This window comes from Lytechinus pictus, chromosome 14 (assembly GCF_037042905.1).
Source record: "Lytechinus pictus isolate F3 Inbred chromosome 14, Lp3.0, whole genome shotgun sequence".
Lineage (NCBI taxonomy): Eukaryota > Metazoa > Echinodermata > Echinoidea > Temnopleuroida > Toxopneustidae > Lytechinus > Lytechinus pictus.
In genome coordinates, this window is record NC_087258.1 from 14655738 (window position 1) to 14719912 (window position 64175).

General features: G+C 36.8%; 4 protein-coding genes across 8 annotated transcripts in view; 2 read left to right on the forward strand and 2 right to left on the reverse strand.

Annotated features, from left to right (window-relative positions):
- Positions 1–7721: 7721 nt before the first annotated feature.
- On the forward strand, positions 7722–30224 carry LOC129276577 (uncharacterized). The gene is made up of 18 exons (XM_054912962.2): positions 7722–8404; positions 9525–9824; positions 10512–10752; positions 12687–12723; positions 13595–14169; positions 15538–15695; positions 16411–16550; positions 17249–17334; positions 18533–18626; positions 20534–20639; positions 21539–21628; positions 22210–22297; positions 23174–23314; positions 23731–23870; positions 24501–24713; positions 25170–25267; positions 26727–26845; positions 27543–30224. The coding sequence occupies exons 2-18, from the start codon at positions 9525–9527 to the stop codon at positions 28118–28120; spliced, it is 3204 nt and encodes a 1067-aa protein (XP_054768937.2). The 5' UTR covers positions 7722–8404; the 3' UTR covers positions 28121–30224.
- A 1918-nt stretch (positions 30225–32142) lies between these two features.
- LOC129276205 (uncharacterized protein DDB_G0271670-like) lies at positions 32143–37589 on the reverse strand. The gene is made up of 2 exons (XM_054912620.2): positions 36296–37589; positions 32143–34522 (listed from the first exon to the last, which is right to left on the reverse strand). The coding sequence occupies exons 1-2, from the start codon at positions 37114–37116 to the stop codon at positions 34027–34029; spliced, it is 1317 nt and encodes a 438-aa protein (XP_054768595.2). The 5' UTR covers positions 37117–37589; the 3' UTR covers positions 32143–34026.
- Positions 37590–44163: 6574 nt separating this feature from the next.
- On the reverse strand, positions 44164–52868 carry LOC129276576 (uncharacterized). 4 transcript variants are annotated; one of them, XR_010295659.1, is made up of 4 exons: positions 52522–52861; positions 48148–49692; positions 44834–47556; positions 44164–44646 (listed from the first exon to the last, which is right to left on the reverse strand). XR_010295659.1 is itself a non-coding variant. In XM_064109275.1 (3 exons), exons 2-3 carry the CDS (start codon positions 49140–49142, stop codon positions 47202–47204), a joined length of 1350 nt encoding a protein of 449 aa, XP_063965345.1. In that variant the 5' UTR covers positions 49143–49692; positions 52522–52868; the 3' UTR covers positions 44164–47201. The 4 variants fall into 4 exon arrangements, 1 of the variants encoding a protein (XP_063965345.1); XR_010295661.1 differs by having other exon boundaries at positions 44164–46236; positions 46328–47556; positions 52522–52854; XR_010295660.1 differs by having other exon boundaries at positions 44164–46236; positions 46317–47556; positions 52522–52854.
- A 5176-nt stretch (positions 52869–58044) lies between these two features.
- Positions 58045–64175, forward strand: part of LOC129276203 (uncharacterized) — a 10679-nt gene continuing 4548 nt past the window's right edge. The window contains exons 1-3 of one of the 2 annotated variants that reach the window (XM_054912619.2): positions 58045–58133; positions 61442–61737; positions 62040–62245. In XM_054912619.2, the coding sequence (XP_054768594.2) occupies positions 61460–61737; positions 62040–62245 (484 nt within the window). In that variant the 5' untranslated portion in view covers positions 58045–58133; positions 61442–61459. Of the gene's footprint in view, positions 58134–61409; positions 61738–62039; positions 62246–64175 lie in introns of both variants that reach the window. The other variant, XM_064109674.1, reaches the window with a different exon arrangement.

Here is a 64175-nt window from a genome sequence, read left to right on the forward strand (position 1 = left end):
ATAAAGTACATTAAAAAAGAAAATAAATTTCTGGATCGATTTTCGACAATTTTTGATGCAAGAAATCTCCCAAACTAATGATATGCAAATTTCATTACGTAATTTTCATATGTAAACAATAATTTTTTATCGTAAAATTTTGCATATCTCTTGTGCACTATTTGAACAATATATTTTGAAAGTTTCATACAAAACAAGCATGATTTGGCTGAGATATTCCCCCTTGACTTCATGCTATGTGTAGAATATCTAAAAAATTGTGAAATAGGGCCATTTTGTAGTGACGTCATATATTACGTCATTTCGGAGGGAAGACCACGGATAGAACCCGGCAGCAATGCATTTTTGTAAACTTCAGGGTCCATGCCATCCAGCTATGGGGTCATTTGCTTGTCCGGCTTTCGGTTGAATAAACCTCCTGGGCTGCCGGACTAGTACAGCAGAGGAAATGCTTGAAACGATGAAGACGGTAATAGAAGATGTGTGTTTGGTAACTAATGATGGAAGTAAAATAAATAATGTAATTAAAAGAATAAAAAATACAATCAGTGATAGGCACATAGTACAAAAGAAATTTAATGAGCTTCTACAAAATTATAGGAGAGAGATATTGCCAACAGTTGTTAGAGAATGGGCACAATTATCAGACTTGGAAAGGGAATCACTTTCAAAAATGAATAATTACTTTTGCGGATTACATTTTGTAGTCGGGTTGGCAGACCAGGCGGGACAAACGTTGAAAGTCTGGGAAGATATGGTGTTCAATGGAGAACAGGTAGGGGCACAGAAGGTTGGAGTGGCGCCAAAAGGTGGAGAAGGTGGGATAGTTCGGTTAGTAAGAACGGTGTGTAAATCGATTCAAGACAGAGGATGTGAGAAATCAGGGAAGCCCGTACATTTCAGAGCATTTCTGAAGGAAAGGGGCAAAACGTTAGTTCCGTTAGCACCCTTTAAAGGTAATAGATTTAATATTTTATTTCATAATGGAGGAGGTGTTTATTATTTAAGACATGATTTGAAGGATTTTTTTGCAGATCATAGGGAAGATAACTTATTAATTAAAGCAGTAGACTCAGATCTAAATGTCCCCCACTTTTTAACTGGGTGTAGGGCATTGGGCCTAGTAAATAAGTTTGTAACAGCCCCATTGTGGCGAGTATTGGAGGGTAAGGAGAGAATAACGACAATGGACGAGAGATACAAGATCATGTTGTCAAAATTTGAAGAATGGGCAGTCGACTCATCGCCATTATTGGACGGCACAGCCGTGTTATTCCACGATATACCAGTTCAAAGGGATGAAGTATATGAATCACTTCTCATAGGAGACAATGCAGTTACAAAACAAGTTCTCGAACTTATATTCAGTAGTTATGTCATGATTACGAGTAGGCTCCTTGGAGAGCACATTTCTTCTCAATATAGTGATGTTAATGAAAACGAAGTTAGTGGGGTACCTAAGACAAATGTATCCGTTGAACGAGATTTCGGAATGATGGATAGAATAATGAGAGAGAAGCCAAGGGCGAGTATTTATGCAGTGGAAAGCATTATAATGTACACTAAGAACAATACAAATCAATGGGTCAGAGAATTGGAAGAAGAGAAAAGGGCGGAGTACATGAGTATAGCTAGAAAGCAGGTTGTCAAGCAAAGGAAGGAATATTGTCAGAGGGCGAAGCAAATTTGGGAAGAAAGGGAGAAAAAAGTAAGAGAAAGGAGAGATAGCAAGGTCCAAAAAGAAGAAAAGGAAACGGTAAGAAAGGAACATATATACAAGGAAGTCAGAAATGTATGTGGTGGTATATGGATGTCAGAAAATGAAATAGATCAAGGACTCGCTAGGAAGAACAATGACATTAAATTGGAAATGCTGAAAGTACAATTGAAAGCTAGACGATATGTGTTCGGAGAGAAAAACACAGAAGGTATCTTCAATTTCACAGAAAGGGGTAGAGTGAAGACGTGGGAAGAGTTAAAGGAACAGCTTATTTCAGTCGTGAGAAGGAGCAGAGAAAGAACCCAAGAAATTGACAAGGATGACAACGAAGTAGAGGAAATCCTGCTCGCACCAGAGGAGAGGGTATACCAGTTCAAAGAAGAAATGAAAAGGAAGAGATCTGAGATAGAAAACAAGTCAAGAAAAAGAGTGAAAAGAGGCCGAAACGTAGATTACAATGATTTAGTTGGTAAAATTGTTCAACATTTTACAGAAGATGATGGAGGAGAAAACTGGTACTCCGCATTCGTCCTCAGTAAAAACAATGAGTCGATGAATTTTGTCTATTTGTCCAATACACAAACTGTATACTCGTATCCCAAAAATGATGTAGTTGAAGACTTGAACAGTGGGGATATGTATGTTAAAGATATATCAGCAAGAGAATTAGTAGGGTATAAGATAAGACACAAATGGGAAGTAGACAACGCAAAGGTATGGTTTACCGGTTATGTAGTTGAGGCAGAAGATGGCTATGGTGTAGATAAATCTTGCAAGGTGGAATACGAGAGTTTAAATGATGAAAGCGATGACGAAGAAAATACATGGGATGGAGCATTGTTGGAAGATTATTGGAAAGGAGATGTGCGAATTTTTGAGAAAGTTTAGTTGGGCCTATAAATCGAATTATATAAGGTATGATTGCCAGAATGAGCTTATTTTAATAGATGCAAGAAAACGGCAACTGATATAAAGAATTAGCTGCATAAATCGAGCTACAATGTATACTCGATTGTAATAGATGGAATTTAAAAAAAGCTTCAGAAATATAAAGTTATTATAACTAGTATTGAATATCGAGTTGCAATGAATGCTCGATTATATTTTTTTTCCGGAAGGAGAAAATAGTGAATGAAGCATTTAGTTCTGCTATGCATTCATGAACATGGTCGTTCACGGGTCTGTGGTCTCTATCGCTTACATGTATACAACATGATATTTTGACCAATAGATGACCTTTGACGTTATGACCATCACGAACACACGTGAACACATTATTTGTACCAATTTAGTGTAAACACAATTCATGCAGAAATAGAGTTAGTTGAACAGACGCTCGAAAATAAAGAGCATGAAGAGTGGACTTACCTTTTGAGTTCAGCAAGTTATCATCTTGTGGTGGAAGATCATCGCGTTATGTATAAATCGAAGACTGTCAACACTGGAGCTCTTTTTATTTATTATACAACACAGCAGTAATCAAGCAAGCTCTTGGCAAACATATTATTCTGAATTGGGAGTATAGGCCCTTACGCAGTAATTACGAAGTAATTAATTGCGTGAATAATATGCACAAATTGAACTGAACTTTTACTCTTATAGAAAGACGAGTTTATTCTATAAATATATTGTCTTTGTAAATGAATCAATACCTGTGTAAATACATATTATGTAATAAGGTAGAGCAGTCGGGTAGGGATTCTGTTGCTCAAATAAAGTATTATCGCCTCGGCTGTATATGGCCATGAAAATACGATGATTATATACTCTGTGATAATAATTTTATAAGAATGTAAAGAGTCGTAACGGTATGTGCAGATTAGAGAAAAAAATGCACTATATATACACTCTGTATGCCCCTTGCGGTGATCGATCTGTGATGCCGCCAATTTCATGGGGAACTCAATGTTTTGAAAATGAATAATTGGGGATACACAAAACGAAAACACAAGAGGCTTGAAAGGCCTATTCATAAAAACCACGTCGTGTCCCAAATTGTGCTTAATATTCAGCTGAACTTCCAAATAATACAGCAATTTTCATGCAAAGAATAATGCGTATGGTAGTTCGTGTGTTCAATGTTTTCCCCAATTGAAAGTTGACAAGATATTGAGGCAGTTACTCTCAGTAGTATTATATACAGGTTCTTCAGAAAAACCTTGTGGACATTTTACAATTGTGAACGGTTTAAAATATTTCACTTGGTATTATTCCGTTATTTTGTGTGAGTTAAGCATCTTGAAATGAAACAGCATATATCATATATGTCAACTCGATTTTAGAATAAAGATGACTTGAATAGTTGACAAGAAAACAGAAATACAAGCTCTATATATGTGTTTTATTTTTTAGTTCTCGGTGATTCTCATTTCTTAGGTCCGACGATCGAAACCCCTCTATCGTTTCCTAATAAATCTGAAATAAAGAAAAGTAGAATAAAGTTATATTTTCATCTTGAAGTTTAATTGCATCTAAAAATGATGGTAAACATAATGCGCCATGATGAAGTGTTTTGATGGTGATGATTTGCCTGCATGAAATGAAGTGTGGATTCTGATGTTTATGGTTTTATGGACATATACAAACAGAGAAAAAGTTTAAACAATCAATGCTATATTTCTTTCCACAATGCATGGTTTTAATGACTATTTCTTTTTTTCCTAAGTGATGAAATGGATTCACGATGATGATTGGCCTTTGTGATAAATGAACTCAGGGTGATGATGTACGAGTGGGTGTGCATGGTTTTGATTGCATGATGGTTTGGATAATGGGCAATTCCGTAAAATGATCAAGCTTTCTGTACATTCGACCCCCATTTTTCTAAAGTCTTACATCACTTAATAAACTGGCCAAGTCATGGTCATTTGACAGCGTTACAGACTGTCAAAAGAACCAAGAATCATAGAGACCGAAAATTTCATGAAGATCCCAAATATAGAGGTTCGAACGTACATATTTTATGGAATTGCCCTAATAAAAATATGACAATAGTGCGTGATCGATGGTGGTTGACAATGATGATAAATAACGCAAGACTTAGGGTATGTATGTGGGGTGAGGGGGGGGGGTATAAATCAAATCAGCAATGATCGTTATGAAATCGGAATGAAACTCTATGTGAAAAATAATACTATTTGAAACAAAAGTCGAAATTATTAAAATTGGACACTTGATATCAAGGTTACAGCATGCTTAAGATTTCAGTGAAACAACTCTTTACTGTCTTCATCAATATTCAATCATGAGCAAAGTGATCGTGTCACGTGAAATATCCCAATTTATTTTTTCGTATATTATAAAATTATGTTCAATTTGTCCTCCAAGAATAAAAACAAAAACTGACAACAGATTTAATACATTTGATACTCTTTGCTGCAAGGCTTGTTAAGGAGACATACCATACTCACATCTTATATGTGATATCTTAAGAAAAAAGAGTAGGGATGTGACATAATCGGCCTAATGAATATTGATGACGACGTGCATATAATTATCTTCACAAAACATCAATAATCTTTAAAATTCAATAACTTAGTTACTTTTTATCAGATTTTCATAAAAATTTCCAGCCTTTGCTTGGTGAATCTTACCCTATTTATTTAGAAATCATTTTCAGCCCTGAGTTCACCTTTCAAACATTTTATTAAGTCAAGTATAGACCTTAAATTGAGATGAGGAAATTGATCTGGCGTGTGGTAAGCATTGGCGGCGAAGTCAAAAAATTTAGGGGGTTCCACCCGAAATTTTGTGATGATAACAGGTTAAACAAAATTGACAAGCAAAAAAAAAAAGGCAATTTAACTAAAATTTTAGGGGGGGGCAGAAACATTTTAGGGGGGTCCACGCTGACTTTAGGGGGGGACGCAGGAAATAAAATTGACAAGCAGAAAAAAATAAAATAAAACAGATTATCAACTAAAATTTAGGGGGACCACCCCCCCCCACCTCAAATTTAGGGGGGAACCTGTCCCGCCGCCGCCTATGGTGGTAAGAACATTATTATGACGTATTGCAATGTCATTCTGGTACGTCATACTAATGACTCATCACTCCATGCTGCACGTGGGTTGCCGTCGCACATCGGGGAATCCCTGGTACTGGTAGTACCAAGAAGCTCCTTGGTAGTACACAAACGCAATGGCAATGCATAATATATCGCGGTACGGCACGGTGCACGTAAATCACATACATCCACACACCATTATTGTGTGCACATACGACATGTACTTGAATGCAAGTCCGATGATTTATGCATTGTGATGCAACCACTGATCTCCACTCTAAATAAGATGCAACCTTGTGCTTGGCGAAGTACTCGTAATCTCTATTGTGACGTATCTGTGACCTTTCAACTAGAGCAGTGACCCAGACGTGTCCGTCTACGAACGCATTATTCATGAGCAGTTGATAAGTTGCGTATTTGAAAGGCAAACTTGACAACGAAAGCGGTAATGAATGTATTGCGCGCCCTTCCAACTCCGCCCCGGCCCCTTCAATGCGATGCGGCGTATAGCAGCTGTGTGTGTGTTTTAGGTCAAGCAAAATGTGCCACTATCGGTGTGATATCGCTTACGTTCTAATCTGAAAATGTGCCAAACTTTAGAAGCAAATATCTCTGGATTTAAATGCTTGTGAGTTATGAAACTTGATTTACATGTTATTTCAGATATTCTCTTCACTTTCTGCTACGTGACAGTGATTTAATTCACAAAATAGGTGATTTCTGAAAAACGTCCAGACACCCTAATAAAGGATGACCTTTTTGCCCCAACACTACGTGTTTAGAGTCCGATTTGCGCGTGGTGTGGAAGGTGGGGCCGTACTAATAAATTTTACTAAACCAAATGGTGTGTAAAGGTAAAACCGACGACCGACGGACCCGCGTGACCGTAATGCTGTACTTGTTTAGGGGTTCATTTCAGGGAATAGGTTGTCCAATACTTGTTAAGGGTAGGGTTTCAGACGCCAATACTTGTTAAGGGGTGCATTTTATTAAGAATATGGAAATTACGTGTTTAGGGTGCTTTTCGAGACCCCATGGTCGCGCATGGTATCCACTCGTCAATGGAAGTGGCCCCCCCGGGGTCAGAAGCCCATTTGTTTTGTGAGTGGATGACAACAAAACTCCTTATCAAAACAAAAGTAGACGGTGAAAAGGGGTAATTTTTCATGAGGAATCTGCTCATCACATTTTTATTCGCCGCCAAGCTATTCCTTTTGCAGCAAATGTAAACAAATGAAATTGGTCTCCAAAACTGGAGACTGTCTCTGAAATTGCATACCCAAATTCTTTACAAAACTTTAAAGTCTCTGCTATTGGAGATAATCTCTCTCATGGGAGACAGTCTCCATTATTGGCTGTGCGCCTCTACTGTTAAACTCCCTCCTAATAGGGAGACTGCATCTCATCAACCACTTCATTAAACTGTCTGATTTTTTCAGATCTTGATGAAAATAGTGCAAAATAGAAATCTACAAAATTTCATAGTAATCCATGAATCAGTTTTTTAGTAATAATCAAATGAATTTCCAATGAAATTCCACCAAATGTTCCCAATAGGCTCTGTAGTATAATTTGTCACAACACACAACTGATACACACGACCACACACAGAGTGCAGATATTTTGCATGCAGTTTTGCATTGGGCTTTCTGGAGTACATGTAGTAGGGGAAGGGTATTTTGAAAGCAATTCTGACACTTGATCCTAAAGGAAAGGTGAAAAATTAGTATTTTCATTGGATTTGCCATTATCAATACTACAAAAACCTGCTAGTTTACAAAAATATGGTACTTTTATTCACAAGATACAAGACTTTGAACTTCCTTTTTTAATTTGGATAACGGGATCATATGTCAGAAATGCGTTGAACTTTGATTTTTCCCTCAAAACCATGACCACTTTTGGCTGTGTGAATGCAGTGAAAAGGGCGAATTTTTTTGCTCTGTGTGCAGTCACCCTACTCCTAGCCAGGAGGCTTCTAGAGAGTAAAAATCATTTACTAACGTATGCTTACTCTCAACGAAGCCAGGGATTCGATTGCATTCATCTACACTCATCGCCAAAAAACTTCAAACTTTCGCCCTTGAGATTTCTACTTTCCTTCTAAAAGATCTAGCCCTAAATCATGTACATGGGATACAACTTCATTTCTGACATTTGTAGTACGATATTGATATCATTTCTAAACAATTCATTCAAAAAATGAGAAAAATGTTATGAAAAGACGGGAAAAACTTGCCACCGTGTTTACGTCGCCATCTTGATTTCATTGTCTTTAGCTTGGCTAAAGAAGGCAAATCGCGCAATTTGCAAGTCACCCTGTGACAAGCCTTGTTGCCATCTCTGTGTGCATTCGTGTGTTAGCGAGGGTGCTGACTTTCTGCAAATGCACCACCCCGTATATTGTCGCCTATGAGGTTAAATACTGGCCGAGTGGTTGCAACTGGCTAAGTTACAAGCAACAATTAGTTGTGACAATTATCATTATTTTGCAATTGCTCCCAAAAGAGGAAGAAATTGAGAAGCAATTACGACTTATTCGGCAAAACAGTACACCAAGAAATGCCAAGGAAGACTCAAAAGGAACCGGGTTGAGAAGGAGAGCTGAGCCCTGGCCAAGAGGGGTCAGTTTCAAACAGAACAGGACATGGCAACAGGAGTACAATCAATATAAACTTGTGAGTGATATTATCTTCCATGTAGGGGGAGGGGCAGGTTTTTCATTCAACTTTTCTTGAAAGTTATGCACAATTAAATTACAGGAGAAAGAAATATGGTGAATCAACCTTTTGACCTTTATGCACGGGGGGGGGGGGGAGCTGTTATTATTAAAGATTATGCACATTAATAGTAGAAGAAAAATAGATGATACATTAATCTTATTCTTGACCTTTTTAAAGGACAAGTCCACCCCAACAAAAAGTTGATTTGAAAAAAAGGAGAAAAATCCAACAAGCAAAACACTGAAAATTTCATCAAAATCGGATGTAAAATAACAAAGTTATGACATTTTAAAGTTTTGCTTAATTTCACAAAATAGTTATTTATGCACATCCTGGTTGGTATGCAAATTGACAGACTGATGACGTCACCCACTCACTATTTCTTTTGTATTTTATTATATGAAATATGAAATATTCTAATTTACTCCTCCTTGTCAAGTGAAACAAAGTTTTATTTCTCCCTGAAAATGTGGAATTACCATTATTTTAACAGTTTATGGTTAAGTTGGTCCTTATTGTCAAATCATTGTCAAATCTGTAAAAATTGAAATATTGTATTATTCAAACAATAAAAAACAAAAGAAATAGTGAGTGATGGACATCATCGACTCTCTCATTTGCATATCGCTGAGTTGTGCGTGTAACTGTTTTGTGAAAAATAAGCGAAACTTGAAAATGTCATAACTTTCTTATTTTACATCCGATTTCGCTGAATTTACAGCGTTATGTTTGTTTGATTTTTCTCAATCGATTCTAATCAACAATTTTCTGGAGTGGACTTGACCTTTAAACTGTATCAGTTGAATTAAAAAGAAGTGTAGGCTAATTACCACATTTTGAATGTAAATCATGTTTTTACCACAGCATGATTAGGATATCTAGCATGTATAATATTCAATTGTAAAATAATTAGCCATGAAAGAGTCATATATCTGAAATACTGTCCTTATCAATAGTTATAGTAATAGTAATAATAATATATGTAATTTGTCATTAATGCATCCTAATGATTTAAATTTCAAGTTGATTCAAGTTAACACCATACTAATGTCTACACTTTTTATTCAATTGGAAGATGGTGTGGATATATAGTGATTCCCAGCTCAGACCGATAGTTCAAGGAAGACCAGTATATTTGGACGGTCATCTTCAGTTCGGCATTAACTGCACGCCCGGTGGAACCTGTTGGCACGTGCAGCAAGAACTCCTGTCCTTTATTCCTGATCACGACCCGGATGTGGTTGTGTTGGCTGTAGGGACAAACAATATTCATAACAAGAAACACAGGGGTCACTTTGAGAGGGCGCTGTCTGGAGATTGCGAGATGTTTAGAAGTCTCCTCCGATCAGCGGTGCAAAGGTACCCAAGTGCGGAGGTGAGTCGTTGAAAGTTTTGTCATCCTAGCTACCGTATAAGAATTGATTTTAAGATCCGCTTGCTGACATTCCAATGTTTGAAGAAATCAGCTCCAGTCTGGAGTTGATATCAGAATATTCACCCTCCTGCAACTTGCGCTCAAGAAACAAATCACTCTTAATAGTTCCTGCCACCAATACCCAGTCTTATGGTTCACAATCTTTTTATCCCGCACTTTAATCTCTGGAACAATCTACCACAAAGTATAAAACAAGCAGATTCAACAGAGAAATTCAAATCCATGTTAAAAAACGACTTTTTTTGTTAAATAGCCTTTCCCTTCGCATGTGAAGCCCCTCAACTGTCTACAGTCTACTGTGAACTGTACACTTACTTCAGTTTTTTGCTGACATCCCTTCTCTCTTTCTATTTTTTTCCTAAGCGCTATAGAGACATGTTTTGTGATAAGCGCTATACAAATAATGTTAATTATTATTATTATTATTAAAAATCAGTAGCTGTGTATAACACACGTCAAGTCTTAGCCTACTCAAATCTGACTAGGTTCCATAACCATAATGCAACATTCTACAACATCTTCCGTATTAATGTTTTCAAGAAGAACTTTACCCTACAAAGTCTTGATATAAATTTCACTTTTGAGTCACAGCTTGCTTCAAATCTCGCCTTGTTTTTTTCAACTCAGATCGTTGCCACAAGCATCCTACCTCGTCTGGACTCATTTGGAGACTACGTTGGTCTCTACAACGGCGGCTTTGCCTTGATATGCGAAGCAGAAGGTGTAACATGGATCGACCTGACGTCCGATTTTCCAGAAGATACGACTTTCCTGTGGGCACAAGACGGTCTGCACCTAAGTGAATGCTCTGGTCTACCTCTCTATATTCAGATACTCAATGATGAGCTACACAGAGTGTTGTTTGAGAGTAAGCTAGAAGTTCAAACCCAGGTTTCGAGGCAATTGCTCCGACGACAATTGCCCAAATGAAAATCTGCATGTTAAGTGTTATAAATCGCACCTAATGTTGAACCTTAACAATAACCTTTATGATTATCCTCCAAGGCATTTACGCAGGTAAACATGCAAACGTTGACCTGTGAGTTGAACATTTGCCCAGGCTGAAGCCATTTTCTTTTTAGACCAGATTATGAGTACAACGTGCGTTATAATGAAATAATTTTTAAGCTTCTACCAACCTTGACAATTTTTTTACAAGCTTTGACAAGCATGAAAGCTTGTCAAATATGTTGTTCAGGTTGGTAGAAGCTTAAACATTTCATTTGATCATCCCCAACCAATGAAAATTTTCTGTAATAAAACAGTCTTCTAAGTTCAAATTTCTCCCAAGTTAGATAGATTTCTGTAGTATCCTAAAATTTGGCTTGGTTAAAGTTACCTGTATGTTTTCAAGGAAATGAAGAAGATCCAACCATACAAATTACAGAACCTCTTATTTGAAGCATGTTTCCCAATCTTTGTATATCCAAAATCAAAACATATCAAATAGAGTTTGAAATACTTCAATTTGAAAGTGTTACATTGCATTCATGTCGCATTTGAAAATAACGTGCAAAATATTTGATGTGCATGTGTTCATAATTAATTTTTCACCAAGGCCTACTTTGTTTTCTCTTTTGTTGCTACCTCCATTTTGATTTGTTTGAATGCCCTTTTGTTAGCTGATCAGTAATAATTTTATTTTATGCATGTACATTTAAATGTTCATCTTGTACTCTCTTCTTTGCCCTTGCTAATGAATTTGATCTACATGTAACATTTGTTTGTACTTTCATTACATTTCAGAATTCTTGCATTTTAGCTTGTGAATCCCATTTAAACACACATTCAATAACATGGGTCACAAACCCGATGTTTCTTGATAATTTGTTTTAAAAACTTGTCTTTGAGTACTTTCCGTCCAGTTGTTCAACTATTAATTTCCATGATAATATTTTGCAATCATTGTTTTCATCAAGTGTTTGAAAAGGTTTGTAATTGTATATAAACTGTTAATTGTGAACATGTTAGAATGACTGTTTTTTTCAAAATTTACGTTTCAATTTCATTAAATTATTTGTGAGACAGATTTGATTGTTGTTTTATCATTATTTTTTTAAAGTTTTTTATTTATTTGAAGAGTGGATGAAGAGAGAATGAAAAAGAAACAAAGATACACTGAATATAGAGAGGAAAAGAGAGAGAAAGAGAAGGGGTAGAAGAGGGAGGGGAGAGAGAGAAAACAAAGATAGGGAGGGGAGGGGAAGGGGGGATATTTATAGAGAGATACAGAGAGAGAGCAAGGCAAAAAGAAAATTTGACAAGTTCATCATTTTCGCTTTATTATTATTGTTTGAGTTCATTTATTGATTGTGTAATAACGTTTGTGTATATTTTGATATTATTTGACTCAATAAAAGGCCTTTGGGGGGCTAAAAAGTTTGGGGGAAAAAGTTCATCATTTTCTCCTTTGTCAAAGATACTAATCAATATTTGTGATTATTTCAATTTTTGTTGTCACATTTTGTGTTCTAGTGCACCACAGTTTATATACTTCCAGTTCCTTTATGTATGTAGTTGTGAAAGACTCTATAGTTCTTTGTTTACATTTGAAAACCAGCTATTAAGTTTTTCAATTTGTAAAGAAGCCATTGGATGAAAAACTTTCAAATGTTTTCTTTTATAGGCGTTCTTCCATTTTCTTCTTAAATTTTAAGAAATGAACATTATCGTTACACTGAGAATCACATCGTAAATTTGACAGATTTCTTTTTTTACATTTTCTACAAATTCAATTAGTATTACCTCTATTGTATTATCACTAGATGTTTTGATATCGCTTTTATATTTTTTAAATTTCAGGAAATTCCAAGCCATCAGGCAGGCGTGCAAGGAAAAGGTATGCAACCAGATCTTATTGGTTTGTTAAAGCATGCATAATATATGACCTGGGGCTCATAATGCAAAACTTAGCAATGATCGTAGGACATTTTCTTTGATTGATTGCATTTGCTATAATGTACAATCAATAGTGAAAATTCAGCGTACGATTAATTGCTAATCTTTGTGTTCCGTAGCCCTGTTGTTTTTATTTTGAAATGTTCAGGGGTGTGACAGTTTAGATTTTTAGCTGATTTCAGTTGTTGTTTTTTTTCAGCTTAATTTCAGCTTATTTTTTGCTTTCCTCTGTACAAAAAGTATGGGAGCTCTTTCTATTTCAGACTTTTCCAACACTCTTCAGCTTTTTTCTGATCTTTTTATTTGTGACCACTCACACCTGTAAATGTTACTTGTGTATTTAAGTTTTCTGAATTCACTCCTGTAATGTCCATTGTTATGGAGTAAATTAGAAAATTATTAGAAATTATTTGAAAATAATTGAGCTGAAGCTTACAGTATGTTTGTGTATTAAACATTTTCTTGTACTTATTGAAGTAAAGTCGCTTGCAAGGATACAAAAATACATTTCAATACAAAGTGGTTGGAATTTGACTCAAAACTGATATACATTTATCTATCAAGAATGGTAACTTGCAAACAAATCCTCTTTGAAGTACCAAAGAGCCCCCATTCATATCCACTGGGTTCCAGTGAGTGGGGTTATTGAAAAAAAAATCAGTTGGAATTAAAGAAGTAAAAAGGAATGAGACAAAATGTTATTTTTATGCACAAACCATAGCCATTTACAAATGATTAACTTCTGACAGGGCTCTGCAATACTACATTTTAATGCTTTGTATTTTTCCCCTTGTTTTGATAATGTTATACAGGGCAGCAAAGAAAGCAGACAAGCAGAGTGCCTTACAGCGACTGGCCAAGGGACCCAAGAGGGCGCCACTGGTCAAGATGGAGGACTCGGACGCCAGTGACGACTTTGATGACATCAGCGACATGGAAGAAGACCAGGACCTTGACATCAAGTCCAAGAAAATTCCCGGAACCAAAGGAAAAGCGACGAAGCCAAAAATTGAAAGCGAAGATGATGATTTTGAAGATGAGGAAGATGATTTTGATGATGATGAGGAGGATGAAGATTATGAGGAGGAGGGGGAAGAGGAAGAGGAACTGGTTAGAAAGACAAGCAAAAAGAAACTGAAAGTGATGGAAGATAATGGAAGGACTAAGGCTCGTAAGGAAGACTCCAAGAAATCAAAACAGATGTTGGATGAGGAGGAGGATGAGGACGAGGAAGAGGATAGTGATTATGAATTCGATGATGAGGATGATGATGATGACAATGATGATAGTGATTTGAAGGAGGGGGAAGAAGAAGATGATGAGGAGGATTCTGATGAATATTCCGATGAAGATGAGGAGATCGAGATCAAGAAGGTGGACAAGAAAAGTAAGGAAACTAGATTTATATTTTATTTCAAATAATTGCAGTATAATAATTGACCATTAATGTATGGCATGTATCATAACATGTGTATTTATTTTGAATATTTCATTATGTTGAGTATTGTACCCACACCGGTGCCCCTTGAAAATGAGATGACACAGATGGAAATTGTAATCTCACCTTTCTAGACCATGCATGTTCCCCTGGTCCACCCCTATCTTTTTCTTAATGTGATAGAAACAAGGTATAGGGCTGCCAAGTCTCCCTGATTGTCAGGGAGACTCCCTGAAAATTGACTCATTTTTTAGCGAAAAACTACAGATTTCCAACATCTCCGTGATTCATACGCTGATTCCTTTCATTGGATTGTGTGCAGTGGCGTACCTAGGATTTTCCACAGGGGGGGGCAAAACCGTCCGCCAAAAAATTTGACAGGCAAAAAAAAAAAAAAAAAAAGGTCTTCAATCACAAATGAAGGATTTCTTACCCGAAAAAAATTGAAAAGCTCGTCAGGGGGGGCAGGGATACGTCCTTTGCATGGGTTGTGGCTTGTCAGGGGGGGGGCAGACTGCCCCCTCTGCCCCCCCCCCCCCCCGTAGGTACGCTAGTGATTGTGTGTAAGTGTGAAGGACCTCCCTCCTTCAGGAATTCTCCCTGATAGATGAATATTAAAGTTGACAGCTCTGAAGGCATTCTAGTATCAAAGTGGAAGGTTCTAGATCCAAGTCTCTGACATACCATTTTGTAAAAGAAATCTAACATATACGGTGGGGCTAAACAGTTAGTGAACCGCACCAGAAAATGCACTTCTTCATACCGAGTATTACAGCATTACAATGTCCGGTGAGCCCAGAGAAACAAACTTTATTGAATGTAATATTTTATTACATGACTTTACAATTAGCTATCTATAACATGGCAGAATTTGAACACTTTTAAAAATGTTCATTTTCTGGTGCGGTTCACTAACTTTTTAGCACCACTGTATATGCTGATTGTTCTATCTGCTAATCATGAATATGAAATTCTTCACTCTTTTGCATTTCCTGCATATATCATTTTGACATGTTTGCAGGCAAAAAGAAAGAAATCTCATTCTCAGGGAATACTTTTCTCACCCTACTGCCTAAATCTTTAACATTGGATAAATTTTAACATTGCAGTTAACAGATTTTTCAGGGCTCTTTTGATCATTTTGGGGGCAAAATTGCCCCGAGCCCTTGTTTAAGTTTCTTGCTGACATGATGATTTTCGTTTTTTTTCTTGACTTGTTCTTTGCATCTGATTGAGTTAGAGATATAATTCCTTGATATGTAGTTGCCAGCATACTGCGATGTTTGAACTTCATGTATAATCAATTCTATTTTGCAGAAGGGTCGAAGAAGGGTTTCACTGATCAGAACCAAGACTGGCTCACACTAACCAAGAAATCTAAGCTTCCTATGGGGTCGTCAGATGAAGATGATGATGACGAGGAGGATGGTGAGGGTGAGGAAGATGAGGACAGCGAGGAGGAGGAGGACGAGTTGGTAAGATGAAGTATATTTTTTAAAGTAATTAAGTCTCCTTTTATTAATTGATTTTAAACACAAGGCATAAACTAGAGTTTTGGAATATCATTAAGTTTTTGAGGATGGAATTATACCATGCACACAGTCTCCATTCAGTTAAAAAATGTAAATCTTTGTCTGACTGCTCATACACACGTAAGGCTTTTTACATGGATTTGAATCAAGCAAGACTCTGGTAATATCGTTATATAGAGCATCTGTAGATTGCATATATGTATTTACAATTATTTTCTATACTATCTAAAATGATCATTGTAACACATTAGGTATATTTACATGTATTTTGCATATTTTCGTAATTGATCAGTGAGTATCGATTTAAATTCATTTATGATATACTTTGTTACATACATGTATATGTCTATATTGAAATTTGTTTGTAGTACTGCAAGTTATTTTTACCTTGTTATTGATGATTTTGTTTGAAATGTAAACTTTTGCAATTCGGCTTTTGCCGCAAAGAAAGTATTTTTAATAAACCATTTTGAATTGAATTGAATATCTCACCATTTTCCTTTTTGTTTACACCTCCCCTTCATCTCTCTATCTTCTCACTTTCTTTCCTTCCTTCTTTCTTTCACTCCCTCTTTCTACTTCCGATCTTTTATGTACATGTATCTCCCTTTTCTAAATTGTGTATTGCTTCCTTTTCTCTTTCCTTGTCTCTGTTTAGCTCGATGATGATTTTGGTGGTTCTGATTCTGATGATGACAGCGATGGCGACGACGATGACGGGGGTGATGAGGGAGAAGATGACATGCTCCCGATTGAGAAGGCATCAAAGAAGCTAGATAAGAAGATCAAAAGAGACAAGTAAGCTTGGTGGTATCTCATGGCTGTTTGCAATTTTTGTATAATCAATAGTTAGGCCTACTGAGTATGCTCTTTCGCATGTGAGCTTGATTATTGTAATGGGTTATTGTATGAATTTGATTTATCAATAAACTTCATTCACCTGACATGAACATTTTATACAATGGTGACATGAAATTATTATAACGCAGTATTGTATTTACAACAATAATATGTCAATTGATTTTTATCACATGATACAGTTTTCATAGATTTCCATTGAATTGTTCGGAATGACTGAGTATTTGTTTTCTAGGTTACAGAGAGTCCAAAATGCATGAGCAATTTGTTTTGGATTTTACAAAAATTCATGTTTTTGAGCAATTTTGGGTGTGGCGTACACAAACAAAATATTGTATAATTTTTGAACCGCATACCCAGGGGTCACAAATTTGGTCTGTAAAGTGAGACTTGAAAGAAAATAGTCAGGGAATGATGCAGCTCCGGATTTTCTCCTTACAGATATATCTTATGTCCTATTAGGGTTATCATTAAAAGTCGGACCTTCTTTAGAAAGGGTAAATCATTTATTGAGAGATTTAATCGATATGAAGTAAGATTGTAGATTTGATTATCCTGTCTTTGGAAAGGGAGGGGGTGCTTTTACCGGATTTACTTCATCTCTTTATCTTGTCTTCCTTTTTCCCCCATTTATTCAGGAAACTTGCTTATGATGAGAGTCAGATTGGCTTATCACAATTCGAAACATTTCAACTTCCAACTGGAGAAGAGATGGAGAAGGAAGATATCCTTTCTTGATACAATATCTGGAGAGCATTTCATGAAACAAATGATCAGTGATTTTCACTGGCTATTGTTATAAGCTATTGAAATCCTTTCATCTGATTGGCTCAGAGCAGATTAGCCAGTGAGAATCACTTGCAAGAATGTTTGTGAAGTGCTCCCCTGAAATAGAGAGTTGATCTGGGTACGGTATCACATACTTTAGCCTTTGATCATACAGCTGATTTTTTTTCCCACTTCAAGGTAAATTCCAGTTGTGGTAATGATCTCAAAATGACTTTTTACAGAATCTAATACAATGACCACCCAAGTGTCTGTTTGTATGAATAAAAAATATGTGCCAAAGGATTCTGGAAGAAATTGTGTAATTGCTGAGAAATAAGCAAAATAAGCGCGGATTCGGTCACTTCCGTCGGGTCTTATCCCAGCAATAATAATACACTGTCCCACGTGTGCCTATCTGTGTTGGCGATCTTCAGTGTGATCGTATTTCAGCTTAGATTTTATGATTTCACAAAGTTCAGTTTATGTAACTGTACCAGATCTAGATCCACGATGATATAGTCATACTTAACCTTGGTTTTACAGACTTTCTCACGAAATTAGTTTTTTACTGCAACTACTGTAATTTAGCTTTAAACTGAAAACTAGAGCAGTCTATCCTGTTACTATTGTACTTACTTATGGCTGATCCCTGCTGGGGGTATTTTTGACCATTTCAGTTGGTATTTTTGTGATATGGCAGGCCCTAAATTCTGATATGTTAGGGCAAGGACAGTTCTTCATTCAGCTTATTTCTGTATTTCAGCACAAATGGGGGAGGGGGGGGGGGGTGGGAGGGTGCACAATATCCGCGGTCAATAAGAGGGCATCAAGGTCAGTCAACAGACCATACACAGCCATGGTCTTTAATGAATGGTCTTAGATTAATTTAAGCCCTAGAATTTAAGACTGGCCGGCACGCTAAATCCAGCTGCTAAGTGTATCCAACATATACCCCCATTTGCAATGCTGCCACATCACTTGACAAAGTATAGCAGTAGCATGCGAAACATTGTAATTCTTAAAACCTTATTGATCACCAGTTGCGAGACAAGTGAGAATAGTAGCAAGTATCATTATCCGCAATGAACGATATCTTTAGCCTTGTTGTTAATTAAGTCCTGTTTATGACATTCATTTTCCTTGACTGTTCACACCGTCCCAGCCGACTGATCTAACTCAAGTCCATCACAGGATCAAAGAAGTCATGGATGTATTGAATGATTTCAAAAACAGGAGAGAAGAAGGGAGGTAAGTCGGTATTTACCACTCTCCACCCAGGGGGCCGTTTCATAAAGCTGTTCTTAAGTTAAGATTGATTTCAAGAACGACTGGTGATTCTTTCTTGTGGTAAATGATATTCACCATTAATTTATTATTGGTGATTATTTAGTGCTTAAGAAAGGTTCACCAGTCATTCTTAAAGTCGCTCTTAACTTACAAACAGCTTTATGAAACACCCACGAGGGCCCCGTTGCATAAAAGTTTCCATTATGGTAACTTGCGTGGAATCTTCGTTTTTGATTGGCTGTTGATCAGTGTTGCCATAGTAGTTACCATATTAGTAACTTTTATACAACAGGGCCCAGGTGTAGTAAATGTGTAGCTAGTAGGAAGGAATTCCTTGAATGCTTGAGCACCTGATAAGGGTAGCCATGCTAAAGCTGAGTTAATAGTATTCACTGCTTGGGAAAGTTTCATTAAGGGCTATATAAATGTTGCAATATAATGATTATTTAATAATAGATGATAGTTAAATCTTGCATTTTTTTAAACATCCAATAGGACAGCTACATGTACGTGACATTTCGTCTACTGGCTGTTAATACCTTGTATATCAAAATTAAAAGTATTTTTATGACGGCCCAGAGTAATAACATGGGTAGCAGCCTTCTTTTGCCTAGAAAGAGTTCTTGACAGGTATCAGGAGAATGTTTACGCACAGTATAACATTACCATATTTCTAAACTACAGCTTTGTCCAAATTTTGAGTTACACGGTTTTAACAGCCCAGCCACGATTTGCTCTTTAATACAGCAATTGCCCCTCTGCCAATAAAAGGTAAGGGCTTGGGATGTTATAGGATTTTTGATTGAGGAACAGGATTAAGATTAGGATAAGGTTTAAGGTATGGGTTTATGTTTGGGTTATGTTATATGCATTTTCAGGAGGAGCAAATGTTATGGAACCATTTCAGTACGGTGTCGTACGCATTGATGTGTGATCAATTGCTTTGTGTGTATTACTATAAAAGCAGTTCATGACTCATTTGAGATATCCCAAATGTTCCTTGGTGTTTATAAGTTCGTGGGATATGATTTCCTATAATGCCTTCCATTACGTCAAACCCCCGTTTGGAGAAAGACCGCAGTTCAGATTGCAAACTGCGGTGTTATACCCCAAATTTTATTTGGATCTCCCAAAAATCATTTCCAAGCCCTTATCAACCGCGCTTGGCCAGGTAATCCAGGGGTAATCCCCGCTGTCTCAATTTCACCTCCACAGGCCAGTATATGAGCTGTGCTATTATGTAAGACTTCTCTGCCTGTAGTAGGACCTTCGGAATGAAATTATTTTATTCGATATTTAATCACGTTTTCAAAGGCATATTGTATTCAGTAATCCAATGTTAGTCCATTTTCAATTTCGAACGAAGAAAATCGACCTCGAAATAAGGAAAGTAAGCGAATAAAAATGACGGCATGTTTTGGAGGGACCGAGCTCAGCGCTGCGCATGCATCCCATCGTGTGTGGCCCCCTGCTGTGACTGTATATGCCGGGCTGTTGTGTTATCTTCGAACCGACGTCAAGAAACAGGTGTTTTGATACTTAAATTGCTTGCTTGGGGCAGTTAGGGTTTGTCGTACTTGGAGAAGAGAATTGATGAGAAGGGAAACTGGGGTATAGTGTTCTCAAATGGAAGTTTTTCGTCTTGCTAATTTTGATTTATATTATAATCAACTTTGCATTGAAATATGAGTTTAGGAGGGTGGAAGGGGGGGCATTAGTGCCCATATAAAACCCCAATTTGGTTAGATTGTCCAAATGTCTTTGCTCCTCTGTCATTCACACAACACTTTAATTCATGAGTGCCACATGCCACACCAGTCTTAAATCTCATACAAATTTTAACAAATATTTTTATCAATTTTTTCTAGGCCTCGTCAGGAGTATGTGACCCTGTTACGACATGACCTGATGACCTATTATAGTTACAACGAGTTCCTTATCACCAAGATCATGGATCTCTTTCCTCTTTCAGAGGTAATTCCAGAGAGACAACTTCTCTTTCAGGAGACACTTTTGAAGCTTCTTGTTATCCTGAATGCTTGCAATCATATTTGAAATATGATTAGAAAGTGAAAACTAACTGAAAAATTAGACCATGTTCAGTGCAGTTTATGGTGCCATTCTTGAATGAAAGCATGTTATTTGAACTTATCATGACAGATTCTAAATTGGCAAAGTTACAACAACAATGAAATAAATGCTTATGAATTCAAATTGGCAACTTAAATAATAAAATTACTGTTTGAGAAAGGAAATTGGCAACTTTTTACTTTAAATCTGGGTTTTTATCATACATTTTGATGCATTTATGATACATATCTTATTTGATTCAAAGTACGAATGAATAGATATTATAATTTTTTGTCAATTTGAGGATCAATAACAGAATATCGTTGACCTCATGTCAACTTACGTTTTTTGTTAGTGCTTCTTATACTTGACTTGTATATGTACCTCAATACATTCACCTATGATTTGATTTTATGTGCAGGTTCAATTAAACATAATCACCTATGACAGAAAAATGAAGAAAATTGTTCAAACAATTCCTTTAGTCAATAAAAATGATTATAATTGTAATTTCTTTAGTGCATAACAATCCAAGGAGACCCACTGCACTTAACATGCACATAAATACTATTGACTATCACTCACAAATGGCAATTTGTACGTTGAAATTTTCTTTTCTGTTTTATCACTTATTATATCAAGATGTATGGAAGAAAACATTACATTGTAATCATTGGAAATGGAAATAAAATGAAATTTGTAAACCAGTTATTTTTAATAGGTAGAGTGTATAGTTCGTACCATACAACAGAGTAAATATTTCACTGTTGTTATTGTTGTTGTTTATATATTTTATATTGTAGCTGATAGAGTTCCTTGAAGCCAATGAAGTAGCAAGACCTGTTACTATCAGAACCAACTCACTCAAAACCAGAAGAAGAGACTTAGCCCAGGTAAAAACAAACAAACAAACAAGCAAAGAAAGAAATCAAGAGAAATAGATTTATTATTTATTATTATTTATTATAAATTTATTGTGGTTCATCTGACAATATCATAAAACATAAAAAGAAAAATACCAAAGAATATGATTTAATACAATAGAAATTCCAGCAGCTTTGGATCGTTACCAGTAGTGAAGTAGTAATGGCTTTAATTGTCATCTCTGTGATATCTCTACTTTCCTACAATACAGAAACATGTTTTCAGATTAGATTTTCTCGTTTATATGGAGGAATAGATTTACACCTTTTAGAATTTTTGTATCTGACATATTTGCTGTTACTAATTATTCATTATGAAAAATACTAAAAGTTTGATTTGTTCCATTTTTAAAGATAGAAATAAGTGTAGAGAAGATGGTGATGATATAGTTGATGAAAAGAGAAAGAGTAAGTGTACTGTTTCTTTAAAAATGGTAGAATTCCCGAAAAGGGTTGCTATCAGATGAGATTTGAAGGAAGAGAGAAGTTGTGAATTCGAGTTTAGAAGCTAGGCTTATTGTTATGTTACTCTATTTCTTTCTTTACTGCAGGCTTTGATTAACCGAGGGGTGAACCTAGATCCCATCGGTAAATGGACCAAGGTTGGACTTGTTATATATGACTCATCTGTTCCTGTTGGTGAGTTTGATATTATTATTACTATCAGCATTTTCAACATCATCATCATCATAACCACCACCACTATCATTATCACCACCACAATTCCACCACCGTCACTTACACCAAAATCAGCATCATCACTGACAATATCATCATCATCATCTTTATCATATTCATCATCATCATCTTCATCGCTACCATCAATATCATCATCATCATCAATATCGTCAACATCATCATCACCATCATCTTCATCATTATCAGCAATATTATCACTAATATCATCATCATCTTCATCATTATCAGCAATATTATCATCATCATCATCAATATTATCATATCATCATCAATATCGTTGTCTTCATCATCATCATCTTTATCATCACAATTGCATCATCTTTATTATCATCATCATCATCATCATCATCACATCATCTTTATTATCATCATTATCATCATCACCATCATTGTTTTAATCGCTGTTGTCGTCATCCATATCATCATCATCATCACCTTCATCTTATCATATTCATCATCACGATCATCTTCTTTGCTACCATCAATATCATCATCATCACCATCATCTTCATCATTAGCAGCAATATTATCATCAATATCATCATCATCAATATTGTCATTTATATCATCATCAATATCGTCGTCAACATCTTTATCATCATTGTCATCACAATCCCATCATGTTTATCATCATTATCATCATTACATCATCTTTATTATCATCATTATCATTATCCTTGTTTTAATCGCTGTCCTCGTCATCCATACCATCATTATCGTCGTCATGACTCTAGCCAGGGCAAGAAGATCCTTGACATGAGAAACAACATCTTGAGTTCAAATAATGGTTTCCATGAACTATGCTTGTTTTGTCAGGTGCTACACCCGAATACCTCACCGGTCACTATGTCCTACAAGGAGCGTCCAGTTTCTTACCGGTCATGGCCCTAGCCCCTCAGGAGGGTGAGAAGATCCTTGACATGTGTGCCTCACCAGGCAGCAAGACAACGTATATAGGTAAGGTTATTTTTAATTTCTATCCCCGTTAGCCACACACTATGTGATGTGACTACAACCTAATTCTTGAAAAAATTGCTTTTTTGCATTAAAGTTTAAAAATAAGGAAAATCGTCTTATTTTTAGTTTGGAATAATGTCAGGAATACTAGAATTGAAATTCTTGTTTGCTGAAAGCCTTGTGGTCGGGGTTTTGTCCAAATTGTTGATTTTTTGGGACTTGCCTTTTGTGTTATGTTCATTTGGAGAATGGATGAATTATAATATTAAATGGTTAACATTGGAAGTGCAGTAGCTTCATGTTTCATTATTTGAAAAATGATTTCTATAATGATATTGTTCTGGCCACCTCACCCGCTCAATTTGTTTCATCTGAAATGAAGTCTGTAATCTTTATTTTATGTCTTGGTCCTCCAGCTGCACTGATGAAAAACACAGGCATGCTCTTTGCTAACGATGCTAACAAGAAACGAGTTAACGCCCTCGTTGGCAACCTTCATAGATGCGGCATCACTAACACCGTTATCAGCAACGAAGATGGAAAGTCATTCCCTAAGGTAGGTGTTCATTTTGAAGAAGAATAATCATAAACTGTAAAGGAACCATAGTCCATGTAATAAATACATATAAAACGCGACAAATGTTGATACAGCGCTTAGACACGATGTTCCGATGTATTAAGCGCTATATAAAAGCGGATTATTATTATTACACACTAAAGGGATATGTAACAAGCATACTCAACCTAAATCAATTAAAAGCTTCTTGAAGAAGGTACATGTATGTCTCTAGGGAAACTAGGTCTTTAAGTAGCTGCGGCAATTGGTTCTAAAGTGTACTTCCTGCATGTGCAAACAATAGATCCCCAATAGTGTTCTTGTTTTAGGTACAAGTTGAGAAGAGTAAAAGGATGCTAGTTGTTGATGGGGATTGTACTGCTCGAACGGAACAGTTGTACTCAGAGCCGAACCATGTAGACAATGAAATACAAGCAAAATGATCTTAAATATACTACGATATTTCACAGGAAGCCAATGAATCGATTTAAAACTGGTGTTACATGTATATGATGGAATTTCTTAGACAATGTGGCAATTTGAGCAGCGCTGTTCTGTAATCTTTGTAAATAGTTCCTCTGCAATGGCACACAATATTTCTTGATTGTATTGTTCTCCTCATTAACACAGGTCATGGGAGGTTTTGACCGAGTGCTTTTGGATGCCCCCTGCAGCGGTACGGGGGTCATCGCCAAGGATACGGCCGTCAAGCTGAGTAAAGATGAAACGGACATCCAGCGGTGTTCACATCTCCAGAAAGAGCTCATCCTCGCCGCCATTGATTCTATCGACGCTAACTCAAAGACCGGGGGATACCTTGTGTATTCTACCTGCTCTATTATGGTACGTACTAACTAAAATCGATGAGGTGTCAATGGAAGAAATCAAGCAAGTGATTAATGCTATTGACGTAATTGTATACAGTGATGAGATGAATTTTTCACTTCCAAAGGAATCTGAAGAGAATTCAAGAAAACAATTTTAACCAAGTTCTGGCTTCTATATCAGAAACTGTTAATCTTATCAAAGAAAAGGATATCCTTTTATTTGTGATTGTGAAAAGGGTATTTAGTCCCTATGTTTTAAAGAAATTATAACCGTGGGCAGTGGTACATGTAATTCATTATAGTTCTTCCTGCTGACAATGACTGCTACTCAAAATGTTTATTGTGTATTGTTTTCTTTTAAATTTTACATTGGACTGCCAAACTTTGAAAACCTTTCACCAATTTACCAAATTGCTGTTAGATTTGAGATTTACAATTGAATTTGTTGCATTTATTCTTTCCACGGTAACAGGTTGAAGAGAACGAATGGGTGGTTGACTATGCCCTGAAGAAACGCAACGTGAAACTGGTACCGACAGGAATTGAATTTGGTCAGGATGGATTTTCAAGGTAAACTCGTGTTTTCTTCTTTCTTGTTAAACTTAACCCTTATACTCAGAGAAGGAGGGGGGGGGGTTGGCACTCAACATTGCTCACAATAAATCTGCTTGCATTTTTCTACCCACTGCTCGCTGACTTCTTTGACCAAATTTACGAGGCCTGGGTACACGGATACAAAATTTCTGCAAAAGTATGTAAGTGCACATAGGCCCATAATTGCTAAAATTTGTGTTTTCATGTGTAAAGTCACTACAAAATGTTTTTTCAGCTGAATTCATAGATGTGTGATTATTTTTCCTTTTATTTATAATGCTGACGATGAATGCTGTCGAAAAAGCAATAAAAATAAAAAGAATAAATTACAAAGAAATATATAAGGAATTTAAAAAACAATAAAATACATAAAAAAATGGATTTTGATATGGATTTTGAAATGGATTTTTTCATTCAAAATTGTTAGGAATGCTATAAAGAATATTCACACCAAAACTTAGCATTCTAGGAACTTTCTTTAGTGAATAGGAGAAAAGGTATGATTTCATGAATACATTAGCATAATTAATTCATATAAAATAGAATATATGAATTTAGTGAAATTTACCTAAGCAACCGCATAGATTACATCATTGTCTACCATCATGGAAATTTTTGTCAGTCGTGCAATAATGATAGTCTCTGTTGATGTCCACATCATGAGGCCCCATGGAAAACAGGAATTTTGGGTAAATCTGGCCCTATTCACATTGGATCATTACAACAAAAATGGACTTAGTAATACTTTGGATTTGTATTTTGAGGGAGGATAACTTATTTCAAATTTTCAAATTTTCCCTTTATTTGTAGGAGAAAATGATCATAGGACAAAGTTAACACAGCACACACTATGCAATTTGTTACGATCAGAGTTTCAAAGAAATTTGTAATATCATTTGATGTGGACATTTAAACCAATAAAATCTTAGCAATCAGAGTTCAGAATAGTGGTAGGACTACTAAAATCGAAATGCAGTCTAGTTCAAGCCTCCCTGTAGGAATAATATTAAATTCAAGTCCAAATCGTAATGCTATCATCATTGGCTACGACTTGAAGCCGATTGGACTTTACCCTGACCATAGGACTTGCCGCAAAGCAAAACTATGATGTCATTATTCCTAACATTATGCCAAACTTAAAATGAAATAATCTTACTTGTTGGAACTTTCATATTTACTGCGAAATGCGATTTATTAAAAAATCGTGTTGCATCGGATCACATAGTGTGCACTGGACTTTATGTTATCAGTATTTCATTCACCATGTATACCTGCACTACAGATATATGCCCAGTCATTCCTTATGTCCTTCAAACTTCAAGATGTTATCTAGACCTCAGGCAAAAATAGGCCATTTTATCTTCATTTGGATTTTTGTAACAATTATTTTTGAGAACTTTTTTTATTATTCTTCAACAAACCGTCTGTGTTTTAGGTTCAAGGCGAGGCATTTCCACCCATCTCTGAAGCTGACGAGGCGTATCTATCCCCACACTCACAACATGGATGGCTTCTACATCGCTAAGCTCAAGAAAGTATCCAACAAAATACCAGGTATGACCTCTGACCCCTGGTTAACTTCATCATCATTTACATAACATGACTTGTATAAAATAGTGAATAATCATCATTCACAACACACCCTTATATTTTTCAAATACTGTACATTTTTTTTTATAGTTGTAATCCTAAAGGCCCTGTCTAATCGCTCCTTGCAAAGCCTTATGGGGAGTTGCGGGCAATCACCTGCCACTCACCTGCAAAAAAATTTGAACATTTTCAAAACCTTCCGCTGGCAAGTCGGACTTGCGTTTACTCCTGCTGGCTACTATGTGCAAGATACTGTCGATGCGGGAGACCTGCCAGAAACCTCTTGGTAGCAGAAATAGTCACCTACAAGCCTTAGCTTAATCCATTGCCTACTGGAAATGGGCAAACCCTGTACAAAGCCTATGGGATTCTCAGAATTCAGTAGTCTACGGGTTAACTTGCGGGTGACTTTTTTGTGTGACAGGGTTTTTAGGACTGAAAGTTTGCAGGATTGCTTTTATGTACTTGGATTTTGTATACATGCCCTACTCAGAAATTCTTTTATTAAAAATTAATTTCTATCATGAATTTGCTCTTGACTGATTGATGTTAAGTTATTTCAGTAGCTTAAAATGGTAATTTGTAACATGCACTCTTTTCCCGTCAGTTTAAGTATCCAACATTTTTATTCATCTTTTCTGTATTCTCTCCATTACAATAGATTCTGAAAAGAAAGGAGCTAGGTCAATAGATGAAAAGGATGACAAGGAATCGGTAGAGATGAAGAAAGAGGAGGAAGAAATTACCATGGAAACACCTCCAAAATCAGGAAAAGGAAGGAAGATGAAGGGATCCGCAAAGAAAGAGAATGGAAAGATGAATCACGGACAGAAGAAGGGGGAAGAAGGGAAGGAACAAGGAGAGAATAGAAAAGGAAAGAAGAGGACTATGTCACCTGCCGCTGAAAAGAGGAATAAGAAAAGGAAAGGCGGAAAGTCAGCACCATCTCCCGTTGTTCAATCAAAAGAAACAGTGAGCCTCAAAGACACACAGTCACCAAGTGGGAAGAAAGTAAGAAAGCAAGAGAAAGACAGTGAAAATGAAAAGATGAAGGGAACGGATGATGGTACGCCAGGAGGAAAGATGAAGAAAGTTTCTATGATGAAGAAAAAGAAGATGAAGGCATCGCCAAAGGGAGGTGTTCCAAGGCCAAAGAGCTTTGGAGGAAAAGGAGGTAATATGGCAACCTTCAAGAAAGAGAAGAAAAAGAAGAGACATTCAGCTGGGTCTGCAGACTGAGAACTATAGACTTAAACACTTCTAATGATGAACTTTTTATCCTCTGGCATCAGGGATTTTAATATAACACAAGACTCTTCAGACAAAACATTTGTACTTGTTTGTCTGATAAACTGCAAGATAAAATTATTTTCCTGATATTTTTATGATCATATTGTTGACTGAGATCTGGATTGACTATAGACCATGCCTCTCATTTTCTTATTTTTTTTTTTAACGAGTATTTTCCATCTATCATGATTTGTGACAATTTTTACATTTCATTGTGATGAAAACAAATTCTTTACCATCAACAGAGCTGCCAACTAGTAGTACTGACTTTCAATATTTAGTACGGACAAGTGAGAATACTGATGGTTTTATGCTTAATAATGATGTCTAAAGTTTGAGTTTTATGTGTTGTCCCATATTTCTTTGAAATACTGATTTCATCAACAAAATACTGATTTTCAGCTTTTGAAAATTCAAATATTCCTGTTCAAGTTGGCAGCTCTACAATAAATTGATCCACTTTTTAAACTTTATTTTTATGATCATGCATGTAGTGCCTTTTGAGACTTGAATAGATAATCACAAGTTTATGTCGCTCTCGCTCTCAGCGTTCCTTTTGAAATATTTATGATTTTACATTTTTGTAGCAATAAATGCACTCCTAATATTTGAATGGAGAATTGGCACCATCTTACATGTATGTAGCATCAGAAACGGAGACATGTTGTCACTAAGGTGTTAAGACCTTGTATCTCCAAAAAAAAATGAGTGCAACTTGGAAAAGCAATATTTTAGAAATGTGGAGTTGGTGACAACCACAGAAACTGATAGGAGTCTCCTCATTCCTGTTCAGATCTTCTTCTTCTTCTTATTCTTCCTCCGCTTTTTTCGGAGATCAGCACCAAGATGCAGTAAGGCGTAATCCATTCGTCCATCCAGTACATTGCATTTGAAGGTTAATTTACATAATCAATTCATTGAGGACAGGAAAGAGATACGTTTCATATGAATTTTATATAAAAATAGCAGAGTATCTGTTACAAGCTGACAGCAAACTGAAGGAGGAAGATTAAGAGAGCTTGGTAAAAGTACCACTCTACTATAATGGTTGTTCTTGAAGGGGTCATATAGACATAATATTTCATCTTGCATATGCCTTCTTTTTAGTTTTGCAAGAAGGTCTTCCCTGTGAGATAGTAAATAGTCACAGGATCCAACAAAATGATCTGCATCTTCATCTTCCTTGTTACAAAGCTGATCACTTCCTAGGCAAAAGGAGGTTGTTACTTTGATTATAATTCTAAAATTAAGTTTTTTCTGAGCCATCCTTAATGATATGTTTTCAAGTTTGAGATATGAAGTTTTGACATCTCAGCAATGATCTGTAATTTATGAACAGCTTATGAAGCGGATCCTAAGAGTGTAAATGAGGGGCAAAAAATCATGGAAAGGGTTTATGCTTACATTGAACTCCTTTTTACACTCTGGTGAGTTGGATTGAGGTTGGGGATATTGTCTGTATTTTATGGCATTTTAAGGTAGAATTCTTGCCTAAAACACATCAAAGTTAACTTTTTTTACATGAGAGGCAGGCAAAACTTTTTTTTTTTTTGGGGGGGGGGGTGGGGGCTACTTTTCACATCCTACTGACTAAATCTATAACATTGGATAAACTTTAACATCAAAGTACATGGGTATTATCCAGGTCTCTTTATGTTATTTTTTAGGGCTATTATGAGCATTTCTTTGGTGATTTTGCCCCAAGCCCCTGAGTTATTTCTTTCCTGATGAGAGTGAATATACATGTAGTATCATGGATGCATTACCACATTTTTATTGAGTTTCAATGTCACAATATTTTTATATTGTGACATTGAAATATGACATACCCTACATCCCTTGTAGCAATATGATAGAAGCTATGGATATTGTTTTTCCTGTGAAATTTGTTAACTATGCCAATGTTTTGGTGTTCCGATTAAATTGTACTGTTCGGCATTACAAGATGTGAAGAAATTTTCATAAATGGTGTACCAATTAAATCGTACTGTTTGGTATTATAAGATGTGAAGAGATTATCTTAAATATTCATTAAATTTTGAAAAAAATAGAATCAGTTATAATCTTCTCTTCTGGACTTACCAGCTACCTTGTCCTGAATGGGCATACATTCCATGTGATTGTGAGAATAATACCACATGCAAGAAAGCAATTATAGTTGTATCAGTGGTGTATCTGTTGGTGGGAATGTTGGTGATCGGTGGTGACTGTTTGAAGATGTGGTGGCGGGGGTTGTGATGATGATGAGGGTGATGGTTGGTGATGACGACGACGAAGGTGATGATGACGACGACGATGGTGATGATGACGACGACAATGATGATGACGATGAGGACGATGATGATGAATGGTTGCAGTTACGGTGGTGGTGATGGTGATTTGGGCTTGTGACAAAGGTGGCAGCTGGTGTGGTTATGATGAGAGCGATGTGGAGATGATGATAATGGAGTTGGTGGTGGTTGCAGTTGTGATGATGAAGGGAGTTGTGGTTGTTAGTGGTCACTGGTGATGATGATGATATTAATGGTAATGATGATGGTGATGATGAGGGTGATGGTGATGGTTGGTGGTGGTGATTTCGATGATGATGATGATGATAACGATGAAAATGGTTCCGTTTGTTGTAGTGGTGGTGGTATAAAGATGGGGGTGGCTGGTGGGGATGAGACGGAGAAAAAAGTGGAAGGAGTAAAAGAAGATGAATGGGGGGGGAGGAACCTGTTGCATTCTTCACCCCCCACCCAAAGGAAATATGATACATGGGAATTTTGGGTTATGCTGCCATGATTTTTTTACAAAGGAAAACAAAAAAGACATTATATAACCCAATTATTATAGTTAGACGTTTTAGGAAAGAAGGCTGAGGGGAAAGAAGGGGCAGTCGATGATGATGGAGCTAGGAGACGACATTAAAAAGAAAAACAGTAGAAGGAGACGGAGGAGAAGAAAGAGAAAACGAGGACGAAAATAAAAAGTTGAAGAGGCCGAATGGATATGACGAGGACGGGGAGGGAGATTCTCACATTTTCTTCACTTTTTTTAAAGCCTTTGACGTCATTTCAAAATTATACCCATCCTGACTAATTGGAGTAAATATCGATTTTGTAATCCACCCATAGACATGAACAAATGGTTGGATGAATTGTCCTAGCAAACAACTATTCACAAACCTGTTCTTAGGCCCGCACGAATGAATTAATCCGTCACTGATCAAAACGTTTACAAGAATGTCTTAGTTGGTGTTGTTTTATGGGATGTCACATCGATCTTTTGCCATTGCATGGGATCATTATCGTTCGATTCCAAGTTGGAAACTGAGCAATTATTTGATCTAGTTGGACGTGAAACGAAAACAGTTTTTTTTCTTTCATAATGGGGGGGGGGGGGGGATAGTGCGTACGCTTTCGGTCTTGCATTGTGTTGGCTATTATTACTGCTTATACAAGGAAAAAACAGAAATCGGGAATTACTTATAAGATTAATATTTGAGATGATAGACACACCTCAATTTATCACGAGTTTTATCCGCGAATTCTTCACTTAATTTATTGATGCCCCCATTTCTCCATGTGCAGGTACTAAAGTGGACAAAGTCATCAAAATACAAATGATAAAAATGAGAGAAATTTCTGAAAATTGAAATATTCAATGTGATACATGACATACCGGGGGTGTTGAAATACTCGATTTAGGTCTATATATGAGAAAATACATTACATGTATATGTTACTTTGGATATGTTATTATCGATTATATTGAATATGTATTGTTACTTTGATTATATTTTGAAAAAATTGTTGAACGGAAATAAAATCTAAATCTAAATCTATGTATTAATGTACCAATTAGAAAACGGCCGTGACAGGTGGGGGGGGGGGGGGGATGAATAATATTTTAGCATAGGCTACCCAATCTTTTAACCCGTCAATGACCTATATCCAAGCTGGCTATATATGACATAAGACCATTCCTTTAATTATATATACATATATAACATTTATTCTAATATAATCAATACTCACACTAATTCAATTTTTCATAAGTTAGACCCATATATAAACAAGATATATAACAGTCAAAGTGACGATCATCATTTTTGTACAAATTGATAGTGAGCTGTAAAGAGTCTCTCCAGGCTATCAGTTATCCATTCTCCCAGATGTAATCAAATGGAATGAGATGATCTTCGAATACATGTTTCAAACCGTAAACTCTCCCGGCAAATTGAATGACAATAGGAAGCTTGAACGAGTTGTGGAATACTCCATGCGATGTTTCACATACAACAACAACATATAAACTAGTAATACTGAAATCGACTTTGCATGTACACGGCTACATAGACTGTATTCCACTTGCACGGAATCAAACTACATCCATGACAAAGTTTCCAGAATCGTGAATCGCTCTCAGTTAAGGCAAAGAGGGCCATGCGACGAAGGTCCTCTATATAGGGGATACCTTTTGCTCACAAGCCACAGGCTAATATATCGAGTCAGATTTGAACCCCAAAGTTAAGGTGGACTGCGATACCACTGTTCTATCGTAATCATAAACAAAGTACGGCGTTTTTGCACTGTGACGCAGAACGGATTCAAGAACCAGTAAATGTATTGAAAATGCCGGTCAAATGACGAAGGACAGCTTTGGAGGTCTTTATCGAGAATTTGTGAACCAGGGGCCCGTTGCATAAAAATTTTGCCATTAAAACCCTGGCAAACAAAAGTATGCCATCAAAAATTACACATTAAAAAACTCTGGTAAAAAGTTTTCCAGAGTTTTTTATGGCAAAAGTTTTATGCAATAGGCCCCAGAAGAGCAGTGCCGTCCTAAGTTACAGGTACGAAAAATTGCAAATATGTCGTTTAACCAGAATCAAGAACTAAACTGCTGCATTGATTCACCAATTTTCAATAAAGGCTTCTTTGTTCTTTTCTGTCATGGCATTTGACAATACATTTTCTCTGTTCTCGAATCCTCCGTTCGTCGCCGAGCGACAAGCCCGCCTGCTCATGCACTAAAACTCAGAGGACAGTTCGTCATGCAAAGTTGCCATGGTTTATTTCCAATTCGTCTAGTGCCAATTCGTCCAATTGCCAACTCGTCTATTATTATTTGGTCGACTATCAGTTCGTCCACTATCCACATGGTCTAATTGCAAATTCGTCCACTCACCATTTCGTTTCTATAACCAGTTGGTCCAATAGCCATTTAGTCCATACCATCTGTTAATATAAAAATGTCCCCATCTATTGCCTCATTTAAACGAAAGTATAAAATGCATCTCATGAAGGAATCGTAAGTACTTTATAATTTACCCATCACAATCCAGACATAAATGTACCCCCCCCCCCTTCTCTCTCTATATTATGTATGTTTCAATATGGCATTGGAGCCCAGCCTTTGAAAGGCCAATGGCCTCTGCTGGCTCCCCCATATTCTTGGTATTTGTATTCATATGTTTTCTTTTGTAAATATTTGATTGTATTTGAATGTTTTTTACCAGAAATGGAAATAAATGAAATGAAATGAAATGAATGAAATGGTCTAATATTGGACTAAACGTTATTTGTGCAAAATGAATGAAAATGAAATGGATGCTTATGAGACGAAATGGTCATAGACGAAATGTTGATGGACGGAATGGCATTAGACTAAATGAAAGTAGACCATGTGGTGAGTGGACGAGTTGGCAGTAGACGAATTGGCAATTTATTTACCGTTGCCATTCAATGACATTTAGTCAGTAACCATAGCAACATTGCTTCCTAACCAATAAAACCCAGGATTTCAATGAGAATATAAGTTTATTGCAAAACGCTTCCCATCGTTGGCAGCTAGGGTGTGTCTTTTATTTAAGATATGACGCAAACAGGGGAACACGTTTCTTGATGAACTATTCTCTGGGATTGTTCATATTGTTTCATTCTTTCATGTGACTTCGTTGAAGTTTGGGCACACTGCCCGTCCGGCTCCCTGCTTTTCTTTTTCTTATTCCTGCCTTCAAGTTCAGACGCGAAAGACAAACTTGACCGACCGGAATCAGGACTTGACCTACTGGAATCCGAACTACACGTACCGGAATCCGAACTCAACCGACCGGAATCCGAACTCGATGCCCGTCTGGACTTTTTTGATGAAACGCGATATCGTTTTCCAGCTCGAGTATTGTAATTCTGCCTTTCCGTATCATCAGTACACGATGAGGCTGAATCGCTTCCGGACGATGATGACGAACTGCTATCAGAGTTGCTCGATGATGACGACGACGATGACGAACAGGAAGAGGAACATGACGACTCAGAGTCTGAATTGGTAGAACTTGAATCCGAATCACTCCCCGATGATGATCTACGGAGAATAATACAATAAGAAATGTAAATGAATTTGATTAAAGATTATAATGATATTAGTATTTTCGATTATATCATCTGAAAAGACTAGTTGATTATTTATTAACAGATATCGGAATTAGATGAGATACATTTCTAACAGTCGAACTCAGTGAGTTTATTTCTTTACGTGTCTTCATTTATTTACAAATATATTTCTTTCGTTATCATGGAAAAGGGTATATAGTCATCACTGGTCCTACAACTCAGTGCTTCCTCTAAGGTTGTTACACACCCAATATGCACAAGCAACGTGAAGATTGACCGAGATTGGAAATAACAACATCTGGACATCCTTCATTCACAGTAATAAAAGAAGAATTTACACGTTGTAAGCCCGTCAAAAAGTTGTTTAAAATTTTATCAACAACTTGTCACATTATTCTTTCTATTAGTAGACGCATTTCTCATCTGCAAAGTTTATTTTATAACGCGAACACTGAACAACCAAAAAATAAAACATTGCAAGCCGAGAAACATGCATATCCGACTTTATCTTAATTTTTCGTATTCTATGGGGTTTCCCATTTAACACCTGGGTGGAAAGTGGCAAAATGTGGAGTGGTGCCTTGTCAAGAATGCTAGACCACGGTGGGATTCGAACGCACGTCTCTCTGATTACAAATGTCGAGAGTCAGAACAGCCACTCCACGACGCTTTCTTTTCTATTAGTTCTCTTTTCAGCATAAAATATAGACGGGGATAATGGTGGCCCAAATGGGTTAAGATTGCACAATTTCGAAATGCTCATAATTTGATAGCAAAATTTATGTCCTTGAAATGAAAATAGTCCCCGTTCTGCGAATGGCTGGAGAGGCCACAAGACACTTCGCATCGATCCCCATTATGGTCCTCAAAATAATCGATCTGAATTCAAAAGATCTTAATAATTGAAGTGAATACGTGTTTTGGATTCATAAACTTTGCATGAAGGGTTTCATGGTCAGTTTATCCAATCGACCAATACGTGATCGATAATTAGCATCTGGTTTAAGCAAGCATGATGTAATGTCATTTCTAAACACAATGTTTTTAGTTGTCAAATGAACTCAAATTGCTTTTTTGTGTTCACCCTCAAAACAAGTGCAAATTTAATAGAAAATAGCCTTTATAATTATAAAAAATACGTAAGATCGTACAAAAATCAAGACTAACATGGGGCAGAGGTATGCTGTGACTCGAGTGATTATGCTTTAAATATACAAATTCTTTGTTTTATGCCTCTTTTCTTTAATAAAGTAAATATTGTCCCTGTTTTGTCGTTTTAACACATGACCCTTACCCGTACTACGTTGGCCTATTAACCAAACAAATCTTCCCATTTTACGATGTTTTTTTTCTGATCAGTGTCGCCCATACCGCGCATATCAGATAGGGAGTGCTTTATATAAGCTATACTTTTTTCTCTCTCTCTGCATAATAGATTTTAAAACAAAAGAATACAGAAGGCAAAAGTTTGGCAAATGGCGAATGTAAATATTCATTGAAAACCTTTTATTGCTTTAAACTTTCGCGTTTGAATATTAAATTACCAAAATCATTATTAGATGATTTTAAAGTTTGTCGTCCTATAATGTCGGCCAGTATCTCTCTTAACTATATACCCCTTCATTTGAATCCCATTAGTCTATATACTTCAATTTTAATACTTCGTTTAGTGGGACATGCTATCATTTGTTTATAGATTACTATCTTCTTGCGGGTAAATGAACTTGATACAGGACCCACTTACTCGGTACTAGACCCCGATGACGACCCAGACGACGATGAGGATGAGGATGACGATCGTCGACTCCTGGTGGCACTTGTACTCGCATCTGAACATTTCCGACTCGTTTCACCCTGACGTTTCGACGTCGAACTTTGAAGACTTCGCGCCGAGTCGCTCTGATTGGGTTTAACGTCAAAGTTCTTATCATGATGGGATGATGATCGCGGGGAGTCCATCGACATTGAGCCTTTGATTTCTGATGAATGTGATGATGTTGGATGGCGCTGGTCATCATCGACAGATTCACGCTCGCCCCCGTGTGCTGGAACATGTTGGTCTCCTAACAATTCCTCGCACCCTTGGCTGTTGTCCCCGTGCACGCCGTTTTCATCCCGAGAGGCTGACGTCTTCGAACTCTCATCGTCATCTACATCGTTGGCAGAAAACTTGGGGTCCTCTTGCTCATTTTCGACGTCATCATCGCCTTCGACTTCTTTGTCATCTCTTCCATTCGCGCCAACACCTTCGTTGCCGAAATGGTTTCGGCTTACCAACATCTCGTCATCTTCGCGGTGATCATGTCCGAATTGGTCGTCCTCACCATTGACCGTACCATCATGACCACCCTCGCTCTTGACATTGTCATTAACATCGCCTGAACTAGGAATTGAACTTTGATTGTTATCATAATTACCATGGCTTTGACTAATATGTTCGTTACAATTAGCCACCTTTTCGTCATCGGGCGAAGCACACAGACTCGTCCGAGAAGACCCGACTCCAGTGAATGATACCCTTCTCTGTTGGCCTGTGATCTTTTCATCTTCCGGTCTTAATATCATTTTAAAGAAAATTTCTTATATCAAATAAACTCTTCCGAAATTGATAAAAGTGTAAAGTGGTGAAAACGGCAAACAATGTTCGTCTGCTTCGATAGAGGTAATATTTGCTGGTTACAAAAATATATTCCTTTTATTTCCTTCTGAAATTTGTTCGTAATATGTTTGTTTAATTCAGAACTGCGATGACACCAATTTTCTTCTGAAAATCCAACATTGCTTGTCCTGGAGACTGGCTGACGCAGTTAATAAAATGAATAAATCATGAAGATTCATTTGCGAGTGGGTAGCTATTGCAAAGAAAAGTCCCAATCAGTTGTGAAGATATGCAATATGAAGATGAGCGAATAAGTGTAGTTGTTGCTGAAGCGTTTAGCGGATTGATCGGAGCAAGTGTTTATGTTGTTTGAACCACTGTTAACAAGGACCTCACACTTCAAAACTGTGGATCCTACTAGCTATCTGGTTCGGTCGACTGAACAACCACGCAAGTGACGCCACAATTTGACTTAAACGAACTGGTCATTACAGGTCGTAAAATGGACTGGTCTGAATGGCGTAGGGGTGATTGGGCTGAATTTTGTGGGTAATTTGACTGAATTAAGAGCGTAATAAACAAAATAGATGCTACCTGTCACAAGATTGCTCGGCATTACGTTGGGATAGGGGCGACAGACATGGATGATTGTCCCTACTAAATAAGAAAAAAATAAATGAAGAAGAAAATGAGGAAAACAAGAAAAGGGGGTGGAGAGAATTTAGAAGTATATAGTAATAATAGTATTTGAAGTATAAGATGATGATATTATGTTTTTCAAATATATTTGTACGTGTATTAGCATCTTCATCGTATCACCACCAACTGCACAACCATTTCATTACTATACTATCATAATGATAAAAAAATAAACAAACACTCATAGGCTAACTCTCGTATTCAAATTGATAGCTCATTCACCAGTCGGAATAATGAGCACTACCATAAAGTCATAAAAAACACTTTCTAAAACTAATGGCGGAAGAGAACAAATCTATTTCAGCAAATCGTCGAAATAACAGCACCCGTCTGTCTGTTGACTACTACTTCGTAGTCATAGAAACCTCGTCAACATAGAGAATTATTACCCCCAACGGGAGTTTAATCCTTTCATTTTGATGAAATCACCATCTAATGGGTCGTAATCATGATGATATACTAGTTCAGAGACGGCGCCGGGATATTCTATTTTTGAGGGGGGGGGGCGACCTATTTTTAAATTTCTATTTCTTGCCTTTTCTTTCCTTTCACTTTTTTTGAAAAATCATAGGGAATGGTCACCCCTGCCACCCCCCCCCCGTATCAACGCCCCTGTGTTGTTTTTTATTGCAGCCATAGAGATATATACTAATTTCTATATAGGTGTAGTCCGTCATTGTCGAAAGTGTATCAGTCACTCATTGCTTATTTAGACGAAAACCCATGCAGATCCGTGTGAGGGTGTGTGAGGGAGTGTGTGTGTGTGTGTGTGTGTGTGTGTGTGTGTGTGGGTGAGTGGAAGGGGGAGGGTCGATCCCACTGAACTAGAAATACGTATTTTCAGTTCAGTGGTTGATCCTCTAGTCTCATCGACCAAACCGAGCATTCCATCATAATTTTTTTATGACAAGTTGTCAGATATGAACAAGTTTCCTTGATTTTGATTGCCGAGGAGCACTTCTACAATTAGGCCAAGAGCATTTAGTTTTAATATGGAAATGTCTGGTAACAAGCTGATTCATTCAGGATAGGTCCAGGAATATGTCTAGAATAACAGACTTAAAGGGGAATCCAACCCAAATAAAAACTTGTTTTTATGAGAAAAAGAAAAATCAGACAAGTTGATAGGTGATAGTTTGAACAGTATTGGACAAACAACAAGAAAGTTACGAATTTTTAAAAGTTGTAGATATTGGTAATCACTATACTCATGGCGACTTCAAATTGGCCGCATATGGGATGTCATATAAGGCAAGGACTACTCTTCCATGTGCTCCTATACATATTATGGCTAAAATGTCATTTTTCCCAAAAGTTTTATTTCAAATTATATTTTTCTTTCATGAGGACATTAAACAAAATACTACCTGGGTTATATTTAGATTACTGCCCCAGGGGAATGGGTACTTAGGAGAAAACCACAAATCCCTGATAATAAAGTACATGGCCTATGGAAAAGTTGTCCTTGCCCCTTGTCATAATTTACTTACCCAGTTGCCAATTTGAAATCTACATACTATTATTGATCTCAATTTTAAAGCAGCTATAACTTTCTTATTGCTTGTCCGATTTCTTTCAAACTTTCACCATCCTGTTTAATTTATTTTTCTCCTTCCCAGCACAATATTTTATGGCAAAGGTTGGATTCCCCTTTAAGCATTTTCTGCAGTCCAAGATGGCGTCCAAAATGGCCTCGAAAGCCTAAAAATCCACAAAGATACTTCAGGTTTTTTTTTTTATTAAGTGGTATGTCATTCTATATATTCCTGGACCTATTCAGAAAAAAAAAATCCGCTTGTTACCATACATTTCCATGTTCAAGCCTATTTTCAACTAATGCTCTTGGGTGTAGCCTAGGCTGACTCGTGGTTTTAATACATTCTGATCGACATGGATTAATGAAGTGGATTATTACGGTTCTTATAATCCGATCTTGAACCTGGGACCATCATCACCCCTTTTGAAAGAGGAGGGATTATGAACAATGTGACCTAATGAGCTCGCTAATGAGGCATTATCGGACCTGTCATAATTATAGTACAGACGAACGTACATGCTTTAAACCATTTGGAACAGGCACATTGACGATACCATGCAATTCCAAATCGACAGAGGTCTGTTATTGGTAATAATGTAGTGGCATTTCTCGGTCTGAATCGGTCTCATCAGTGTGACTGAGGGTCGTTGCCAAGTGGTCCAAGGTGCCTGGCTATATGTAGAAAGTCCGAGGTTCGATCCCCGACCGCGGCACCTATATGCCAGTGAGCAAGTCATTTAATCGGCAATGTTCTTTTATCCTGCATTCAAATAAATTAAAATGCTATACGCATTCTTTGTATCTAGGTGTGCACATTAAAAACAATTATGGTACAGTCAACGATACAAACTCCAAATCGACTAATTATCTGTTATTGGTAATAATGTAATGACATATCTCGATCTTTAGTAGGTTTCGCCGGTATGACCATGGACCTATGACGCACGAAAGCCCGTATTCTTAACTCGGGTTTGTTTAGGTTAACACTCATTCGGGTCTTGGGTGGTTGTAGTTTAACTATGCGTAGCTAATTTTGTCAGTACATAATATGGCGCTCAATTGTATTCATAACTAATAGTTTTTATATCCCTAATCAACCAACTTCCCATAATTTTTTTTTGCTACAGAATAAGACTAAAACCATGGCCTAAGTTATTGAACCTGACAGAATGTACCGCCATGCGTGACTTGTCCTCCCAGATTCATATTTCGTTGCAAATCGATTTTACTTTCGCCAACCAGTGACAAGTTCCAGTTTTATAATGATCTCAATCGTTACGTTTACCATTATCCGATATTCACTTATTTGCTTAAAATTAGTTTAATAAAAGCAACCAAAACAAATTAGAGGAAAACTGATGAAGGTTTCATAAAATTCCATCAAAGAATCGGGGAGTTGTGAATTTTTCAAAGTTTTTACTTAGTGACGCGATCCTGCATATCATTATGTAGCGTGATATAAAATTTACGTTATGAATTTAAAATCATAGCTATTTTATCCGTGTGGGAAAATATATAAATCACCAGACACATTATGTAGCATTAAAAATGGAATTTATTGATTTTTTTCATGTCCTACTGAATAACAAAAACTGATGAAAGTAAGGTGAATCGTTGATTCTACGACGTAAGTTTTATGCATTCACATAAAAATTGACCAAGGGAAAAGGGGACATATCCCCCCACCCCCCAAAAAAAAGATACGGACATACTAAGGCATGACGACTCTGATTTTTGATCAATCTTACGCTTTGTAAATGGACCCGACTTGCCAAATATATTCCAGTAATTGATTGATCTCGATATTTTTCCCCCTTCGGTATGCTGGGGTCGTTTATCTCATTCATTGAAGAAAATCTCTCATCGCTCACCGGTGGTGGCGCTCGTCGAGTGTAGATATTCAGAGAAATTGACTATAAAATTTTGCAGAAAATACGATCCGTGCTGGCTGAGTTACAATAGGCCTAGCTGTACTGCTCGAAATGCAAATAACGTCACGTTGTGAGCAACAGTTTAAATAATGATCAAACTCTTGTGTGTAACAGCCATGGATCCAATAGGGGGGGGGGTGGTGATCAGCCTGTTCGAGGCCTCGTTGTCACTGGACAATTGTGACATGCCCCCCCCACACACACACACTCGCCATAATATTATGGGCGCCTTGGGTCTTTGCCCCCAATCCATAATTATTTCTGGTTCACCGGGGCCGGGTGACTTAGTATCCCAAGCCCTCACAGTATTGACATAATATTTTGGTTATGATATTTTTGCCTTATTTTGAATAGGAAAATCTTGGACCAAATATTATAGTATCATAATTTTCCCCACCCCCCTCTCTCTTCCACACACACTCTCTCTCTCTCCCTCTTTCTTTCTCTCCCCCTATCTTTCTGTCCCTCTCATTCGCTCTCGAATAATGAAGTCGAGAGATATACGTAGTTGGCTGCAGTATTGTATCAACTTCTGTGTACGCGAAATCTATTTCTATATCGTCAAACTTTCTGAATCGAATTCTTTAAAACGGACATCTTAACTGGTCTGAGTGGCTGAAATTCATAATTGTGGACTGCACAGGAGACGAGATTTTTGCACAATTGGGGGACATCACATATCACAGAATATAATAATTTTCTAAATCTTTATTGTTCCGCAATATTTGGGAGTTTTCCCACCGCCGCCGCGATGCAGAACGAATTAAGAACAGAGTAAATATATTGATAATGCCAGTCGAATGGCATTAAACACCTAGGAGGTCTTTACCGAATATTGGTTAACAGCAATAGCAGTTCGTCGTAAGTTTAATTTCGGAGCTGACGAAATAAACTCAAATTTGTCGTTTGCCCAGAGTCCACGAAAAAACTGTTTTTGTATTCACCAATTTTCGACCAAGACTCCTTGGTTGCTCTTTGTCATTAAGGGCATTTGACAATGTCATTTTCTATGTTCTTGAAAGCTTTCTGCGTCCCGGCCCGAAAACTTCCTAATGAGATCTCAAAAAGTCCGTACCTGTTTCGCCAACCATGGGAAACCGCCCAAAATCGTATAATGATACAAATGGTTATTATACAGTGTGTATCAAAAAAAAGGTTTACACTTTGAAAAAGCCCTGGGAATTAAAAAATATACAACATGTGGGTAATTTTTTTTCACATATAATCTTGGGTTTGGGTCTCATCTATCCAATGAAAGTAAAGTTTGGAGAGAATGTTACTCTTTAGTGAGCACTGTCGCTTTTTGTAAAGCTCGCAGAAATCTGTTTGCGCAGCAATGCTCGTTTTCACGCTGTGTCAAGGGGAAAGGGCGAAATCAAACTTCCCCTGCAAAACATTTATTATACATTTCCCCCTGCACTTTTGGTCAATCGAAATAAAACGGATACATTCAAGCATTTTGCAACAATTTTGCTACCTAAATTGAAATTTCAACACTTAGTAAGCACAACCTTTACCCTTTTTGTGCCAGCTGGATCTAAGGACATAACTGAATCTGAACAAAAGTTTATATCAGACATCTCCAGCATTTTTTCACTAAGTTTTTATCATTCAAAGTGGGTTTACATTTCATTTTTCATTCAATACTTGTTGCTCCACACTTTTCCCAAGCTTGACAATGATTAACAAAATGAAAATCAAGCCTAAGCCATTTCATGTAAATCAAAGCTCAGTGTAAAGCAAATATCTTCAAGATGGTATCGGTGTGTGGGGAAGGGGTGGGGCGCAATGCACTATGTGAAGTGTTTTGGGCAAGGAAACAAGTTAAAAAAGGTAAAAGATATCTTCAAATCAATTTTACTAGCTAAATTCCACATGTTTTTAATGATTAAGGTCTACTTTTATTCCCATAACTATTTCAAAGTTCTGCGCAAATCATTTTTCACTAACTTTTTAAAAGTAAGTGGTGCTCACTCAAACGGAAATATTTTTCGACAGTTATATCGTCATTTGCTTAAATGGATCTGTACCAATGTTAAAATATGGAAAAATCTTCAGGATATTACAAATGTATAATTTTGAAAGGATTTTTTCTAAGTGTAAACTTTTGTTTTAATACGCACTGTATATCGCTTGCAGGGGAATTTCACCCTGCAGAAAAGTTTGTTGTAAACATAGCAAAAAATAATAAAATGATATTGGTGAAGGTTTGAGGAAAATCCGTTAAAGATTAAGAAAGTTATTAGAATTTTAAGTTTTTTATTTGTGACGTCATAAACGAGCAGCTGCCCCATATATTATGTAATATAAAATGCATGAATTTCATTTTTTAATGGTTCCTGATGACTTATTTTTGCTTTCTTTCCATGATCGGGTGTGAAATGATTTGTCTATTGATATACAAAAGAGACAGTAAAAACCATTTTCAATTTTTTGAGAAAATAACTTTTCTTTTATTTGTTTTTTACCATTTGCTCTGTAGGAATGCTGCTCGCATGTGACAACACAAATCAAATAATTAAAATTCTAATAACTTTTCAATTCTTTGATGGATTTTTCTCAAACTTTCAGCAATATTGTTAATCATTTTTTTTCTACTATTTTTACCAAAATCTTATTTGTCACGGTGAACTTCCCCTTTGATATTTTGTTTTATGGGACTTGTGCTTAATTTGTGGTGCGTTTGTATTTACGCAACTCGTTAACTGCCCCATCATAAAGAAAACAGTATATATTAGAATATGACCTGTAAATAATTTTATGAATATTTGAGAATCTTACATGTAGATATGATTTCAAGTTCTGTAATACCACTAGGACACAATCAGTATAATACAAATCAATAATATTTTTATTTTAAATTGAAGGTCCATTTATTGATTTTATACATATCCAAACTAATTAGTTGAATAAAAATACTGTACAAACTTCCATTAAATGAAACACATACATTTATCAATAAACTACGGTGAAAGAGTTCAAAATTTAGGCACATCTAAAACGTTTTGCACCATTTTATCTTATTGAGTGCTACAAGTCAATTTTAAGTCCCAAATCAATCATAAGTCTTGCAATTAATCACAAATTTGCACTTGATCGATGCTCTGTTTCTTGTATTAACTAGTATGAATTGATTTGCCATAGTTGAAATGGCAAATCAAATGGGTCGTGTGGTCCATTGGTTAGAGCATTGGACTCATAATCGCAAGGTTGTGAGTTCGAATCCCCACTCTGCCATTGTCTCCACTTTAATGAAAAGGCCTAAGAGTAATATCTGTCGTCTGTAAAGTCAGCCACTATGACTGATTAACCAAGACGTAAAATGTTTCCTAGGTAATTGGTTATATTTGGTTATATTGGTTATATTGGTTATATGATTGGTTATAATTGGTTATTCCTTAAAAAGCTGTGTGCGCTATGAACGCCTAGCTTAGCCGGGTAATATAGGAGCGCCTTGAGCACCTAACAAGGTGGATATGTGCGCAATATAAATACCCTATATTATTATTATTATACCAGCTTGGCGTTTACTAGCAAAAATGCTGTCCTGCCGAGTTCCCACGGGAGTTACCATAAACAGAAACAGAAATTGATCTACACTTGTAAATTTTCAACTGAAATTTGCAATTGATTGCAACTATTTTCTTGCAGCACCGCCTTAGAAAAAAAAAATCTGTCTCCGATGCTTTACGGCCACCGCTCACCCTATACGATTGCTCTGCGACCCGATTTTGGAATAAAACGTAGTAGAATTTGATGCTAATATTGAAACATGACATACCTTACTGTGTTATGTTCTAAATCATCGTACGAATGCCTTTCTTCAAATCTGTGCCATGCTATCATCCTTATTAGAATAAAAGCAAATGTAATATCTAGTTGTAATGACGTCATATAAATCGTAAGATTGTTTACGATTTGAAATTAATTTTGCCTTTACAAAAAAATTAAGGCTTGAAATCATAAAAAATGTTATATCAATATTCTTTCAGTTATAATTTGAACCTCAAATAAAAAGATTACATTTTTATTCACATTTTCAGATAATGAGGAAAAGACGATTTGTTCCAAGAATCGGGTCACAGACCAATCGTAAGGTTTGCGGTGGCCTTTAGTCAAACTGATGAAACCAACCCCAGATCGACCTAGTTTATTACATTACTGTTTAATGACATAACATCAGTCGGGTTGGAGACGGTTTCATTGGTGCCACTGTAACATGTCTCATTATTACAAACTTTATTTGAGTTGACAATGTCCACCATGGACCAATATTGATCGAGTTCTCTCCATTATTTTCCAAGGGAATTGTTAGTACAACTATTATTGTCACATTGAAGTATCTTGCTTTACAATACTGTCATAAATTAATCACGTGATAATAACTAAACATTCTCTTCATCAATAACCCCAAATAAAAGATGTGTTGGTCTATGATAGACTAGTTTGTTGGGCAAACACTTCACTCGCGTTAAGGGTCTGAATGTGCAGCCTAATTTGAAACATCAAGTTTTCTATGTACTAGTGTTTGCGTGGAGACCCACTTGATCATCAAAGCCAGGGTCTGTGCGTGCAGACAAAGGGTAGATCGCTTCAGAGTGAAGACAGGATAACGACAAGCAATCGTTATTTTACGTGTTCCCAATAGTGACTTTTCGCTTTCACAGCGCACGACGAATTTGGGAACATATAAAATGTATTGTCAAATGCCCTCCATGACAATGAACAACCTAGCCTCTTGCCGAGGCCCGGGCGGCTGCTCTTGGATTGTCGATTATAATCCCAAGCTAAGCGAGGGGTCTGGCGAGCAGAGCAAGTTAGGGTTAGGTATAATATCAGCCGCCAGGGCCTCGACAAGAGGCTAAGAATAACCAATAAGTCTTTGTCGAAAATCGGTGAATCGAAACAGCAGTTTCGCCCTGAACTCTGGACTTACGACAAATCAGCAATTTTTCGTCAGCTCCGAAAATTAGGACGAAACTGCCGTATTCAGGTTCACCAATTTTCCACAAATACATCTTAGCCGTTCTTGGTCGGTTGACGGGCATTTTCAATACATTTACTATATTCTTTCTGTAGTGCGTCGTAAAATCGAAAACTCTCTAAAAGGGACGAACTAAAATGTATTCCGATTTAACATCACGTAATAATCATATCTGCAAGTGTATTAGAAATACAATCATAAATAACGCACATTATAGTCGAGTACGTAAGGGGTGGGTTACCCTTGCAATGTGGTGAGGAAAACAGTATCTGTTAATTACGAACTATCGATTGTTTCCTTTTTTCTTATTTCAAAGCATTAAATTAATTCGATAACAATTTTGAAAATCGCCTTGAATTATTACAAAGATAGAATTTATGAAATGTTTTCCAAAGATTATATGCGTACATTTCTGGACTCGTACGTAAAGCATTTTTTTTTCATCAGATAAAAACGTATAGATCGTTTGCTTTGTGTAGTTTAAGATATAGAACAATAAAACAAAGAAAGGGTTATGGTTTCAAGCGATTATCTTCCCCTTGCTTCACTTCGAAATATTATACCTACACGCAGATCGCATTGAAATATAATTGTAATTATTTTGTCACAGGAAAATATGAAGCCTGACGCACACTACACGATTCGTTGCGATCCGAGATTCAAAAAAATTGTAGTAGCTTTTGACATGCAGATTCCAACTTTAAAAGCTGAATGATAAATGTTTCCGAAATCGAATCTCCAGTCCATGTCCTGTAGGAATAAAACAACCCTAGTTTCAAATCGTAATAACGTCATCATCGGCTGCGACTTTAAGACGATGTACAAATACACCGACCCTAAGTTTCAGTTTCAGTTTCACAGTCATATAAAGACCTAGTCCAGAACGTAAAGTACATTCGCTTAAAGAATCACGCAAAGACTTGAGGAGTTGTTGGGTTCGCTCCTCTCCCATTGCCCAGCTCCATCCATCGCGAACGCCATACCGCCGTTTGTTTGTGCCGTTCTACCGCCGTCAGCGACGTCATTTCCGCCGTTCCCGTTATTGTTCGGCATCGCACTCGTGGAATTCGAAGATTTTCTTTCTTTGCCATTATCTGTTTCTGAGTCGCTCTCGCTATCGGATCCAGAACTGGAACTGCTGTCACTATCCGAGTCGGTAGTACCCGATCCGGATGAACTGGAATCGGAGTCAGAGTCCGAGTCTGAATCAGAACTGGAATCACTAGAGCTTGAAGTCGAATCTCCGACCGACGATCTTAATCAAAATGAAAGCATGGAGAGAGAAAAAAGATGATTATCATGACGTGCATGGAACTGACATTTTAATCTTGGTAGGCCTAACAATGAACAGATAAAGTTGACATACTAACAAAACAATGGCTTATTAACAAAGTGCAAACAAAACATTTTTATTCAGCATTAAGAACACATGCTACTATTGAAAGCAATTTTTATTTATATCTTATATTTGAGGGTCTACTCACGAGTTTTCTCACGACGTTTTAAACTTGGCCTAAAAAGAGAAATGAACCTTCCATTGAGATGCGTGCATTGGTATAGATTATTATGGCTTCTTATATATAATAGGTTTCACGGTACACGATGTCTCTTTATGGCTTTTTATCTATCAAATTCTTAATGTGATATATTCTCAACAGACAGCACAGAAGGAAAAATAAATAAGAATGTAACAAAGCAGTTGGAACACGTATTTTCAATCTGAAAACATATTTGTCAATATTTTCCCCTATCAAAATGAAATGTAAAGTAATTTGTGTGGTAATGAATATCACATATGATGGGGGGGGGGGTGTTCAAGTAAAAGGCGTCATGTATTTTTGGTTACCTTCTTCTGCCACTCGTGGATCGTCTCCTGCTAGCGTTGGATGATCTCCTACTGTGCGCCGAGTTCCTTCTGCTCATAATCAACGACCTCTCCCATTCCTTCAGTTCGCTAGAAACCCTCGACAATCTCTGCATAATCTCGGCACCTTCGATTCCATTCGGGTTAACGATGGACACCCGAGGTTCATCATTGTACGATACTCGGTTGGTGATACTGGGCCGCCGAGATCCGCTTGCAATCGAAGATCGCCGACTCGACACCGAAGCTCTCCGACCTGGTACGGATGGCCTTCTACCATACCGACTGGATGATGATGATTTCTTACGATGTTCGCGCGAAGAACGGCGTCCACCGTCGAAATCGTCGTGGCCACGACTCACCGAAGATGATCGTCTTCCTTGTCTATCATCATATTCTTTCATAGAGTGTGCACTGATATGAGATTCACGGTCAATGGAATGTCTCGGCTTGTAGCGTCCACTCCATGAGTTACCGTGTCCATATGCAGCCATGATATCTTCAACCGTTGAGAACCTAACACTAGGAGTCATCGAGTCATTACTTCGGGTTGATGAGCTTTTTCGTTTGATAATCGGTGGCGTCGGTGGGCGGATATCCGAGTCTTTCCGGATTACACTAACTCGCCGGACCCTCGGGTAGCCTTCATAGGCCCCTGAATCACTCAAGGTCGAACTCCTCTTCGTAAGCCCACGATCCAGAGAACGGGACAGACGTCGATGTTCGAGGTTCGAGTTGTACCCTGATTCTGATGAAGTCCTGCTGATGCCTTTCTGGTTGATCTCCAGCTGGCCGCTGCTGTCCGCTCGCCTCACCGGAGGAGGGTAACTGCGCGAGGTTGGCCCAAGGTGTGTATACGAATTATGGCGTCGCATCCGACGTAAGGACCTGGACACCAAGTCTTGCTCTTGAGTCGCCACTGCTGCATTGTATAGCTGCATGAACCGTAAATGTTGCTCATATTCTATAGGATTCATGGTCGATTAATCGTCGTGATGGAGATTAAGACAATCGTAAAAAAAACTTAAAATAGAATGGATTTCCCTAAAATATAGCACAAAAGACCACTTTCAAGTCAGTTTAGTATCCAAAAGCCATCACAAAAAGAGTTGAATAACTTTGCTCGGTTTATCTTGAGGCTTCTAATCTTGATGCTCATATGTATTCGGTTCAATAGGATTTTCACAAAATTATAATAACTGATGAAAACGACGAATGGTGACCGAATGTGCACAAAAAGTGTGAAGTCTACTCGCGAATTTTCAGTTTTAAATCCTTTATCCACTCATTCCGTTTCCTTAATCAAATTAATCCTCAGTCATATCTTGAAATGAAACGTCACGTATATTGATTGGTTGTGTATTTTGTTCCGCGTCAGGTGAAAGGCATCGAATTGAAGCAGTATATGTTGAAGCACCCCCTTATTGATTATTCCATTAGGATCTTCCACACGCTAAAATGAACGTATATGGGGCCGGCCTATGTCGTTGGATGATGTTTTCACGGTTGTGATGGGAATATGAATGCCTATCAAAACAGGAAAAAATAAAAGAAATTAGAATCAGGAGGCAAAATTACCATTACGTGTTGTATAGTTGAGTGTCTTCCATATATTTTGAGACATCAAACAATATACCATGGTATTCGCAATGAGATAGATAGGTACCCCATAGAAAACAAACTGTACAAGTAGACGGCTTAATAATTAAAAAGAAAAATCAAAATTAATGAATAAATGACTATATATAAATACCCCAAAACAAATGTATAAATAATTGAACATAAACAATATAGATAAATTGATAATGAATGACAATGGCTTGACGATTTGACTATGTTCCAGGATGCATTGTTATTGACATCAGTGTATTTATCTTTCTTGAAATAGTTTGAGATTTCTTTTAATTAAGATTCAAACAAACTTGATCACGAGTACTGTGGGTGGAGGAAACACATTATTTATTAATTCCAAAGAATAAGTATCGATGAATCAAATCCTGTTTACAAAACAGTATTATAAAATGATATCATATGAACATAATGTTGTCTAATAATTGATAAATGTTACTTTAAATTCTGATTAAATGAATATTCAATATTGAATTAGTCTTTACAATTATCAGTATTGTAGGAAGTTCTGTAAGGTTCTACTAACAAGTCAAAATAGAAATTAACGAAATAACTGTATTGATGATAAGGAAGTGCAGAACTATATTTAAGCAAATAATGGATGCATTATGGCAAACTTGATGATTGAGATCATTATAAACTGTAAATTGCCTTTGATTGGCGATGGTGAATTCGAGTTGCAACGAATAGTGAATGTGGAAGGCGTGCTTGGTGGTGCATTGATCTGACGTCAAGTTCAGTAATTTGAGCCATGTTCTTACTCTCTGTTAAAATTATGGAAAGCCGAAAATGTCAAAATTAAACTTTGTTAACATTGTATGTTCCTGACGTTTACATAATCACCCTCATGGAGCACTTTACCCACTATTTTTTAGAGTGTATGCTGTCTGTCATTGACTCTGTGATATAAATGGTTAGTCTTGATATAGCTTTTGAGATTAATATTAATAATTCTGAGGATGAATTAGCATAAAATTGTATTTGTGTAGAGAAACCACATTGTTTTTTAAGGGACCGTTACCTGTTTTCATTTGCTACTTGCACTCTAAAATATATTGGCTAAAAATGCTCCATGAGGGTGATTATGTGTCCAACCAACATTGGGCATTTCTTTTTGCCATTTTTATTTATCCAGTGGGATGAAAGTTTTGCCCATTCTAAAGTAGTTGTTTCTTATTTTTTTAACCCTATATATGCCGGACCATATGCTTCCCGCATTGGGGAAAAATACTGCCCTAAATTGGTTGGCCACATAATTACCCTCGTGCTGGTTAAAATTCTACCCAATATTTTTTACAGTGTGGTAACATATATATTTTTTGCGGTATGAATGTATCGAGTAGTAATATAGTATATCATCTTTCAAGTGGGTCTACATTACAAGACTATGCCGCACCGAATATTGCTTTATGGGTAATAAACCTGGCCAGAAATGAGTAGTCGAGGACTTGAGGGGGAGACTGCTCGTATTACATATAATCGTCCGTACTACATGTACTATGTCAGGTTCAATAATGCCTCATTAGGTCACATTGTTCATAATCCTTCCCCATTCAAAAGGGGGTGATGATGGTCCCAGGTTCAAGATCGATCGGATTATAGGACCGTAATAATCCACTTCATTAGGCCATGTATTATAATATTTCAGCCCACGACTCAACGTCATTGTTATAATAAGCCCCAATGATACCCGCCCCCACTAAGGGGGTCTCCATGCAACACCACACTCCATGAATATTGTAAAGTTATTGACTGCTTCAGAGTCGCTTTGATTTTGTGTTTCTCTGTCCTCTCCAGAAATATCTTTTAAAACCCCTTGATAAATATACAAGGGGGGTGTTGATTAATGGACATTCGGAAGGGGTGACTCGGCATATAGGCCTATATACGGGACGTGTTTTAATCTTTCATATTTTTTTTAATAAGTATTTTATACCCTTATTTTGTTGTAAGGCGTGGCCAAACCCTCTTTCGCGGTGCCAAGTGTTTATCATGTTGGGAAGTGATTTCTATGCCTATCTCTAACGAGCATATACATAGGCCTACCCAAACATGCCAAAACAGATGCAATTTAAGCGCATGTTCACCGTCCTAAATTTGGATTTGAATTATTAATAAAATTGAAATGTATCACCCCGATTGATAAGTATGGAATCTCTTTCAATTTGTACATTTTTACTGCCTGGGTAACATCCAAGTTGAACAAACATAATTATTTTAAAAGTATTGTATTTAATCACCGTCGGGCCTCCGTGAAAAAATGTACCATATATGCATTTTTGTTGCACAGAGTATTTTTTAAGATTTTATGGCGTGAAAATGAACTTCAATACTTGTTTCCTAGCATCGTCATATATATGTAGATTTGTTTTTTTATCAGTTATTTCGAATAATTTCAAACTTGATATACAGTCGAACCCTTCGCCATATATGATACGCGCATAGCAACAGCCACACGTCCACCCCATATGCCCTAGCAACACATGCAATACTACGTCCCTTACTAAAACTGTTTTAAGATTCAGCTAAGTAATAAACATGAAAACATACACAATTATCACATAATTGAAAAATTTCGAAACATATAATCTACGCTTGCTGATGAAATAAAAATGAACATAGCTAACTTGACCCAATTCGTGAGTTATTGACTTTGTTTACTTAGCCTATTTTTACATCGATAAACACTTCACAGCCGAGTGCATAGTACACGAACCACATACTTACCCTTTTCGATCTCCTTTAATAAACGAATTGCTATTATCCTGGTTAAATTGCCCCTCTCCTCATAAAACTTGGGCAATCAACTATCTAAATGAGCATTCCCAATTATTCACAAATTGCTACCAGTCCACATTAAATTCAAATTAGCGGAGACTCTCCGTCGTAAAATAATTTTACTATCCAAGTGGCGGCACGGTCCTCTACTCCTTCAGCATGTTGTTAAGGAATGCTGGGTAATAAAGAATCACTTTCGATTATTATTGGTGTAGCGAAGAGTAGCGAGACATGGAAAGAAAAGCAATAACAATGCCTTTCTGATATCCGCAGCCTTGCGATATTAACTGCTACACTGCACAGCTGAAAGTAAGGACAGAGAAATACAGGCCCACAAATTGCTATACAGTGACAAAAAAGGAAATAAGAAAGGGGTCGTTTGTTTTTGGTCAAATGATACCATTCTTTAAAAAAATAAAAATCTTGATGATGAAATTATGCACACATGGACATATTTTGACCCAAAATAGGATATGATTTTACTCAACGTTCGGAGCATTTTGTGTTAAAAGTAGATATTTGTATTTCCCGAGATTCATTTATTAATAATTGATTTATTTATTGATTCATTGATTGATTGATTTATTTAGTTATTTAGTTATTTATGTATTCATTCATTCATTCACTTATTCATTCATATATTTATTTCGGTATGAAGCTATTGCATATAGCAGCCTTACGGCTGAATTGCGTACAATTTACAGGAAAGAAATATTGCAATGGAATTCGGCCGTTGGTTCTCTATATCGTCTTTTCGAACACCATTCGACGTAACATGGCGCACAATATTAGGAGCGCGCCATTAGTCCATGCGTCATACTTTGTCGAGTACTTGCACATCCGCGTTATTTCAAAATGTTAAATCCCCTAAATAACTTCGGTATGTAAACAATATCGAAATAATTATCAGGATAGAGTGTCCTCAACAAGCCTAGGAAGGTGTTCAAGAGATTGTGCAAATAATTTAGAGTGCATGCTGCAACGAGTGCCTATTGTGTTGGATATAAACTCTACTTCTAGCGATGACGGTGTTTTTATAGAGTTTCGTATATTCAATACGCTCAAGTGTTGTGTCATCGGTATAACTGTAATGGTCGTTGAGTCGTGGATAGAAAGTCGATGCCGTCTATTGTGTAAGGACAATAGGATTCTTACCAAATGACATAGAACTGGAGCTCCGTTTTTCGTCCAGCCACCACCACCCCAATACCTTATCAGCGTTCTACCTCGGTCACATACGGCGAGTCGAAATCAGCCGTTTTAGTATTTTTTGTACCAGCTACATTATAGGTGGTTTGAATAAAAATGAATAAAACGACTGTTTTTTACTCGCCGTACGGCCGCCGTAGGAGAAATGTGACTGCGCCATCAATCATTCCATTCATTTTATTCACTTTATTCGTTATGTATTCTATCATTATATCACCCTGAATTCTGTATAACCTCACTCATTAAGCAATGTGCTTTGCTAAACTTTACCACCTAATATCGGCCAAAAGCAAATTAAGAGAAAAACTATTGCCCGTAATATTTTATTTTATATTTCATTACAATTTGATGCATCAGTTTGTTCATCTTGTAAAGTGGATTATTCTTCCCCTTCTTCAATGATGCAAGGAGTGGCCAGTTAGAAATATTTTTTTCTTAATGAATGAATGAATCAATCGATAAATCAAACAATCAATCGCTGAATCTTGTCAGTCAATCAATCTGTCAATGAATGAATAAATGAATGAATCAATCAACACTATAAAAATGTTGTTTTAAGCAGTCACGTTGTTTTTACCCATCACTCTAATAGGAATTGTTTAGACTTTTGAACAAGTTGTTTCAAATATTTCAAACAACTGTTTAAAAGTTTGAACAACAGTTATTAGAGTGATTAGCGTAAACAACGCGCTTGAATTTTAAACAGCGTTTTTACAGTGAATCAATCAATCAATCAATCAATCAACCTATCAGTCAACCAATCAATTGATTTGATTTAATTTGAGTTATTGATTTCCGTTTCCGAAATTGTACACAATATGATGAATATAAAATGTCAAGGTCGAAAATACTACAAGACATAATATAATACATTTAAGGAACACAATTCAATAAATAAAGTTATCTCAGATGACATTTGTATTTTAAAGTAAAACGGAGGGTCTTGCCGAAAAAGCAAAGCTTGTACAAGAGGCAAGCCCCTAACTTAATTTCATTACAAACTTACAACAAAGAAATATTGGGTCCTAATAATATATAGAAATTTTGTTTAAAAATAAATACAAACAATTTTTGTGCAATTTACAAAAACGTAACTGATGGATCGTGTGAGAAAATACACAACATTTGAGAAAATCAATCAATCAATCAATCAATGGTTATAGTTGGAATCAAAAACGCCTTTTCCAGAAGATACAATCAACCAATCAATCAACTAAATCTTTCGTGGTGTTCTTTGTGAATGTGAACTGAAGGAATTATTCTGTTTGAATCCTCAAAGAATCGCATACGCTTTCAAATGTGTTCTTATAGACGAATAATATACTAGTATAAATAATGACATCATAATTATGACCAGAGAGAGAAAAATACATTAAGACTTAATTTCAAATGTCTTTAAAGTGCTTTCAAACCATATAATACACTCTAAAACATCAAGAATCTAAAATAAACCCAGATCGGCTGTGAATAGAGACCAGCCGAATATTAGATTTAGATTCAAAACCTTGTAGATTTAAATATAAATCCAAAAGATTTGATTTGAGATTTGAAAGTTAATCCTAAAGATTTAAAATAAATCCAACATTCGGCTGGTCACTATCCACAACCGATCTGGATTCATTTTAAATCCTTGATTTTTATAGTGTATAGTATCGAGACTCAGGGATTGAAGTGACCAAGCTTATCTAAGTGCATTTTGCTCTATCCACCTTTTTTATGTCGATGCTCGGAATAGATTATTTCAAAATAGATGGCGCTATACTTTTTCAATTACGAAACAGATTGAGGACCTATATATTACGGTATTTGTTTTTGTAAAATCCTTTTTTTTTCTGTGTAGTTGATTGGGAGTTTATTGTTTTGAAATTTCATATGATAGGTGAGTAGTCTTCCGCATCAGACATAATGCTGATGATTAGCAAAACATCAGAATCGAAATAGGAAATACATAACCAGCAGTCTCCACATAGATTATAGGCTTTAAAACATCAATGTGGCGCCCCATTCGAATGTCTAATCGGTTCAAAGATTGCCCCCAAATTGCCCTCCATTTTCCTATTGGTGAAGGTGCATACCTGATCTATTTTTTAAAATCCATATATATATATATATATATATATATATATATGTAGTCTGATGATCTGAAAAAATATACAATTTGAAGTCAACATGCATTTATACATTCCACACGTTCCATATCAATATGATCTATAGGTGTTATACAAATTTCTGGACTGTGTTATTTGTAAAGTTATGTCGAAAAATATGAATGTCAACTCCTCTGGAGCACTATCTGAACTAGACCGATAAATAGGTCTATTTCTGTCAGGGATATGCTCCGCTGAGACTTCGTCTGGCTCCGCGGGTCCCCTCCGTCATAAGACCGATGTCGGCTCGTAATGGTGGTGCAAACAACCGCCGCTTAATGGAGAAAAGGTGTGATTTGGCACCCTCCTCGATTACAGTACTCCACTCCTAAATTTTGCTTCTTTTTTGTTTGGGGGGGGGGGCAAAATTGTGCATATTTTTCAGAAAGGTGGTAATAAGCTGATTGTATTTGCTATAAATTCATCTGTATTATTTCTTCCTCCACTCCCCCCCCCCCGTCAAAAAGCAAAATTTAAGAGAAAGGGGGGGGGGGGTAATCAAGGAGGGTGCAGAAGCGCATCCTTTCTCCATAGACGATGTAGTTCATCGGCCCCCCCCCCAAAAAAAAAAAAAAAAACCCGAAAATATCCGAAACAGCGGATTTATATGTCTATATAACTGAACTTACCCATGGCCCAGGGAATCGAAGCGGGGGTGCTGGGGATGGGTGCGGCTGCGAGTATAATTCGCCATAAGCAGCACCCCCTGGAATAATGAGAAAAGGGAGAAATGTAACCAAAATGACCTACATTTTCTATAGAAATCATTTTTTTTTTTGCTTGTCAGATTTCTCGGGATGACCTTCATTTTGTAGTGACCCCCCTTTTATTGCTTGTCAAATTTCTCGGGAGCTAAATGACTTTTATTGTAGTGACACTTTTTTTTTCTTGCTTTTAAAATTTCTCGGTACCTAAATGACCGTCATTTTGTAGTGCAACCCTTTTTTATTTTGCTTGTCAAATTTCTCGGGAGCAAAACGACCTTCATTTTTTGTAGTGAAACCAATTTTATCCCTTGTCAAATTTAAATCAGCACCCCCTGTAAAAATTCTTTCCCATCAGGGCCTTGAACTTACCTTGGAGTTTTACTTTGATTTGATAAGACTGCCGAATATAGTCAAGCAGGTCAAAGGTTTTAACAATACTTGTCATTTCATGAATGACATGGTATGCACGTATTTATAATGGAGCTAAAAATAATGTTTTATCAGTCACGTATTCACTTCAAGAAGTACATGAACATTCACTAGCGTACCTAAGGGGGGGGGGGCAGGGCAGACTACCCCCCTGACGAGTCACAACTCATGCAAGGGGCGTATCCCTGCCCCCCTGATGAGTCACAACTGATCCCTGACGAGCCACAAGTGGCCCCCTCCTTTGTACTTGAAGACTTTTTTGCTTGTCAATTTTTTTTCTGGTCCGAAATGTCCTTTACTTGCGATTGAAGACCTTTTTTTTTTGGCTTGTCAAATTTGTCGAATTTGCCCCCCCCCCCTTTGGAAAATCCTAGGTACGCCACTGTGAGCATTCAATGACTGGAATTAGCTTTCAATTCCCGGGGGGGCCACTTCCATTCACGAGTGGATACCATGCGCGACCATGGGGTCTCGAAAAGCACCCTAAACACGTAATTTCCATATTCGGAAAATGCGCCCCTTAACAAGTATTGGCGTGTGAAACCCTACCCTTAACAAGTATTGGTAACAAAACGATACTCTTGGCAAATGTTCCCTGAAATGAACCCCTAAACAAGTACAGGAATGTTTTATTGATACGGGTCCTTCGGTCGTCGGCTTTACCTTATTTGGTTTAGTACCGGCGACCCCACCTTCTACACCTCGCGCAAATCGGACTCTAAACACGAAGTGTTGGGGCAAAAAGGACATCCTTTATAAAACATTTTAATTTTGTTTTATCATCCCCGCGAATTTGACCCTAAACACGTAATTTTCCTAGCGAAATAGATACCCTTTTTTCATTATTTTTGTGTTTTTGACACCCTTATCACGTTACGTACGTAACGTGCCCTATCGTGAAAAAGACATCCTTTTTACGTGTTTTTTTGGTCGCGCATGGTATCCACTCGTCAATGTAAGTGGCCCCCCCGGGTTTCAATTTTCGTACTGATCGTACACATGGTATATACCGGCGTATAGGTCGACTAAAAGCATTGGATATCTCTTCTTTCCGCCGCGCTATCACGCAGTGAGTATATTCAATTTCGAATTCAATGATCCGTTTATTGGTATATATATATATATATATAATAAACACAAGTTCACAAGGTTGACTGGAGGTTCATCAAATTTAATTGCAACTCTGAGTTTCACGCAACCTACGTGAGGTGCGATCTACGTGAGGTGCGATCTTCAGGTGCCTGAAGATCGCACCTCACGTAGGTTGCGTGAAACTCAGAGTTGCAATTAAATTTGATGAACCTCCAGTCAACCTTGTGAACTTGTGTTTATTATTCAAAGCTCTTCCTGTGAAGGACATCGAGCACTCTATACAAGGATAGTATTCCCGAAGTATATATATATATATATATATATATATATATATATATCAGTGTTGTAGTGCCTTGATGCTCGGCCTTGGCCTTAAGGCGCCTTAAAGCCTGCTTTTTCAAAGCCTTGGCCTTGAATGGGCCTTGGCCTTGAGGATTTTGAGCCTTGAAATTTCAAGTCATTTTCAAGGCATTTTCAAGGCTTTTTCCAGGCATATTGTATTTTGTACTTTCATTTGTTTTTTAAGTAATTATAAATGTTTCAATTGTTCTGTATATCTAATGACACTAAATACTACCAGTCAGCAGTAGTACGTGTACTTAACAGTGCCATTAATTGCAATTATCACCACATATTATTATGTAACAAAGAGAGATGATGAAAATTAACATTATTTATTGGTAACATGTTATAATCATGACTAATGATGATAATGACAATATCAATAATAATGATCATAAGAATTATAGTGATTTTATGACAGGAATAATTCTGACAGATCTGACTGCAATTTTGACAATTTTCATACTTTAAAAATAGCTTACTCTAAAGAATGATAACAAGGTTGATTTCTATTCAATTAGGGTTATTCTTGTATTATTTTCTTTGACCAACAAGAATGTCTTAAGTTTTAATGATATTCTGAAAAGATTCGGTAAACTTGAACACAATCTTCAATTTCGTCATTTCCAAATGGGCTATGTCAATGGTATGATGAGCCAAACATTTTGAGGGGCCAAGCATGGCATACAGAGCAAAATTTCTGCCCCCAAAAAGTTGAAAGCGATTGAAGCGAGCAAGTGAGCACAATTTTTCACCCTTTTACTATTAGAAAAGCTAATTTTGTGATACATTGTGACAATATGTTAAGAAAATGATATCACATTTAAATCCTTTCCTTTAATAAGTTTATTCTTGGTGATGGAACTTATTGTCTCTCTCTTTTTCTTCTGGGGGGCGGGATCTGATATTTATTAAACAGCCGAGAAAGAGGAATGGGAAGAGAGATAGAGAGGAGACGGGGGAGGCTGGTTAGGCAAAATATACTGCAAAATCAGTTAAAATGTTGATAGGCAGTACATTTAATTCAATTGTTTATATTTTGTTTTGGGTCTAGTGTCACATATTGACAAAATAAAACATTATGGTTCGACATTGAATTTCATTTAACTACAGTTTCAAGGAAACAAACAAAATATTTGTTTTTGTGTCAGTGTGGTTTAAAAATAGAGAACTCTACTTTATTGTTTCAAGAAATAATTAGGATTTACCCTCCCCCAACCAATGGTATGGAGAGCGCCCCGTTTATTTTATATCCTTTGAATATAACTTTATTTTGTTAGTATTCTTTATTTCGGTTTTTTAGGTAAAATAAATGGAGAAGATACAAGAAATAAGTATTGAAATTCAAAAGTGGTTGTAAGCAGAAAAACCATGAAAACTGACATGAGTCCTAAAAATGACTAATTTTCAGCATTTCAGCATTTGAAAATTCCAACTTGCGCTTTGTGCTCTCTTGGCCCCCCCCCCCCAAAAAAAAAAAAATTCTCTGTAGGAAAATATGCCTATTTTCCAAAATAAAAAAATCCTTTTTCCAAATTAAATTTGCCCCTTTTCAAAAAGAAATTTCTTTTTTATATTATTTAAAATATGACATTTTAGGTTCCAAAATCACAAATTTTTTTATCGCGCTCGCATAAATTATTGTTAAGGTTCTCATTCCATTTACACAATAAAATGCTTAGAATGTCCAGTTTTCAGGTTGGAATATCACAAATTTTTGAGCTCGCGCTTTGCGCTCACATTTATTTTCATATATTCATATTTATTTTAATGTGTCTAAATCTACATGATCTATCATGAAATTTATTTTTGTTTTACATGTACACGGGTCAAATTTTTGCTCGCCCACACCTTTTATACATTTTGTCCTGTGTGTCATGTCTGCCGCCTAAAGCAGTGTTGTCTCATTGTTCCATATATTGAAAGATTGAAATGCCTTGGCCTTGGCCTTGGCCTCGGCCTTGGGTATTGAAGCCTTGGCCTTGGGTATTAAAGCCTTGGCCTTGGCCTTTGCCTTGGAGGTTTGAGCCTTGACTACAACACTGATATATAAATATATATATATAAATGTGTGAAGTTATACATGTACTACAGCTTTGGCAACTCTTTTATTTAAATATATATATATATATATATATATATATATATATAATTGTGATGAGCAAGGACCTAAACATTGCTTGGGTGCTTCAGTGAGTAATATATTGGCGAAGAAGCTCAAAAAGTATTGAAGCTATAGAAGCTATATAGTATATAGACATATTGTGGTGTATGTACTGTATAATATATATTGAGTACATATTAAGGAAAGGTATTGATTCATATACATTCGCGTCTAAGCACGTGAACTTATGTATGTAAGTAATCACACTCGCAGTCACATACACTCACACATACGCGCAGACCCATTTCCGGAAACGGAAATGGGTCGTGGGGTTAGAGTCAATCAGGAGTAGATACCTGAAGAAGGCTAACTAAATGGCCGAAAGCTTGTACTAATAAAAGTTGAAGAAATACAGGCTACGTCTCTAGCTTCAATGCTTTTTGAGCTTCTTCGCCAATATATTACTCACTGAAGCACCCACGCAATGTTTAGGTCCTTGCTCATCACAATTATATATATATATATATATATATATATATATAAATATATATATATGCATAAATATATATAGATATATATGAAGATCTACACCTTTGATGAAAGTGACTTTGAAGTATTACAGTATGCTTATACGTCGAAAAGATTTCTACGAAGGTGGAAAAAAAGCCGAACCACCCGTCAAACCTTTCTGCCGTTATCTGCAGAAATCATGTTCCCATTGAATCATAGGGGCTATAATCTATCTTACAAAGAACATTTCCAGTAAATCTGGCGACTTTCCTTGTTGTTTGTAACTTTCATCCACAGTTACCTCACTCGTCTTAATTTTGCGTATATAGAAATCTCCAAACCCAAAGATGACATCTCCGAACGAAGCAGGCGGCGGAAGTAGGACCATCCTCTGGTGCGTGCCGCGAGCAATCTCTACTGCTTTTGCCAAGTGTCTGAGCTACATCGAGGACACCGAAGTGTGGTTCGAACCCTACACCTACAGCTATGCAGCAAGGGTACAGTACGAGCTGCACACCAAGCTCAAAATCCCGAAGGAGTATGAGGGCAACGAGAAGATATTCGAGACAGTCAAGGAGTACACTGATAGAGTTATCAACACTAAGTCTGAGCCAGATCGTCTTCCGTAAGTTACTTGTTGGTGATTTTTTTTGTTACATATTTAATAGGGGCGGACCCTAGACTGCAAACAATGTTTTGTGATATTACGCAAAACAAATTTACCTACTATCATTAATCATGGCTTACTCGCGAAATAGGATTCATTTCCAGCGTAATACTCATTAAGTTGTCCTCATTAATCAAGGCAAGTTGTTAATGGTGGACATGGATTTTAGAACATATTTCATTTCCATTACGGTAACCCAATTGATAATATTTCCTGTTAATTAACATAAACTAATACCGTGCATTTTTTTATCGGCACAGATATGGATCTGTAAAGCGCAGTCTTGAGAAATCTACTGCCAAACACGTGTTTGTCAAAGATATGGCTTTCGGTGTACCTGACGGATATCGAGAGTACTTGCCAAAGGGTTACCGACATACCATGCTCATTAGGGACCCAGAACGTTTCCTCATGTCTTACAGAAGGACCATCTTTAAACATTACTCGGATGTGGGTGCTTTAAAAGGTGAGTTGTAGTCACGCTTGATTAATATTATTTAATTGAGGTTTGATTGTTCTTCATAAATCTCGGGTAAATCCCAAGTATCCATCTCCTTGAACGCTCTAAATTGCAGGGATTTAAAGTAGATGGAGATGGCCATGGACTGTATAGTTACATTTGCGCTCAAATGTTATAGTGAACCCCTTCACGAAATGCACCCATTCATGCCGAGTGTTGAATGTAAAGAACATCATTACAATGTTCTGTGAGCCTAGAGATACAAACTTTATTCAATGCAATATTTTATCACTAGAAATCACAATTGAATATCTAAAACAAGGTAGAAATTGAACGCTCTAAAATATGTTCATTTTCGAGTGGGGTTCACTAACTTTTGAGCGCCACCGTATAGGGACCCATCGAATTCTGGATTTACTTTGAATCCTACAAATTCATTTTTAAATCTCGAAGGATTCAAATTTAAATCCCGCGAGATTAAATAGTATTTTTTTGGAGGATTCAAAAATAAATCCAGATTTCGACTGGCCCCTAACTACAGTCTACCTAGATTTATTCTAAATCCCTGTAATTTAGCGTGAAAAAACCCTGACTTATCTCATTCGATATAAGAGCGTTAAATTCCCATGGATACCCTACACACAAAATGATTGGTCCTTTTTGACCCATGTTACAGGGAAGCTATATTTCACAAAGTTCATCATAGAGATAAAGGCTCACAAGACTCCCTCCCACAGCGCCAATCTACACTCTCAATGTCAAGGATTATTAAAAAAATCCAGATCGGCTATGAATAGTAAATAGCCGAATATTGGATTTTATTTCAATCATAGGAATTATATTTTTAATCTCAAAAGATTTAAACTCATTTCTCTTAGCTATATTTTTCATTCCACAAGGATTAAATCTAAATCTCATATCCGACTGGTCACTATTAGCCCTAAATAGTCTGGGCTATTTCGACGCCTAAGAAGACTGACGGGGGGGGGGGGGTGATTCAGCCCCCCTCCCCTTATGACCTTATGATCGCGACGAAATTGGCACGCGCGCGTAGGCAATGGCATAACAAAAAATTTGCTCTAATTAACTAAGTAATGCCCATAAAATGCTAATTTTGGGTTTACAGACTCTTTATAAGAATCTGATCAAATTTATTACAAAAAAATTCTATGTTACATTGATTCTCTTATGTACTTTTTTGTTTGCTGAATATATATGTATTTCTATGTTTTCCAACATTTTGTTTTTCATTTTGTTTTATTGGAAATTGTCGGGGACTCAATTTTGACCATGAACAAGATGAAATTAATTCATTTTAATCAGTAAAAGGAAAAATAACGATACATTTATGAACTGTAGCTATAAACACTATTTGCAATGGATTCGTATGCGAATTCACGTTTTTGAGCAATTTGGGGTCTGCATGCATTTACGGAATGCTACGTAATTTTGGAGCTGCGTACCCGGGGGTCGCAATTTTGGCCTCAAAGGTTGCGCGATACTTGAAAGTAAAAGGACAGCCAGTGATGCGGTCAAAAAAATTTGCGCGGCGGATTTATTGCGGAAAATGCTGAAGGGGGGGGGGGGGGGCTGAAGCAGTCCCCGTCTTATTAGGGTTATCAGCCGATGTTTCATAAAGCTTTTCGTGTGGCTTTACATTCGACTGGTATGACTGGAACATCTTCAATAGGTCCAAAAGTGAGCTACATAAGAAAATATAAATTATGTAGCACAAGAAAGGGTCACCAGTCGTAATTTGTAAGTAATTTGTAATTATACACATAGTTTTATGTAAAGGCCCCAGGATGCATTTTAATTTTTTGAAATTCAGAGTGTACCCGAGCCTTTGGGTTGGGGACCCTTTTGAGTCTTGAGAAAACGATGTAATTGCAAACACCATAGATAGATCACAAAGTAGCCGGGCCTATCTCTACGA

What these genes read in the sequence shown, in the direction of transcription:
- LOC129276577 (XM_054912962.2), top strand. Translation starts at nt 9,525, where the DNA reads ATGGTGTGGATATATAGTGATTCCCAGCTCAGACCGATAGTTCAAGGA. An exon ending in GGCAGGCGTGCAAGGAAAAG is followed by an intron (nt 12,724 to 13,594) that starts GTATGCAACCAG and finishes AATGTTATACAG; the next exon opens with GGCAGCAAAGAAAGCAGACA. An exon ending in GGTCAGGATGGATTTTCAAG is followed by an intron (nt 25,268 to 26,726) that starts GTAAACTCGTGT and finishes TCTGTGTTTTAG; the next exon opens with GTTCAAGGCGAGGCATTTCC.
- LOC129276576 (XM_064109275.1), bottom strand. Translation starts at nt 49,142, where the DNA reads ATGAATCCTATAGAATATGAGCAACATTTACGGTTCATGCAGCTATAC. An exon ending in TCCACGAGTGGCAGAAGAAG is followed by an intron (nt 47,557 to 48,147) that starts GTAACCAAAAAT and finishes ATTTTGATTAAG; the next exon opens with ATCGTCGGTCGGAGATTCGA.
- LOC129276205 (XM_054912620.2), bottom strand. Translation starts at nt 37,116, where the DNA reads ATGATATTAAGACCGGAAGATGAAAAGATCACAGGCCAACAGAGAAGG. An exon ending in TCATCGGGGTCTAGTACCGA is followed by an intron (nt 34,523 to 36,295) that starts GTAAGTGGGTCC and finishes TATTCTCCGTAG; the next exon opens with ATCATCATCGGGGAGTGATT.